We start from the raw sequence: 68,545 nt of genomic DNA, 5'->3' as shown, positions 1-68,545 counted from the left end.
GCTGAGTGCCCTTGGGCAGGGTACCTGACCCCAAACTGCTCTGACAGGCGCTGATCCAATGACAGCTCCCTCCTCACTCTCACTTCTCTACGTTACTGCGTTTCCATGGACTCCTGTTTGTGCATCAGTGTTGATCTTGTGGCTCTTAATAATAACTTTGTGGGAACAAACTTCAAGCGATTATTGGAGAAGAGGATAAACTTGCACATGAACACTAAGCACATGAACGCAACGGCAAACGCCCGCCCAAGAGTTTGTGTGTGTAATGGAACAGCCTCTAAGTCTGCAGATATGCCCACTTATGGAAAAGGGGCATAAAGAGCTCCAAAAGTCTGCAAGAGATTTGACAGTAGGGCAGCTCCAAGCCCTCACAGAACTGGCGCACCTCGAAGTCAGTGGGTGTGGACGTTAAGACCGGGCCTTAGACTCTTAACTTTGGGGGGAGAAAGGAACCTTTGAGTAGTCAATGGTTGGAGTGAAGCTGTTGGTTTTGACTAGAGTGGCAGGATTGAACTTGTTCTGTGAGGGAAGATGGTGGAAGGACAGAGTTTGGATCAGAGGACAGATAGAGCTGGGTGTCATCAGCGTAGTAATCAATGTGAATACCGCATTTTCTGAAAGTATGATCTCTGGGCTGGCCCGGGGCATAGGCAGTATAGGCAAATGCTGGGGGCGCCAGTAAGGATGAAAAGTTTAAGACAATTTGAAGAAATAAAAGAAAATGTGTTATCTATCACTTTATTGCCTGTTATTTTATCTAATAACGTTTTTGTTGTCTTAATTAGCAATGTTACAAAATAAGTCAAGAAACATAGCTACATCAAAAAGGTCCTATTTTCTTGCTCCATCCTTGACTCTTGCCCGGCGCATCACATCACTGCTGCACGTCACCTGCTCGTTACCTGCTGTGCTCATTGTGGAGGAGACCAGGCAAATCATGGATGGGTGACACTGTACCGAATAATAACAAGTATTTACAACCGGTATGTCAAAAAAAACAAAGGCTTCAGGAGCAGGGACAAAGAAGGAGAAAAGAAGAGGAGGAAAAGCGTGAAAAAGACAGAGGGAATGTGACAAAGTTATTGATTATTGATCTGTTGCAGGTATGTTAGCTTCTTCTGGATGAATGAGAGTCACGTCCATCCGTGTTTCATCTGAAGCAACAGATGGAGTTCACGTTATATCAGCTGTACTTTTAATAAGGAAAGGTTATTCATCATGTGTGAAGAAAATAACCAGTGAAAGAAATACACAATTTTGCTTCTGTGAAGTGCAGTGTGTTGTATGGCAGGGGTTCCCAAAGTACGGGTGGGGACCCCCTGGGGGGTTGCAAGACACAAATGGGGGGGTCGTCTTCAAGAATGTTTTTTTTTTTTAAGTCTAAATCTAAAAATAGTACATTTTACCCATTGCAGTAATTAATATCGACAATAATAGCTTGAAATAAAACCTTGAAAATAGAAAGTGTAATGAGTTTTCTGCCTTTCTTTTTGTCAGATGACTCCTAAGTTTAGGGTTAGTGAAGAGATAATTATCAAAAGCATCAGTAGCAGCAGGTTAATTCATAACAGCACAGGAAACACAGACACATGCTCATATAGGTAGGGTCATTTTCTGCAGACCAGCTAAATGAAGCCACATTAATTCACTTTGAGGGACAGTGGGGGTCACAAGTCTTTATTAGCCTTCCACTACTTATTCCCTATCCTGAAACACCATGCTGACAAAGCTCATATGAATGAAAACAGCACAGTGTGGATGCAGCAATGTAATATTGGGCCTGGTAGGTTGTTTCTAAGGCTATGAGTTATTTATTTGTGTTCATATAGATTTAAAGTCTGTCAGCACTTAAAGCTGGGGTTGGCACTCAGACTTAGATCCACTTTTTGTTATGCTTGTAATCAATACATAATGTGTTCTTAAAAAAGAGGTAAAAAAACAAAGCTGCTATCTACAGCCGGAGTAAACCTGGGAAAACACCAACCAATCCCTGCCATCAGGAGCCAAATGATGAAACCAATCAAATCCCGTCCTGTCGTTCTGCCCGCCTCCTGCAAAGCGTACATTTCATGTTTGTTTGTGTTTTTAACTTTCACTATGAGAATGTTTTGGTGTTTTCTTACCGCTGAGTGAGACATGAGTTGACGTAGTGCAAAACACAAACCATGTGCTGAGGACCGGTTTTGAATCAGTCACCATCATATGGTCATGAAGCAGTGGCGCTCGTGCATGTGAGCGGGGGCGTCATTTTGCAGGAGCTCCGAGGGGAGGGGGGAGGGGTTAGACGGAGTCCTGAGGAAATGCTACATTCAAATTCATGCTAGTTTTCCGTGACTACCAACCCTAGCTTTAAGAGTTTAGTCAGTATATTTGAACTTGCAGGGTGTTGCATGACCTGTTTGTTTTTGTCTTCAAGAATAGTCATGACAACTATCTAAGGAAATAATTAGTTACAGCGAAACATAATTGAAACAATAGTTTTTGGTGAAACAAAATGATCTCCAGCAGATATAAAAAAAATGTCTTGCTGTTTTCTAAATATTGAAATCATATTGGTCTAAACTCAACAGAAAGCTAAAGAAGTCCCTATAATTATTTTGCTGTTCTGATGTTATAGTCTGTAATGCAGCTCAGGTGCAATTACTAACCGGGTGACACAACAGTTTGTTTTGTAAAATACCCATTGTTTTAAAAATGCTCATCTTCTCTCCACAGATGCGCTTTTAAAGTATCTTAATCCATCGGCTGCAATCCCTGGACCATCTGTGACCCCTTCAGCTTGCTCCACTTCAGCAAAGGAAAGTGATGCTCTATCAGGGTCTTCCACCTCCACCTCCACCTCCACCCTCTCCACCTCTTCACAACCAAGTGATGGTGAATCAGGGTCTTCTGCTCTCTCCACTTCAGCAAAGGGAAGTGACAAAAAGGCTGCACCAATAGACCCTGCAGACTGGCCTTCTGTTTGAACTGATACGACACAGAGAACAGAGCTTGTTCAAAGAGGGCCATATCAAATCAAAGATAGTTTCACATTTCCAAAACAAAAAGATGGGAGATGGTGTCAACAGGCAGTCCCGTCGCTATGGGCAGGCCATAGGGGGCCTGGCCCGCCCCCCAAAATGCTTGTGCCCCCCCACTTGAGGCACAGATCTCTTAAAAAAAAATTATTTAATTTTTATTTTATATCATCATAGTAGCTAATTTTGTGAAATAGTAATGTTGCTTCTTTATCATCCAAGATGGCGCCACGGACGGTCGCCCTGGTACTGCGCTCTCTCGTACTTGTTGCGTTTTTCTCTTTTCTTGTATCTTTATGCTCCGCTTCTCTGGTTTCTTTTACCAGAGAAGAACTTGTTAACATTGGACAGTCCTCTGCCGAACTTTTTACACCGGTTTTCATTGAACCTTTAAGTTACACAGAGATTCTTGCTGGTGGAGCCGCAGCTCTCTATGGTCTTTGCCGGAGACGCCGGCGCCGGGGCAAGCGAGCAGGCGTGCTCGTCAGACTGAGACAGCGGGGGTTACGCAGTGCGCTCCCGTCCATTCACCTGGCGAATGTCCGCTCCCTGGCAAACAAGATGGATGAACTGCTGCTCCTCAACTCAAGAAACACGGACTTTTGCAGATCCGCCGCCCTGTGTTTCACTGAAACCTGGCTCAGTGAACACATCCCAGACAGCTCGCTGCACTTACCGGACTTTCAGCTCCACAGAGCGGACCGCGTAAAGGAACTCTCTGGGAAGGCGAGAGGAGGCGGAATCTGTTTCTACATAAACGAAGGTTGGTGTACAGATACCACAGTGTTGAAGAAGTCATGCAGTCCAAATCTGGAGACTCTTTTCATAAACTGCAAACCCTTCTATTCGCCGCGGGAGTTCTCCTCCTTTATTCTGGTCGGCGTCTACATCCCACCTCAGGCCTGCGTAACGGAGGCGTTACAGCACCTGGCTGACCAGATTACAGACGTGGAGAAAAAACATCCTGACTCTCTGCTCATCATTCTCGGGGATTTTAACAGAGCAAATTTAACCCACGAACTACCTAAATACAGACAACATATTAAGTGTCCCACCAGGGAGTCTAACACTCTGGACCACTGCTACACAGTAATAAAGGACTCATATCGCTCTGTCCCCCGTGCAGCTTTAGGACTATCTGATCACTGTCTGATTCATCTCATCCCGACCTACAGGCAGAAGTTAAAAACGGCTAAGCCTGTAGTTAGGACTGTGAAGAAGTGGACGGAGGAGTCAAAGCAGGAGTTACAAGCCTGCTTTGATTGCACTGATTGGAGTGTTTTTGAAGCTGCATCAGGAAACCTCAATGAACTCACTGACACTGTGACTTCATACATCAGTTTCTGTGAGGACATGTGTGTGCAGACCAGGACCTTCTGCACATACAACAACAATAAGCCCTGGTTCACACCTCAACTGAGGAAGCTGCGTCAGGCCAAAGAAGAGGCCTACAGGAGTGGGGACCGGGACCTGTTCAAGCAGGCCAGAAACAAACTGACGAGAGGGATCAAGGTAGCTAAGAGGAGCTACACTGAGAAGTTAAAACAGAGCTTCTCTGCATACGACCCCTCAGAAGTTTGGAGAGGCCTGCGTGAAGTTACAAGCTACAGGAGACCCTCCCCCCACCCTGAAGGTAACAAAAGACTAGCTGACGACCTGAACAGCTTCTACTGCAGGTTTTCACACCCCACACCCGAACACTCTGATTTACCTGGCCCCCCCACAAGCCCCTCCCCACCCCCCTCTGACCCCCCACCTGCGCTGACGATCTGTGAAGATGAGGTAATCCAGCTCTTCCAGAGACAAAAGACCAAGAAGGCTCCAGGACCAGACGGCGTGTCCCCCTCCTGCCTGAGAGTCTGTGCTGAGCAGCTGGCCCCCATCTTCACAAAGATCTTCAACACATCGCTGGAGCTGTGTGAAGTGCCCTCATGCTTCAAAAGCTCCACCATCATCCCAGTCCCAAAGAAACCCACCATCACAGGACTCAATGACTACAGGCCCGTCGCCCTGACGTCTGTGGTCATGAAGTCCTTCGAGAGACTAGTGTTGAGCCACCTGAAAGACATCACAGGCCCCCTGCTGGACCCCCTGCAGTTTGCCTATCGGGCAAACAGGTCGGTGGAGGATGCAGTCAATATGGGTCTGAACTACATCCTGCATCACCTGGACTCCCCCAGGACCTACGCTAGGATCCTGTTTGTGGACTTCAGCTCTGCGTTCAATACCATCATACCAGACATCCTGCACCAGAAACTCACCCAGCTCACAGTGCCGGCCTCCATCTGTCAGTGGATCACCAACTTCCTGACGGACAGGAGACAGCAGGTGAGGCTGGGGAGCATCAAATCCAGCACCCGGACCATCAGCACTGGCGCCCCACAGGGATGTGTTCTCTCCCCACTGCTCTTCTCCCTCTACACCAATGACTGCACCTCAGGGGACCCCTCGGTGAAACTCCTGAAGTTTGCAGACGACACCACCGTCATCGGTCTCATCCAGGACGGAGACGAGTCTGCTTACAGACAGGAGGTGGAACAGCTGGCCCTCTGGTGTAGTCAGAACCATCTGGAGCTGAACCCGCTCAAGACGGTAGAGATGACAGTGGACTTCAGGAGAAGCCCCCCCCCCACTCCCCCCCCTCACCATCCTGAACAGCACTGTGTCTACTGTGGACTCTTTCAGGTTCCTGGGATCCACTATTTCCCGGGACCTGAGGTGGACCTCCCACATAGACACAATCAGAAAAAAGGCCCAGCAGAGGATGTACTTCCTGCGTCAGCTCAGGAAGTTCAACCTGCCTCAGGAGCTGCTGATCATGTTCTACACCTCCATCATCCAGTCTGTTCTGTGTACCTCCATCACTGTCTGGTTTGGCTCTGCAACCAAACTAGACAAACACAGACTGCAGCGGACTATAAGGACTGCAGAGAAAATCATCGGTGTCCACCTGCCCCCCATCCAGGACTTGTACCGGTCCCGGGCCAGGAAACGGGCAGGGAGCATTACCGCTGACCCCTCACACCCTGGACACAAATTCTTCAAACTCCTCCCCTCCGGCAGGCGCTACAGATCACTGTGCGCCAAAACAACCCGCCATAAGAACAGTTTCTTCCCCCAGGCTGTCACTCTGATGAACACTAAACCATAACAGTGTCATACCTGTCAGATAAATACTCTCTGTAAATATACATGTAGATATACAATGCAACAATTCTCAAGCAGAATTCCATATTTCTATTTTTTGTATTATTTAACTTCTATTTTATAATGTAAAACTACCTCTGCAACTCACCACTGCACTTTATCATATTATTTTAGCCTGTACATATTAGTCAAGCTATTTGTTGTTTCTTTGTATTTATAGCTAAGGTTATTGTTATTATATTTTTATTTTATTTTTTATTGTAGTTCTTATTCTTATTCCTATTCTGCCTTGTACAAAGAGAGCACAGTTTACCAAAGTCAAATTCCTTGTGTGTTCAAGCATACTTGGCGAATAAAGCTGATTCTGATTCTGATTCTGATTTAAACATTAAAAATGGGGGCTGCTTCGTGCCATTATGCAGTGCAGTTTTCTCTTTTCATTGCGCACCTTGCTATGAAACTGTTGTCACTTTTCGAGCCGCCTAAAATATGGATTTGTTCACTGCGGTGACACTTGTGAACAGCGCTTCTGACTGCGTGAAGACACTGCACACAGAAAACGGGTTTTGTGCACTGTGGGATCTCTGCGCTCCTCCAGCTACGGCCACCGAGGCTGTGCCGGTGACCGACCCCAGTCCAAGCAAGAGAAGACGCACAATTAACAAGAACCTCCACGGATTTGCAGTTGAGGAAACAGTTGGTCAGCCACAAAGTGACATAGACGAGAACACTGAGTTCAAGAGATTATTTTACAGTGTTATCGATGCTGTGCAGGGAGAGATGGATGCGCGTTTTGGAGAGCGCAGTAGCGAGCTCATTGGCGCACCGGCTGCTTTGAACCCAGAGGCCAAAGATAATTTCCTGGACCCATAAGAGATAACCCCTCTCCTGGTATTACCTGAGACTGATGTGGCTGAATCTGAATATACTGTGGCTCGTCAGTTCCTGGTGAAGAAAATGACTGACACCGCGGTTCCCCCCGAAGATGGAAAATGGACATTAGCCAACATCCTCAGCACATTCAACAGTGCACTCCAGGCTATGCCGACTGTTGTCACAGCCTACACCCTTGCCCTGACTTTAGGAGCTTCCACAGCAATGTGTGAAAACTCATTTTCCACGCTGAAAAGCGTCTTCTCGGAGCCTCGGCGCAGTATGCTGCACAGACGCAAGGCCCAGCTGATTCAGCTTGCTTTTGAAAAGGACCTCACTCACAAGTTTAAGTCCGAGTGGAAGGATACATTGGTGAGGAGGTTCAGCTCGGAGAAACGCTGCCTCCCACTGTACTGACAGGAGGGACTGGAGAGAGGACAGCGCTGCCTCCTCTTAAAGTACCGGTAGGTTCGAAGTCTCTGTTCATGTGTATGTGTGTGCGTGCGTGTGTGTGTGTGTCTAGTGGCAATGCATATCCCTCTGTTGACTGCTTTAAAATGCAATGTTTGAGAGATGCTTCTGGTGTTACATCTAATATGTTGTATAGTCAAGTGTTTTATGGATATTCATAACATTGCTTCTATGTACTGTATTGCTTTAAATGAAGAGGACTGATGTCGTAGGCTATACCTGCATGGTCATATTGCTGTTGGTTATGTTTAACCTGATCATTACGTGCTGCGTGAATAGAGTATAGGATTGATAAAAATATACGTTCTGTAGGCTAATAATAATTGTGCCTTCACATGCATTTCATATGCCCCCTTTAGGACTGAGGTCTGGCGATGGGTCTGTCAACAGGGTTATTTCAGAAGAGTCATGATCAACGGAGAAAAAATCCAAAGAAGCTGGCTGATGTATTCCAAAAAGAAAGATGCCGTTTTTTATACTGTGAAGTAGAAACAATCTGAGAGATGTTTCTGTCATTTTTATTTTTTAACACAGACAGGGTCCATTGATATAGATTGTGTGCAATCTTTAAATGTATTGTATTTATAGATCTTTGTTTTTCTGTACCAAGTTGTTTATTTATTGTATTTTTATTTATTATAGAATAATTATTATTGTTATTGTTATTATTGGCTATAATATTGTATTATTGTTTGTTCAGACTTCTTTTTGAAAATGTTTAAAATATAAAGCTTTATACCACTTTTCTTGAAGTTTATCAATATTGTGATTAGCGGCTGAGCTGACTGCAGCACAAGGGGCACCAGCTGAAATCTCGCCTAGGGCACCTAAATGGTTAGGGCCGGCTCTGCCATCTCGTACAGGGACACTGTTGAGGGCTGCATTCAACATTGACGAATCAGCAGCAGCCTAGCAGAGTGTGATCACATTGACATGTGCAGCGCTGTGGTGTGAAGAGGCGGATACACCTTCACTCTCTCAGCGTGAAACTCAGAGGAGACGACACCGAAGACATCCCCGAGGTGGGAACCTCTCCAGCAGGCAGCTTGAGTTCATGAAGGAAATGCACAAGCTGCCCTGTGTGCTCCCCGGGACAGACTGTGCATGACGTTCAGTGAAAAGAAGAATCCAGCGCTTCGTCTGTCACCCTGTCAGTTTATAATAAAACCAAACTTTCAAGTCATTGTTCCTTTCTTTTTATTTACCTCCAAAGAATTCAACACCGTATCAAATGAGAGAAACACTGTGCATTCATGATGACATTTTTACAGATGTTGTTCCAGTGGTTGAAGTTGTTTTTTATCTGAGACACACACACACACACACACACACACACACACACACACACACACACACACACACACACACACACACACACACACACACACACACACACACACACACTCAAACACATCATGTAATATATATTCTTCAGTGCAGATCAATGAGAGCTTTCTGCAGGTGACCTCCCAAACAGACACACTGTCTCAGAGCATACAGTGAGAGTGAGAATGGACGGGGCGGGCCAGCTGGTTAGTTTATGTTGGGGGTTCATTGTAGTTTTTAATAATAATAATTGTAACTTTTGTAGAAGAACTATTTTAAACATTGTAAAAATAAAATACTCTTTAACCTTCATTATTTCTTTATTATTTAACTGTTTAATTTCTCTCCCTTTCTTTCTCCTCCTCAGGTAAATGAATGAAGTCTTGCCTTTCTTTCCTTTGATTTAATCAACTTTTGAACTTATTTTGACCCCCTGTCTCTGCCTTCATCAGTTCTTACCTGTGTGACCTGATTTATTTATAACATAGTGTTGCTGTGTAGTTCCTGGGGTGCAGGTCCCCAGGCGGTGTTACCGGTTACAATTTCTGTTTAAACTTTAGCTATTAGCCCGCCCTGCCACACTACGATTCACCTGCTGTGGAAAAGTTAAAATCCACAGGAGATCACAGTGAGTCTTTCTCCCTCAATTATGTATCTTTGATGTAGTGGATTGTTGACAATGTATCAGGATGTGTATTGTTGCCTCAAACCAGAGATGTCCAGCCCTGTTTTTAAGACATGAGGGTCCGCTTCACGCCAACACCAGGATCTGGTCTTCTGTGGACCAGCCCGAGGAATCTTCAACATTTCATTGGTGAGTTTAATGTGTGTTTTATTTCACAAAGGAGGAGTCAGTCTAGGGTTTGTTACATGCTGATTCTGGGGGGGCATTTTGTTTTTATTCAATGAGCAGGTCATGGCTGGAATGCTTCTATTAGGTCACAATAGGACTTAAAAAATGGAAAGTGTCACAATGCAATCTAGAATGTAGAGTCTGAGTTTTTACATATATATATAGCACCAAGCTGACAGACCACACACACTTCACAGATATTCATCTGGAGAACACAGTCAGAGAGACAGCAACAATACTAAAACAACAGAGAGATGGCAAACTCAGAACCAACAAGCTGGTACCAACCAATGGACATAGACGAGTCAAATGAGACTCTGGAGGAGATTATCAGCAGGTATTGTCGCTGGCCAAGCCAAGACAAACCTCATCCTCAATCCAATCAGAGGCGCCCACCCCAATTGCAGGAGAGGTATCCTGCTGCCAAGAGCCAGGTCCAGGAGCTGCAGGAGAGGCTGGAGGAGGAGCGACAACAGAGACTCCAGTGTGAAAAGGAGAACAGGTGTTTAAAAGAACAACTGAAACACCTGAAGCCCTCCTTTCAGCCTCAGAACCTCACCTATTATGTGCAGCACACCACAGGGAAGTTCACTGGCATAATAAAAGACCTGAACCAGAAGCTCACAGCCAAGGAGGAGGCCAATGAGTCCCTCAAAAAGGAGGTGGAGGACCTGAAGAAATGGCTGGCAGAAGCCAGGTCCAGTCACACTGAGCTGTCCTCCAAATTGATATCCCAGAATGAGGACAGTGACAGGCTCAAGAAGGAGGTGGACCAGCTCACTAAGGACAAGGAACACCAAACCTGGTGGATTGACCGCCTCATGGATGAGCTGGACGAGGTCAGGGGGCAGCTTTGGGAGCTGGAGGCCTTAGACCTCAAGGAGCAGGTGGACAAGCTCACCAAGGACAAGGAACACCAAACCTGGTGGATTGACCGCCTCATGGATGAGCTGGACGAGGTCAGGGGGCAGCTTTGGGAGCTGGAGGCCTTAGACCTCAAGGAGCAGGTGGACAAGCTCACCAAGGAGAAGGCAAGCCTAACCCGGTGGAGTGACCGCCTCATGAAAGAGCTGGACGAGGTCAGCGACCCGCTTTGGGAGCTGGAGGCCTTAGACACCAAGGAGGAGGTGGAGGACCTGAAGAAAAGGCTGGCAGAAGCCAAGACCAGCCACACTGAGCTGTCCTCCAAATTAAAATCACAAAAGGACGACAGTGAGAGGCTCAGGGAGGAGGTGGACCAGCTCACCAAGGAGAAGGAAACCCAAACCTTGTGGAGTGACCTCCTTCTGAAAGAGCTGGAAGAGGTCCGGGAGCAGCTTTGGGTGATGAAGCTCCCCAACCATCAAGCTGTCAAGGAGGAGACTGATCTGGCCCAACTAATGAAGAACCTGTCCCTCCAAGACAACTCAGGGCCCTCCCTTCCCAGCAATGAGACTTGGGTGAAAGAACTTATCAAGATCTCTCCCTGGAGAACGCCCCCCTAAACAGCTGCTGCCCCCCCTCCGTGGGTTTTTCTCCGGGTAGCTCCGGTTTTATCCCACACAAAAAATTAGAATAAATTTGTGAAAACTATATGTTGTTTCTTATGTTTGTATTTCTGTATTTGTCACACTGTTGTCTGTATAGAGAGTCTGATGTGTAATAGAATCAAATGTGTTTGCAGAGTGTGTTTGAACAGGTCTAATAGATCCAGGGTCTCTGAGGCCTCAACATCTCTCTCTGAGGTTTTTCTTATTAACTGACCTAAATGCATGAAACGTTATCACGAGTCTGCAAGCTATTCCTTTGATGGTAGAATTGATTAAATTCACATTTAACCTCATACACATGACACCAAAACAAATAAACAATAAAACAAAGGGGACAATGAAACTAACAGTAACACAAAACAACAAACAAACAAAAACAAGATCCACAAACAGAACAGAAAAAACAACTCCTCACACCGACAAGCTCCATCTCTAAAATGTCATGATTTTTTTCTTCTTTCAATAAATGTTAGCTGTTTAAAAATAGATCCAAATAACAGAAAATCTTTGATCACAAATCAAATTTTCAGTACTCTCACTAAAACATATGAACTGAGTGTGTGTAATACTTTACCCCATATGTTTCCAAAATCAAATATTTTGTTCTTTTCAAGGGCTGATGATTTTTTCAACTTTAAATAATATCTCAGTTCATCACTCCAGTGTTTAAGTGAGTGAGGACATGTAGCTTTCCAGTGTTTTAAAAGAACTTTCTTAAATACAATAGAAGAAAAAAGAATAATCCAGCTTTGTGGATATCTGACTCTTACATGTGAGACATTTTGAAAGATGCAAATATAAATATTGAAATTAATTTCCACTCCCAAAACCTCAGACAACCAACGCTCTATTTCAACCAAACCCTCTGAACTTTACTACAGCTCCAAAATGCATGAATCAGTGAATCTGTGAGTCAACATTTCAGACAGTTCCCTGAAGCATTTTTGTCATACTGTTTGATTTTATCCCTTGTACAGTAAATTCTGTACATTACTTTATATTGGATTAAATGAAATGTCCATTGACTGTAATATCTCTTGTTAAACTCCAACAGTCCTTCCATCTCAGTTTGATATCCTTCCTCTCTAAATCTTGGTTCCATGAATTTATTCTAGTTTACAATGTAGTTTCAACAGAATATGATTTCTGTGAAACCTTATAAACTTTAATTAAATGATTACATGTTTCTGATATAAATAGATTCCTCTAAATCACCTTGCTCTGTGTAAGAATGTAGGTCAAACATTTTAAATACACTTCAAAGCTGCATATACCTGAACAATTCTTCATTAGATAAACAAAAAGTGGAGTGAAGGTCGGTCCAGGAGATACACTTATTTCCACTGATCAGGTCTTCAATAGTCTCTGGACCTCTCTCCCTCCATGCAGACCAGTTTAAAGGGGAGTTCTGTAGAGTGATGACAGGACTGTCCCAAATAATAGTTTGTTTTGGATTTGATATTGACTCACTGAACATACTCTTCATTTTTTCCCAACTGGCTGCCACACTGCAAACACTGAAATCTAAGTAAGATTGAATATCTCAGATAAGGTGAAAGTTGATTATGTTTTGCCTGATCAGATTGTTTTTCTCACTAAGCAGTTTTTATGTTGGAGTGTTTCACTTGTTTTGAGTGTTTTGGTCCTAAATGATCTCAGTAAGATATTACAGCTTGTTACTGAGATTTTATGACCTATATTGAGTAATACATGCTTGAAACTAGAATACCAACTGTTCCAAAGCTGTTTCATCAACACTCACAAGTATAACGATTCTTTTTCAAAGTAACCAATTCTTATTTCAAGCATGAAATAAGAAATCATGACTTTGATACAATAATATCTCTTCACACAATTAAAACAAATGACAGCCAAATGTAATCCCCTGTTTTATTTTCAATGAAACAATAGAACATATGTACTACTATGTATTCGTACAGTTGGCACAGTCGTGTAAACTGACACTTAATATTAAAACATTTAACATTTCAATCCGTTTCAAACTGAAATAATTACATTCAGATAAGTTCTTCCAAATTACAAGGCAGAAAATGATCCTACATGATGAGAAATATGTTCTTAACTTTTGTCTTTCCATCAAGAAAAGTGAATTAGTTTTTAGTATAACTTTGCTGGTTTCAAGAAATGTAATGCCTAGTCATTATGTCAAGATAATGGCACCTGGGCGTGGACTTAGCCTAATGGTTCAGTTCTGCGCCCATGAAGCGGTTGGCCTGGGTTCATGTCATTCCCCCACTCTTTCCCACTTTCCTGCACTATCCACTGTCCTCTCCTCTACAAGTAAAAGGTGTAAAGCCCCCCCCCCCCCCAAAAAATTATAAAATGATAATGACTTTAGCATTTACTTCATTTAAGAATATTTTTCAACATATTAAGAAAAGAAGTCTCAGATTTTGTATTTCTATCAAGAACAATGCACTTGTTATCAGTAAAAATACACTAATATGAAGGTATTTGGGTTCATTGAGGTTAGATATTTTAACTTGTTTTGGAAAGTCTTGACAAGCCAACTTTTCTTGTTCTGTTGGCAGATCATTTTGCTTAGTTTAAGTAATATACCCCCAATTTTTGTATATTGTTTCTTGTTTTTGAAGGCTGGCTTTTTGCAGGTCAAGTTTTTTACCATGAAATTGGCCGAACTGTTATTCCTAGATTTTGAGAATACATACAAGAAAAGGTTTTGAGGATTAACCTGTGCATTTTCAGCCTTAATCCACTGCTCTTCTAAGGTATTTTTAACAATATGGTTTAAGTCAAATGCTTGAGTGGCTAAATAATATAGCTCTAAATCTGGGAGATTGAATCCTCCTTCAGACCTAGATACATGCAGAACCTTCCTCTTGATTCTAGGGGTTTTCTTCCCCCACATGAACTCAGTAATAACAGAGTACACTTTTTTAAAGAACATCTTTGGTGGAGCTGTTGGTACTGTTGAGAATAAAAACAAAAACTTTGGAAGCCATATCATTTTAAACAGATTTAACCTGCCTATTGCAAGCTGTTCCATCAACAACAGCCACCAAAAACACACGGTGATGGTTAATGGACTGTACTTGTGGAGCGCTTTCTCTCGTCTTCTGAGCACTCAAAGCACTTTTACCTCACATTCACCCATTCACCCATTCACACACTGATGGAAGAGGCTGCTGTGTGAAACAAACATCAGTATTAACCAACACACCGCTGACACAGGCACAGGGGCAGTTTGGGGTTAAGTGCCTTGCTCAAGGACACTTCAGTATGTGAAGAGTGAGGCCTGGCATTGATCCCCAAATCTACAGATGTTGTGATTTGGCGTATACAAATAAAGATTGATTGATTGTCAAGTCAAGTCAAACTTTATTGTCATTCTTCTGGATAGCTTGTATACAGGACAACAAAGACAGAATATAAAAACAAGACAACCACATGAGGACAGACTAGAAAAGAAGGACTGACTATGTGAGTTAAACTGAACTACATATGGACAATGGAGTAAATAGATAAAGTAATAAAGCAAATAAATCAAACAGAACAAAGACAGAGGTGGGGCGGAAGTAGAGGTTAGGTGTTGTATTGAACAGGAAGGTCTTGAGGTGGTTTTTAAATGAGGGGGCAAGGTTATTGAGGGCTTGAGCAGGATCTTGAAGTGGATTTGGTGCTGTATGGGGAGCCAGTGGAGGTGCTGAAGGATGGGTGTGATGTGAGCTCTGGAGCGGGAGTGGGTTAGTAACCAGGCAGCTGAGATCTGGACATGTTGTAGTTCTCTGAGGTCAGTGGAGGGAAGGCCGTAACGAATGCTGTTGCAATAGTCCAATCTGGAGGTTATGAAGGCGTGTATGAAGGTTTCTGCAGCAGAGGAGGAGAGAGAAGATCTGTATTCTTGCGTGACTTTAGTGCAAAGGGGGCCCCATAAGACCCGGGATTGGTGGAGTTCTGTGAAGTATCAAGTGTTGAGGGCACCTAGCCAAGGTGGCTCTGTGTACACAATCGGGCCAGTAGATGACCTGACCAAGGTAAGACAGGTCCATCGTACCAAGTTGAAGGCTGTGGTTGGAGTAGACTACCCCGGTCGTGCCCCTTCCCATAACTCCCTGTCTGTGGAACAGCCACACTTTGAGGAGGAGTGCTCATTTGAGTATGACTTGCTGGCTCTTGGACAACAGTCTCCTGTGGCCACCCCTGTCATGCCCCCCACCAGATTAGCCACAGTGACTCAACCCACACCCCAAATGCCAGCGCCACCATCCAACTCAATCTTTCCTGGGTGTGGCCCGTCAACCGCTTCATACGCGGGCCTCACTCTTGGCCTCCTTTGTCCCCTCACCTGCCTCGTGGCTACAGCCTGGCACAGCGGGGAAATTGGTTGGCGTGGCAGAAGACATCATTCGGCATGATTTAGCCATTGTGGCGCATGCTACCTCCACAGCTCACACTGCAAAAAAGGGTAGCTCAAATATAGGATGAAAAAACTGAATTCAAGGTGAACATTTCTTAAAACTAGTGAAATGATCTGTCCATGCAGCAAGTTCATTTTACTTGATAAGAAATCTTAAAATGAGATTGTTAAATCTAGAAATAAGCAGGCTCTGAAAGTATTAGAAAGGGTTGAAGTAAGTAGAATATGCTGACTTTTAGCTCAAACTACTGGAAAACAAACTTCCTACGGCACAGTTGTAAGTCAAATATACTGAATATAAACAAAGAAAATCTCATTTATTTATTTTGTATATTTAATTTGAGCAAATGAAGGCCTGGGGACAAGAAAAACAACACCACTTTAAGTAAAAAATGACTCACTATTAGAAAACTATGATTACACGCTTTCTTGATATAAGCTGGCTCATCTTAAAATAAACCCTAATCCATCTTAAACTAAAACTAAAATCTTTAAACCAGTTCTTATTCTTAGAATATACCTCTGAAATGTTTCTACAGAAACCACAAGAGCAAGCTGGATTACTGGCAACCTTTAATAAACGTCAGGATTAACAACATATAACATCAAGAACACTATTAATAGTGGCTCAGGGTTGATGCTACTTCAAGACATTTCAAACAGTCTATAGTGGCTTGTTTTCACCAATCAAAACAAAACCCTCTAAGCCACAGAGGGGCTGCTTTTCTGGGACTCAGTTGACCCGTGTCCTCCTCGACAGAATGAATGAATGACGGTCCAAACTCTGTGCATTGACATCAAACGGGTTTATTTACATCGACACACAATTATGCTCTGCCGACCAAGCTGCACTTACATCCAACATAACCTGCAGAATAATTAACAGGGTAACGTACACACAAAGACAATAACGACGACAGTCAAAAACTGTTTGCTAACCCGGTAGGCAGCTCACCTGCCACTGATTGGGTCTTCTTCTCAACACCCACCACCTAGTGTGTACACAAGTAAGTGCATCAAACAAAATGAAACAGTCCACAGACACAACATTGATACAAATATGGCTCAAACACAGTCTTTAGAGCCAAACCAAAACAAATATATTACCATTTAGCACTGCAGAAAAATGAGCAATCAATAAGATACAAGCTGAACTGTCTTGAAGAGATGCCGTATGTGTTATTCTTAAATCAAGCAACTTGAAGTTGTTACTCAATCTTGGAACAAGTTTTATTTTGATGAGACTTTAGGTGAGACAACCAATGTAGCTTATTTTAACAGTCATTCACTCAATTTAAGATTCCCAGACTAACTGAGACAAAAAGACATGTTCATAATCAATTTAAGATTCAACCATACATACAAAGATTACAAACAAGTAAATAACTCTAAAAACAAGGTTCATCTAACATGTCTCAATCTAAGAATTCAAATCTTGACAAGTGTGACAAATTATTTGCAGTGCAGCTCACTGAGTTAGCAATAGGAAGCGGTTCCCTCAGCCGGAGGCTTGTTTGGGTCTGGTCATGTGTTCCCTCGTTTGAGCAGCGGCCTTTGCGCACCTCCATCTGATGCTCTGAGGCTGCGCTGCATGACTGTTGGACAGGGAGGCCCTGGTTGTTGTGGCCTGCTATCACTCCAACTTCTGTTTTGGCTCTCCGTTTTTGAAGTCTGGCTCTCCTAAGAAGTTTGGCACTTCAGAAGAAGTTGGGCTTAAACTAGTTCTGGTCTCGGATTGACTTGCAGGACCTTATGTAACACACTCCCCACCTCAAGAGTCCTACCCTTTTATTAATGTCATTTTGTTAGCATTAGTTCAATTTGAATGATTTTGCTTCCATGTCAATTTGTTGTGATTTGTATTTCTTTAGTTTTTTACATAACCAAAGACTTGTGTCCATTTATTTTACAGCCTGATAACTGTGAGATCTGTTGGATTGTGTCCAGAAGAACAGGGAGTGACAGAGTTTGATCTGAGGACAGCTAGAGAATATCATCAGCATACAAAGATAGTTTATGTTCTGTGCCGCCTGCCTTCACACCTTGATTTCTTGTTTGGGCCCTTATGACTTTTACAAGGGGCTCTAGAGAGTAGGTAAACAATAAGGGTGAGAGGGGGGTGCCCTGTGTCGTTCCCCTTGACCAGGGCTGTCCAAACTGTTTCCAAGGAGGGTCACAGTTGAGTTTGAGAAAAGACCCAAGGGCCAGCAGCGCCTGCTGACATTATTCACCTGAAACATTAAAGTAACACATGAATACTCTATCTTTTAACAATGTGTTTTGAATCAGTAACTAGGTAGTGTCAGATATGTGCGATCATCTCAGGCTTATGAAATAAAATCTCCTGTCCCTAAATGTTCTGGATACCTGATGATATGTCTTCAGTTCTCTGGGCTGCAGTGTTACGAGCCGGGTAAACATTAGCTAACTCTAACTTCTTCTTCAGGAAAATGTTCTCCATTAGGGGCGATGTAGGAAAATATCATCTTTTCACGATCTGGATTTTATCACGATTCTTTTTCATGTTGTTTTTAAGACTACTTTGAGCAGTAAACAACAGTTTTAGCACCAATCTTTGCCTTTTTGCACCATTTCATCATTTTGATGTAGTCTGTGTCCTCTTTTCTGTCTTTTGAAGTCTCAGTGTTCATCAAGCACATTTTCACATCATGATAAATCTATTTATTTAAACATGCAAACTTTAAGAGTTCTTGTGTTTCTGCTCTGTTTCAGTCCTGCAGAGTTCACAGAGCTTTAGCTTTATATAAGTAGCCTCTGCACAGTCCATGTGTAGTTTAGTGAGAGGTTACTGGGTTTATTTCACTTTTGTGTCTGCACTTGAAAGAAAACACACATTTACACATAATTCATCATGTGATTTATTTCTGTGCCATGAAGAACATTTGAAGATGGAAGCGTATGAGTTGAAGAAATGGGGATGTTTGTCCGTTGGTGAGCACTGATGCTCTCGGCCCTGCGTAGACCACTTTAACCCATTTGATCAATTCTGCCCCAAAACCAGATTTTCCCAGACCTTTATCAGAAACCCTCACTCTACTCTGTCAAATGCCTTCTCAAGCTGAATTGGATAGAGATGGAAAGTTATGTTAGCCTAGCGCTTTACTTATGCTAACTATCAGTAGTAATCAAAATTGCCTAGCAGCTGTATCACTGCGTCTGTTAATTGACTCATGGAGTGGGAGGAGTCATGAAGCTAAGTTCTGGTTGCTGCAGAAGTAAAAGATACTTATTAAAGATCCACAAGTGTGTGAAGCTAGTTTTCATGCTTTCAAAGATGATTAACAACATGACAAACATGGTCCTTATTCATGCATTTGGATATACTCTGATTATGGAGTACATTTGCTCTGTTTTCTCTTCTCTCTCTCTGCCTCTTTAAAGCTTTCTGTCTAAATATCATCAACAGTCACTGCTGATGTGGTGGGATCATTGCTCTCCTTTATGCAACAACACACAGAGGCCAGACAGTTGCCCATGATCTGCTTTCTGATGAAGATATACAGAAGCATGTCTGCCAGAGGACTCAGACTAAGTAACATATCGGACATGAAGTGAAACATAACAGAGTAAAAGTCAGCCATCAATAACAGGAACATAATGATGTTGGGCAGGAACAGCAGCGTGTAAATGAGCAGCACCACCACCAAAGTTCCAACTATTCGTCGTTTTTCATCAGAGTGGACCGAGACAGAGGAAGAGAGGGCTCTGAGGGTCCTGACCAGGAAGAAGATGAACAATGGGAAGGGGATGATGAGGACAATGGAGAATACTATTATGTGAACCGTATCAGTAACCCAGGGAAACACAATAAGAAAATAAGCAGGAGGGAAGGCCCAGACCACGGCACAGACCGCCACAGAGATCTTAGTGGTTTGTTTGAACCGGTACCACAGTGGGTGCACGATGACCAGGTACCTGCAAAACCAGAGGGACACACGGTCTTTGAGGAGGTGCAGGAAAATTCAGAAACATGATTATCAGACACTGTAGCACTACACACGGCTTTAAACAGACCTTACCTTTCCAGTGAGATGCACACCATGAAGCCAACACTCGTCGTTAGACCACAGTTGTAGACATACACAGCCATGGGAGTGTCATCTTTTGACACCAGTATGATCATGCAGCAGAGCTGAATGATGTCTGAAATGAGAAGGTTGATGACGTATATTGGAGCAACTTGACCCTGGCGTACCTGCAGAAGAACAGAGGTAGAAGTAAACATCACTCTCTGCAGTAACAGACATGATTCATCAAACTATGACTCTCATGACATCTTGGCATTTCACTGTATTCAGACTTTGACCTGTGTTTCATGCTCTCATGGGGAGGCACTCTGACCCAGTCAAACAGGAGCACAAGGCTGAAGGGTGGGTTGTGTCATGTTTGCATTCAGAAACTGTACCTCTATAACTTTACACACATGTCAGGGACTATCCTGAAACTAATGGAGAAGAGGATTTTTCACTAGTGAATTATGTGAACTATAAATTACATTGAACTAACTATATACAGTGGATAGCAAAACAATATATACACATATATATATATATATATATATATATATATATATATATATATATATATATATTTTATATATATATATATATATATTAGGGGGAAGAATACAAAATAAAACAATAAAATAATGTGGTTACATAAGTGTACACACCCTTTAACTAATAATTGTTTGAAGCACCTTTTGATTTTATTACAGTGTTTTTTGTAGGAGTCTATTAGCATGGCACATCTTGATGAGGTAATATTTGCCCATTCTTCTTTACAAAAAAGCTCCAAATCCATCAGATAGTGAGGGCATCTCCTGTGCACTGCCTTCTTCAGACCACCCCACGTGTATTCAACTGGATTCAAGTCTGGGCTCTGGCTGGGCCTTCCAAAACTTGAATCTTCTTCTGGTGAAGCCATGCTGTTGATGATTTGGATGTATGCTTTGGTTTGTTGTCGTGTTGAAAGGTGAGATTCCTCTTCATCTTCATCTTTCTAATGGAGGTCTGGAGGTTTTGTGTTAAACTGACTGGTGTTTGTAACTGTTCATGCTTCCCTCCACCTTGACTAAGGCCCTGGTTCCAGCTGAAGAAAAACAGCCTCAAAGCATGATGCTGCCCCCACCATGCTTCTCTGTGGGTCTGGTGTTCTTTATGTGATGTACAGTGTTGTTTTTATGACAAACATACCTTTTGGAATTATGGTCAAAAAGTTCAACCTTGGTTTCATCAGACCATAAAACATTTGATGCTTTAGGAGACTTCATGTGTGTTTTTGAAACATGTTGCCGGGCTTGGATGTTTTTCTTCATAAGAAAAGGTTTCCGTCTTGCCACCCTACCCATAGCAGAAACATATGAACAATAGGAGAGATGTTGTCACATGTAGTACACAGCCAGTACTGGTCAGAAATCCCTGCAGCTCCTTTAATGTTGCTGTAGGCCTCTTGGAAGCCTCCCTGACCAGTTTTCTTCTGGTCTCTTCATCAGTTTTGGAGGGATGTCCAGTTCTTGGTAAAGTCACTGTTGTTCCATATTTTCTCCACTTGATGATGACGGTCTTCACTGTGGTCCATGGTATATCTAATGTCTTGGAACATGTTTGTACCCTTCTCCTGACTGATACCTTTCAACAATCCGATCCCTGAAAATGTGCTTGATAGAATTGAAGTTGCTCCTTTTAGCCATAATGATTGCAAAAAGTATTTAAGTTTGCACTGACTATTTGCAGTTGTCACAAAAAAAGTGTTTTGAGAGAATTGAAATTGATTTTTTTCTGATGTTATGAATGCATTGTTTATAAAAGTGTTATGTAGCAATACAGGGCTGAATTTCACAAAAAAAAAAATTGCATAAAGTTGAAATAGATTTTTTGTTAAATTGTTGCACTTACAAATGTTCTAAATCTGTTGTTCATAAATAATATGTAACAGTCTAGTTTCGAATGTCACAAAAATAATTGTGTTAAAATTTAGACTGAAGTTCTGAGTGAATTCTGAACACAGCCACATCCCCAGTTATAAGAGGGTGTGTACACTTATGCAACCACATTATTTTATTTTTTATTTTTTTATTCTTCCTCTAAAAGATTTAAAACATTTTTTTTTCAGTTGAATTGTTCATGTTTTAGGTCACATTAAAGGTTGAAAAGTTCTGACATGATTTATCTTGGTGTCATTTTTTTACATCATAAAACCTGACATTTTAACAGGGGTGTGTAGACTTTTGATATCCACTGTATTAGTACTGGGCGATATTGAAAATTATGTTATCACGATAAAATATTTCATATCAGTCGATATCGATAATTATCACGATAAATATCAAATCATTATTTGATTTAAATTTAAAGTCAGATTTTTGCTCCTGAGTGAAAGTTGAAGACAGTTTGTTAGCTTGTATCAGGATTTAGTTTCTGATGAGCTTCTTGAATCCATCATTTCTGACGCTGCTAACAGGAAGCAGGTCTTTAATGTAAGATGAGATTTTTGTGAAGTTTTAGTTTGTAGATTCTTATTTTTCTCAGATTGAGATTACTTCCATAATTTGATTTAAATTTACAACAAAGATATATCAAATTGTGTTCTGTGTATCAGTTTATAGAGTATTGTTTTGAGTGGTGATCTTCTCTTTAAGATTACTAAGGGTTACAGGCAGAGTGATGTTGTTTCCCACAGTGCAGTGAATGCATCATAGTTATTCAGTGTTCAATTGTCCTACGGTCACGGTGGACATTAAACGTGTTAGAAATGCACAGCAGAAGTTGTCTCTGTGCTCTTCCTTTACCCACATCCTGAAAGTATATTTAATGAAGTGTATTAAGTTACTAGTTAACACAGAGTCGACTCAGTGTCAGACTAACGACTCTGCTTTGAGCTGCTTTTGAGTTTTCTTCTGTATCGCTGTCCCTCGTCTCAGCTCTGTTTACATTCAGCTCTGAACATCTTTTAGCCCCGCCTACCTCTCACCCTGCGACATGATTGGCTGTTCAATGCTTCCTTCTTCTTCTGTCAAATGTTGGTTGGCAACTAGCGTCTAAGGCTCATTAGCGCCCCCTCCATTTGAAGTGGCCGGGGGTGTTATTACATGTTTATTTATATCAAATATTTATCGAAAATGTTTTATATTTATATATCGAGAAAAATCATATCATGATAATTATCGTTATTGAATTATCGCCCAGCCCTACACTGTATATCTATAGACACTTCAGACATTTCACAAAAAGTCAATCTCTGGTTAATTTAAGAGTATCTTTAATGGTGAGGGAAAGTCAGCCTCTGGAGACCATGAATACTCACAAAGTGTAACACGTCTCCATAGTTTTTTTATTCTATTCTTTAAAACATAAATGTTGATAACTGATGGAATACACTATGTTTTGCTGTTTCTTTGCCCAAAAGTCATGAGATAAAAAGTAGGTTGGCTTCATCCTCTGACGACCATGAACACTGACAGAATTGAACACTCCTTTGACCTTTTTTAATCAAACTTACTGACCAAGTTTAGTGTGATTAATCGTTTCTTCCTCTACAGTGTAAGCAGAAGCATTCTGCATGTGTATAAACTCACATCATCTTATCTTATATCAAATCTAGCATCCTCTACAGACAAGCACACAGTTCCACAGAAACATGACATAGACAGTAAATAAAGTCACAAAGTACATACCAGAGAGAAAAGAGCATAGATGGTCACGAGCGTCAGAGGAAGGCCAATACTGATGATTATGCATGTCACAACATAGTATATGAAATACATATCTATGTCAGCCTGATGTCCTGTGAGGTTTCTGGCATTGTTATAGTCTGTTTGGTAGGTGGTGTTATTGAAGCCTGCTTCCATTCTTCAGTGTAATCTAAAGTTAGAGATCAGGAAAAATAACAGTTAGTAAAAAGCTTTGTGCAGTAACATGAATAACATGGTCGTCACTAAACACAGCATTTCATCTAACGTGCTCAGTTTATTCAAAAGTTTGAGATCAGTGTGAATAGTTTCATGGACTTTAAACTTCAAATGTTCTGGTGGCCAAGGCTTTCCTTTCTCACTTCACAAAATGTTCTTTAGAAATATTATTGGTGTTCAATATTTGAAACAAATACAAAAGGAGGTTTAAAAGGTTCCAAATAACACGGGATATAAAGGTGGAGTCTGGGGTTTGAATCCCACATGGAGCTAAGAATATACAGCTTACATTTTTCACACTGAGACAAGTCAAGTTTCTTTTTTCAGATGAGTCCTATTTCAGTCCAACTTTTTAATATTCCATAGTACTGTACACAAACACAGCACTCTTTTAGTTTACCTCATCAAAATAATGTGTCTGCACTGTTTATTATCATTTTCAAATATGTATTGATTAATGTGCTGAGAAAAATAATCCAAGATAAAGCTGCAGGTGGTGATGAACAGGCCCAGGCACTTTGGTGTGCAGAAGCTGTCACCTTCAAGTCTAGTTCTCTGTTTTTAAATACCTCTGTAATGGACTCAGTATCATTGTAAATGAGGGTTGCCCCTCACTGATCTCTCGAGCATAAAAAAGGTTGATTGATTGATTGATTGATTGATTGATTGATTGATTGATTGATTGATTGATTGATTGATTGATTGGTTGATTGGTTGATTGATTGATTGATTGATTGATTGATTGTTTAGGTTGCCAAATAAAGGATTCATATGAACATCAATTATTTGAGTAAAGGTTTTTTCATTAAAAGATAATTGACTATATTTCTAAGTGACTGTAATCTGCCTCAGATATCACGTCTCTAACCTGCAGGGAGACAAAGCTCTCTTCATGTCTCAGCTGTTATCATTGCCTGGACATTAAAAACATCCCATAATTCCCCCTCATTAGTTTCATGTTGGGTCCAAACATACAGAACAGACAATGTGAAAATGAATAATGAGGAGAGGAATAAGTCAAAGGCTATGAACAACATTCTAGATATACAGAGCTTATATGTATATAGATATATATTCTTTACTTTTTGTCTTTACAATCACACACTGGACATCATCCCACATAAAACAAGAAGATAGAAGCATTACAAATGTCATTACTGTAACATTCATTTTCATGGCTTTTTGTGCCTCTTCTCATTCTTTCACTGACGTTTCTGAAATACAATAGTAACTCTGTTGACTACTGAAGGATTCTAAAGAGTCCAGATCTTACCTGAATGAAGTCCCTGCTCAAGTGTCTGATGTTTCTCTGCTTCTTCCCCGTCTACAGTGATCACTTTAAGATATTACATCCACCAGGTTCCTCAATTTATCTCTCGTCTCTTCCAAGGAAGTCAAAAAATGATTCAGATATGATAATGTCTTTTCTGAGAAAGAGATGCATTAAAAGCAAAGATAGCCTCGAAAACAGGATGTGGTATCAAGCAGAAGATGAGTTTTCACTCGTACTACGGTGTACATATTAGGACGTCTTCAGGTCTCAGAGTGAGGTGTCAGACCTCAGATGAAAAGCAGCATGTCTCCGAAAAAACTCCGTAATTTCTCCGAAAAACCTTCATCATGTGTCAAAATTCAGATGAAACTGCGTCAGACTAAACGGCCTCAGACTACACGACCTCAGGCTAAACAGAGTCATACCAAACGGCTTCAGACCACACAGCCTCAGACTAAAAGGCTTCAGACTAAACAGCCTCAGACCAAACGGCTTCAGACCAAACAGCCTCAGACTAAAAGTCTTCAGACCAAACAGCCTCAGACTAAAAGGCTTCAGACTAAACAGCCTCAGACCAAACGGCTTCAGACCAAACAGCCTCAGACTAAAAGGCTTCAGACTAAACAGCCTCAGACCAAACGGCTTCAGACCAAACAGCCTCAGACTAAAAGGCTTCAGACTAAACAGCCTCAGACCAAACGGCTTCAGACCAAACAGCCTCAGACTAAAAGGCTTCAGACTAAACAGCCTCAGGCTAAAAGGCTTCAGACCAAACAGTCTCAGGCTAAACAGAGTCACACTAAACAGCCTTAGACCAAACGGCTTCAGACCAAGCAGCCTCAGACTACAAGGCTTCAGACCAAACAGCCTCGGACTAAAAGGCTTCAGACCAAACAGCCTCAGACTAAAAGGATTCAGACTAAACAGCCTCAGACTAAAAGGATTCAGACTAAACAGCCTCAGACTAAAAGGCTTCAGACCAAACAGCCTCAGACTAAAAGGCTTCAGACCAAACAGCCTCAGACTAAAAGGCTTCAGACCAAACAGCCTCAGACTAAAAGGCTTTAGACTAAACAGCCTCAGACTAAAAGGCTTCAGACCAAACAGCCTCAGACTAAAAGGCTTCAGACCAAACAGCCTCAGACTGAAAGGCTTCAGACCAAACAGCCTCAGACTAAAAGGCTTCAAACCAAACAGCCTCAGACTAAAAGGCTTCAGACCAAACAGCCTCAGACTAAACGGCTTCAGACCAAACAGCCTCAGACTAAAATGCTTCAGACCAAACAGCCTCAGGCTAAAAGGCTTCAGACCAAACAGCCTCAGGCTAAAAGGCTTCAGACCAAACAGTCTCAGGCTAAACAGAGTCACACTAAACAGCCTTAGACCAAACGGCTTCAGACCAAGCAGCCTCAGACTACAAGGCTTCAGACCAAACAGCCTCAGACTAAAAGGATTCAGACTAAACAGCCTCAGACTAAAAGGATTCAGACTAAACAGCCTCAGACTAAAAGGCTTCAGACCAAACAGCCTCAGACTAAAAGGCTTCAGACCAAACAGCCTCAGACTAAAAGGCTTCATACCAAACAGCCTCAGACTAAAAGGCTTCAGACCAAGCAGCCTCAGACTAAAAGGCTTCAGACCAAACAGCCTCAGACTAAAAGGCTTCAGACTAAACAGCCTCAGACTAAAAGGCTTCAGACCAAACAGCCTCAGACTAAAAGGCTTCAGACTAAACAGACTCAGACTAAAAGGCTTCAGACCAAACAGCCTCAGACTAAAAGGCTTCAGACCAAACAGCCTCAGACTAAAAGCCTTTAAACCAAACAGCCTCAGACTAAAAGCCTTTAAACCAAACAGCCTCAGACTAAAAGGCTTCAAACCAAACAGCCTCAGACTAAAATGCTTCAGACTAAACAGCCTCAGACTAAACAGAGTCAGACCAAACAGCCTCAGACTAAACAGAGTCAGACCAAACAGCCTCAGGCTAAAAGGCTTCAGACCAAACAGCCTCAGGCTAAACAGCTTCAGACCAAACAGCCTCAGACTAAAAGCCTTTAAACCAAACAGCCTCAGACTAAAAGGCTTCAAACCAAACAGCCTCAGACTAAAAGGCTTTAGACTAAACAGCCTCAGACTAAAAGGCTTCAGACTAAACAGCCTCAGACTAAAAGGCTTCAGACCAAACAGCCTCAGACTAAAAGGCTTCAGACCAAACAGCCTCAGACTAAAAGGCTTCAGACTAAACAGCCTCAGACTAATAGACTTCAGACCAAACAGCCTCAGACTAAAAGGCTTCAGACTAAACAGCCTCAGACTAATAGACTTCAGACCAAACAGCCTCAGACTAAAAGGCTTCAGACTAAACAGCCTCAGACTAATAGACTTCAGACCAAACAGCCTCAGACTAAAAGGCTTCAGACCAAACAGCCTCAGACTAAAAGGCTTCAAACCAAACAGCCTCAGACTAAAAGGCTTCAGACCAAACAGCCTCAGACTAAACGGCTTCAGACCAAACAGCCTCAGACTAAAAGGCTTCAGACCAAACAGCCTCAGACTAAAAGGCTCAAAGCAAACAGCCTCAGACTAAAAGGCTTCAGACCAAACAGCCTCAGACTAAACAGCTTCAGACCAAACAGCCTTAGACTAAAAGGCTTCAGACCAAACAGCCTCAGACTAAACAGCTTCAGACCAAACAGCCTCAGACTAAAAGGCTTCAAACCAAACAGACTCAGACTAAAAGGCTTCAGACTAAACAGCCTCAGACTAATAGACTTCAGACAAAACAGCCTCAGACTAAAAGGCTTTAGACTAAACAGCCTCAGACTAAAAGGCTTCAGACCAAACAGCCTCAGACTAAAAGGCTTCAGACCAAACAGCCTCAGACTGAAAGGCTTCAGACCAAACAGCCTCAGACTAAAAGGCTTCAAACCAAACAGCCTCAGACTAAAAGGCTTCAGACCAAACAGCCTCAGACTAAAAGGCTTCAGACCAAACAGCCTCAGACTAAACGGCTTCAGACCAAACAGCCTCAGACTAAAATGCTTCAGACCAAACAGCCTCAGGCTAAAATGCTTCAGACCAAACAGCCTCAGACTAAAAGTCTTCAGACCAAACAGCCTCAGACTAAAAGGCTTCAGACCAAACAGCCTCAGACTAAAAGGCTTCAAACCAAACAGCCTCAGACTAAAAGACTTCAGACCAAACAGCCTCAGACTAAACGGCTTCAGACCAAACAGCCTCAGAATAAAAGGCTTCAGACCAAACAGCCTCAGGCTAAACAGCTTCAGACCAAACAGCCTCAGACTAAAAGGCTTCAGACCAAACAGCCTCAGACTAAAAGGCTCAAAGCAAACAGCCTCAGACTAAAAGGCTTCAGACCAAACAGCCTCAGACTAAACAGCTTCAGACCAAACAGCCTTAGACTAAAAGGCTTCAGACCAAACAGCCTCAGACTAAACAGCTTCAGACCAAACAGCCTTAGACTAAAAGGCTTCAAACCAAACAGCCTCAGACTAAAAGGCTTCAGACTAAACAGCCTCAGACTAATAGACTTCAGAAAAAACAGCCTCAGACTAAAAGGCTTTAGACTAAACAGCCTCAGACTAAAAGGCTTCAGACCAAACAGCCTCAGACTAAACAGCTTCAGACCAAACAGCCTTAGACTAAAAGGCTTCAGACCAAACAGCCTCAGACTAAACAGCTTCAGACCAAACAGCCTTAGACTAAAAGGCTTCAAACCAAACAGACTCAGACTAAAAGGCTTCAGACTAAACAGCCTCAGACTAATAGACTTCAGACAAAACAGCCTCAGACTAAAAGGCTTTAGACTAAACAGCCTCAGACTAAAAGGCTTCAGACCAAACAGCCTCAGACTAAAAGGCTTCAGACCAAACAGACTCAGACTAAAAGGCTTCAGACCAAACAGCCTCAGACTAAAAAGCTTCAGACCAAAAAGCCTCAGACTGAAAGGCTTCAGACCAAACAGCCTCAGACTAAAAGGCTTCAAACCAAACAGCCTCAGACTAAAAGGCTTCAGACCAAACAGCCTCAGACTAAAAGGCTTCAGACCAAACAGCCTCAGACTAAACGGCTTCAGACCAAACAGCCTCAGACTAAAATGCTTCAGACCAAACAGCCTCAGACTAAAATGCTTCAGACCAAACAGCCTCAGGCTAAAATGCTTCAGACCAAACAGCCTCAGGCTAAAATGCTTCAGACCAAACAGCCTCAGACTAAACAGCTTCAGAAATAAATTGTATATTGTTTTCTCAAGGGGACAGTAACTGAGCTGCTCTTTCTTTTGATAATGATAAAAAGTTGATCAAGGTTTAGATTTTTTATTTAATATAATTTAAAGTGACTTCAGAGAGCCTCATACTGCCAATCTCATAGCGTAGCACCTGCACAAGAAACGCGGATCAGTCCATTTAAACTAGGGGGGTGCTCAACGTCTAATTCTACATCATTTTACTATTTTCCGTAAAAATCATGTCTCATATATATATATATCTATTTATATATAGATATATATATAGGCTAGCCTATTTTCGTATGGATATGGACTTATAAATATTTAATGTAATTCTGAAAATAGCCTTTTAATTGTTCTTCCTTAAGGAGATAATGAAATCTCCCCAGGTAGGCTAATTAAAGGTGGGCCATCCCATTTTGGGGGGCCTGTGGAGCAGCTGGCCTCAACTGGCCTTTGAATCTTTAAGTTCATATATAAACCTAAAACTACTGTAGTGGCTCTAAAATGTCAGGCAAAAAACTTCAGATGATCCTAAAAGAAGATCCTGAAGATGAGGAGCAGCTTCATGAAGAGGCTGAGAGTCCAAGGATTACCGGACCACACAAAAACTGTAGAGGCCAAAACAACGAGGATGGATACCCACAGCTGTCCGGAGCCGAAACGATCCACAGCATCCCATCCACCTCCACACCATCAGAGAGGATATTATCAAAGGCAGGATTTATTGTCAACAAGGAGCGCACGTCTGCCCTTTAACACGCAGTTTTTTCTCGCGTACAATTTGAAAAAGACTGGAGCGGACAAAGACGCAGTGACAGACTGAGGTACTGTTAAGGGATTTAAAAACCCTTTAGCTGGTTCAAGTTTGATTGTGAACATTATAGCCTCAAGTTAGACAAACTATCCACCGCAGTGGAGGAGAGGAGCATATTGATTTTAATATTTTTATTCTTCAATAAAAGTTATACAACACCAGAACCCCACAACAAAGAAAACCCATAATGCCCCCACAGAAAACATCCACAAGTGAAAAAAAAAGACAGGGTCAGAAATGAGGATTCTTTGTGTGTTTGTACTTACATTTGTATTTGCATGTATGTTTTAGTTTTAATACTTTAATGGATTGTATGTTTTTATGCATTAGTGTAATGTTTTCTCTTATCTGATTTTATTATGTTTTAGATGTTTTAATCAGTTGACTGTGTCAAGAAGACACTGAACTTGGCCCTGGTGAGTCACACCTCCACCTTTAATTAGGTAATCAGTAGCAGGTGTGGCAGAGGCTTCAGGACAAGGAGAACAATACAAGAGGAGCTTTCAGTAGTCCCAACGCGGGAACGAAACAGGACGCTGGGTGCATATCGAGAGACGGTGCAAACTGAGAGGACGAGACGCAACGGGTTCACAAAGACTAGAAAAGGAAACAGGTGACGGTGTGCGGAGACAGAGATCCAAGAATGAAGCAACGCTTCAATGGGAAACATGCAAAGGCCCGGTCTGTGATTGAGCGGACTTTTGGGGTGATGATGACTTTATTCAAGGCACTAGAGGTTCAGCCAAAGTTCTGCTCCGATGTTGCCCTTTCATGTGCATTTCTACATAACGTGTGCCTCACTTATGGCGACTTCTTGGAGGAACCAGAGCTGCCACCTGATGAACCTGGTCCCCCAGCTCTATGGTGACCTGAATGACCCTCTGGAGAGGAGCAGCGCCTGCATGAGGGACCGACTTTGGGCCCAAATATCACCATTCAGCTCCGCTGCTCCATCAAAATTATGCCAGGATGTAATGTTTCGTTGTTGTTTGAATTTCTGTGGCTGCACAGTACATAAAGGAGGTCTATGAAGATACTCTCACAGAAGCAATGGTTATTATTTCAAACTTACTTTAGTTATTTACTTTGGCCCTGCTATGTAACTATATAATCATATGAACGAAATACTTTGAATATATTACTGTGATGATAAGGTTACGACATAGATAATAACATATACATACGAATAAGGTATTATAATGCTATGCTATGAGCTATGAGCTAAAGCTTCTTCTGTCAAGCATCGTTACAGACAGCAGCTAAACCAGGGCTGAACAGGGTCAGAGTAAGATGACTGTGGACGGGATATAATGTTTATACCGGTGTGTGAATGATTTACTGCTCTAAGAGGACTAAAGAGTTAAAACATGTATATTTACATTATTCAGACTCGTCTCAGGGCACCGGGCTGTGAGGAGCTACACAGATAGTCTGCTCACACTTTATAAACTAAACTACGGAGTTTACAAAGTTTACTTGTTGTCACTTTTCAGACAGTAACTCTACGTAAATACAGATTAATACTTTACCTCGTCGCTTTGCATCCTGCAGAAAGTTGTCTTGCACGAAGAAAAGTAGAGTTAAAAAGACGATCCGTTCTCCATCTTTTGCTCCCAAAACAAATGCACGCCTTGGTAAGAGGCACGTCTTTGCGACAGTGGGCGAGGGTGCTCATGGGAAATTGAGTCTTTATCCCGGAAAACACTACCGATTCAGTCCAAAGGTGTCACTGCAAACAGCGACCGACGGAAAGTCCTCATAGCCCCTTTAAGTTCACCCTATACTTCTTCTTTACGTTCACCTGATACTTCTTCTTTAAGGTTCACCCTATACTTCTTCTTTAAGTTCACCCTATACTTCTTCTTTAAGTTCACCCTATACTTCTTCTTTAAGTTCACCCTATACTTCTCCTTTAAGTTCACCCTATACTTCTCCTTTAAGTTCACCCTATACTTCTCCTTTAAGTTCACCCTATACTTCTCCTTTAAGTTCACCCTATACTTCTCCTTTAAGTTCACCCTATACTTCTTCTTTAAGTTCACCCTATACTTCTTTAAAGTTCACCCTCTACTTCTTCTTTAAGTTCACCCTATAGTTCTTCAAGTTCACCCTATAGTTCTTCTTTAAGTTCACCCTATAGTTCTTCTTTAAGTTCACCCTATACTTCTTCTTTAAGTTCACCCTATACTTCTTCTGACAAAATTCCAGTTAAACATTCCAACTCACATCGAACACTTTTTAATCTCAGCTCATCAAATACAGACTGTTTAGAAACCGACGAGCCGCTGCAGCGTCCAATCAGTGAGAGGTATTCGATAAGGGGGCGTGTCTGTCAGAGAAAAGACTTCCACAAAGTCTGCTCTTGTTTTTCCTAGATTATCCCTCCTCTGATCAGTCTCCTCACTCCTCGCTCCTCTCTCCTCCAGCAGCGTTAAGAGCTTTGGGACGCAAGTTAAAATGACGCATCAGTAACTACTTCCGGTTCGGCCGAGGAGCGAGGAGACAGCAGTTTAGATTTTTGAGATGCACCCTATGTCTCCACTCCCAGGGTGCACGAGCAAAAGAGTCCCTAGGCAAACTAACATCCTCTTCATCGTGCTGGGAGGGTTCCATCAGATAGAGAGGTATAGGGGTGGTTAATGCCTGAGGAGTTGGAAGTTATATTCCCTGTAAATGTGTTCTGAGGGTAAGAATGAGTAAACTGAACTAAGTGGTAGGTATGAGTGAGGGTAGGTTTCTATTTGATTTAGGGTCTGGGGTTGATAGACAGGGGTTCATAATTAGAGCATCCCTGCACATGGTAGCACCCGATTGACAGCCTTGTCACTTCCCGTCTGGACTACTGCAACTCTCTCCTCTTCGGCCTCCCTCACAAATCCCTCCATAAACTCCAACTGGTCCAGAATTCAGCTGCCCTTACCCGAACCCCCTCTATCCACCACATCACTCCTGTCCTCCAACAGCTCCACTGGCTCCCTGTTCAGTTCAGCATTCAATTCAAAGTCCTCCTGTTAACATTCAAGACCATCCACAACCTCGCCCCCCATATCTGTCCGACCTCCTCCATGTTCCCACTCCCTCCCGCTCCCTCAGATCCTCTTCCTATGGGGAGCTGAGCATTCAGCCGCTCTGCTCCCCGTCTCTGGAACTCATTGCCACCTCAACTCAGAAACACAGATTCTTTCCCCCATTTCAAATCACATTTCAAATCACAATTCCAAACATATCTGTTCAAAACCTCCTACTCCGTCTGACTCCAATTGCACTGTCATTTTTTATTGTTTCTATGTATTTCTTACCACTTTGTTAGTTTATATTGTTTTCATTTTGACTTTGATTTTGTTTCCTTTAATGTAAATTTGTGTATGTAAATATATATATATATAAATCTGTGCGGTGTCCTTGAGTGCCGAGAAAGGCGCCTTTAAATAAAATGTATTATTATTATTATTATTATTTGAGAGGGTTATTTAAGTGAGCTCTTTGTCTCTGAGAGGGGTTAGCCTGTCCGGTACATGTTGCTGTCTACATGGTGTTTTTATTGTTGGTGTCAAAGTTCACAGTAAAGAAATGCTCACTGTGTGGTGTGCTCCATCTCCTGCCTCTGCCTCCATATATGGTCGTGACCACTACTAAGGTCCCTCTCTCAATCTCGCTAGTGGTGAAATAGACCTGAGTTTTCACACCACAGTGTAATGTCAGGACACTCTTCATCCAACCACTTGTGGAGAACAGTAAGCCGTGCTGCATGAAGAGCGATTCTAAGAATGTATACCTTCATTCTTAAGTGGAATCTAATCCCAGAACAAAACAATGTTTAAAGGAACATCAATCTCAAATAATCTCTTAATCTCACTTTGGACAGATTGATGTAGAACTTTAGGGCACGGCCACATAAGGTGACTGTAAGTACCACAGCTAGTTTTATATGTAGATCAAAATGACGAGCACATAGAAGCATATCTGCTCTGAATAGCTGGGGTAACATGCAGTCTGTGAATCATTTTAGATTGGGCTTCATAGGATTTATTAGAACATGGAGTTTTCTTTGCATTCAACAAAATATTTCCCCTCATTACATCATCGACGTGGGACCTAAACTCTTCTCTCCAACTTGTTTTACTGTTGATAGTGGGAGTTCTAACAAACATGTGAGTATAGATATAGCTCAGGATATTCTTCTTTAAAGATGAGGCCTTGATTCATTTCATTTCAAGTTGATTCATATTCAAACAGCTCTTATATATGGGAACAGATTGGATATAACTCCTAAACTGTAGGTTAAAATCAGTCCTAAGTTGAGAAAAATATTTCAGATTCCCACCTGAAAAGAGATCTTGTATTTTAGATACATCAGCATCCCTCCATGTTTTAAAACCCAAACCTGAACAGGACTGAGCAACATCAGGGTTACAGAAAACAGGTGGTAAAACAGAATACTTGTCCATGATCCCAAAATGTCTACGCACTTGATTCCATGTTTTCAGAGTTTTTCTGACCATAAAATGATCTTCCATTCCCTGTATTGAAATTCCATTTTATTACAGAAGGTAAGGTGGAGAGAGCGGGCTCCAGTCTTCCAAATTTAGAACAGTAGAATTAGTCTCATTTTGAACCCCTTCAGTGATGTATCTAATGTGTGAAGCCCAGTGAGGATACATCATGTTGGGTACTGCTGAACTTAAGTACATGTTTATTTATTATAGGATAATTATTATTGTTATTGGTATTATTGGATATAATGTTGTATTATTGTTTGTTCAGACTTCTTTTTGAAAATGTTTAAAATATAAAGCTTTATACCACTTTTCTTGAAGTTTATCAATATTGTGATTAGCAGCTGAGCTGACTGCAACACAAGGGGCACCAGCTGAAATCTCACCTAGGGCTCCAAAATGGTTAGGGCCGGCTCTGCCATCTCGTACAGGGACACTGTTTAGGGCTGTATTCAACATTGACGAATCAGCAGCAGCCTAGCAGAGTGTGATCACAGCGACATGTGCAGCGCTGTGGTGTGAAGAGGCGGATACACCTTCACTCTCTCAGCGTGAAACTCAGAGGAGACGACACCGAAGACATCCCCGAGGTGGGAACCTCTCCAGCAGGCAGCTTGAGTTCATGAAGGAAATGCACAAGCTGCCCTGTGTGCTCCCCGGGACAGACTGTGCATGACGTTCAGTGAAAAGAAGAATCCAGCGCTTCGTCTGTCACCCTGTCAGTTTATAATAAAACCAAACTTTCAAGTCATTGTTCCTTTCTTTTTATTTACCTCCAAAGAATTCAACACCGTATCAAATGAGAGAAACACTGTGCATTCATGATGACATTTTTACAGATGTTGTTCCAGTGGATGAAGTTGTTTTTTTATCTGAGACACACACACACACACCACAACATGTACAAACAATCATCAGAACTCACGCAGATGAACACAAACACACACACACACACACACACACACACACACACACACACACACACACACACACACACACACACACACACCACAACAAGTACAAACAATCATCAGAACTCACGCAGATGAACACACACACACTCACACACACACACACACACACACACACATACACACACACACACACACACACACACACCACAACATGTACAAACAATCATCAGAACTCACGCAGATGAACACACACACACACACACACACACACACACACACACACACACACACACACACACACACACACACACACACTCAAACACATCATGTAATATATATTCTTTGGTGCAGATCAATGAGAGCTTTCTGCAGGTGACCTCCCAAACAGACACACTGTCTCAGAGCATACAGTGAGAGTGAGAATGGACGGGGTGGGCCAGCTGGTTAGTTTATGTTGGGGGTTCATTGTAGTTTTTAATAATAATAATTGTAACTTTTGTAGAAGAACTATTTTAAACATTGTAAAATAAAATACTCTTTAACCTTCATTATTTCTTTATTATTTAACTGTTTAATTTCTCTCCCTTTCTTTCTCCTCCTCAGGTAAATGAATGAAGTCTTGCCTTTCTTTCCTTTGATTTAATCAACTTTTGAACTTATTTTGACCCCCTGTCTCTGCCTTCATCAGTTCTTACCTGTGTGACCTGATTTATTTATAACATAGTGTTGCTGTGTAGTTCCTGGGGTGCAGGTCCCCAGGCGGTGTTACCGGTTACAATTTCTGTTTAAACTTTAGCTATTAGCCCGCCCTGCCACACTACGATTCACCTGCTGTGGAAAAGTTAAAATCCACAGGAGATCACAGTGAGTCTTTCTCCCTCAATTATGTATCTTTGATGTAGTGGATTGTTGACAATGTATCAGGATGCGAATTGTATCGGCCTCAAACCAGAGATGTCCAGCCCTGTTTTTAAGACATGAGGGCTTCATGCCAACACCAGGATCTGGTCTTCTGTGGACCAGCCAGAGGAATCTTCAACATTTCATTGGTGAGTTTAATGTGTGTTTTATTTCACAAAGGAGGAGTCAGTCTAGGGTTTGTTACATGCTGATTCTGGGGGGGCATTTTGTTTTTATTCAATGAGCAGGTCATGGCTGGAATGCTTCTATTAGGTCACAATAGGACTTAAAAAATGGAAAGTGTCACAATGCAATCTAGAATGTAGAGTCTGAGTTTTTACATGTATATAGCACCAAGCTGACAGACCACACACACTTCACAGATATTCATCTGGAGAACACAGTCAGAGAGACAGCAACAATACGAAAACAACAGAGAGATGGCAAACTCAGAACCAACAAGCTGGTACCAACCAATGGATATAGACGAGTCAAATGAGACTCTGGAGGAGATCATCAGCAGGTATTGTCGCTGGCCAAGCCAAGACAAACCTCATCCTCAATCCAATCAGAGGCGCCCACCACAACGGCAGGAGAGGTATCCTGCTGCCAAGAGCCAGGTCCAGGAGCTGCAGGAGAGGCTGGAGGAGGAGCGACAACAGAGACTCCAGTGTGAAAAGGAGAACAGGTGTTTAAAAGAACAACTTAAACACCTGAAGCCCTCCTTTCAGCCTCAGAACCTCACCTATTATGTGCAGCACACCACAGGGAAGTTCACTGGCATAATAAAAGACCTGAACCAGAAGCTCACAGCCAAGGAGGAGGCCAATGAGACCCTCAAAAAGGAGGTGGAGGACCTGAAGAAATGGCTGGCAGAAGCCAGGTCCAGTCACACTGAGCTGTCCTCCAAATTCATATCCCAGAATGAGGACAGTGACAGGCTCAAGAAGGAGGTGGACCAGCTCACCAAAGACAAGGAACACCAAACCTGGTGGATTGACCGCCTCATGGATGAGCTGGATGAGGTCAGGGGGCAGCTTTGGGAGCTGGAGGCCTTAGACCTCAAGGAGCAGGTGGACAAGCTCACCAAGGACAAGGCAAACCTAACCTGGTGGAGTGACCGCCTCATGAATGAGCTGGACGAGGTCAGGGGGCAGCTTTGGGAGCTGGAGGCCTTAGACCTCAAGGAGGAGGTGGACAAGCTCACCAAGGAGAAGGCAAGCCTAACCCGATGGAGTGACCGCCTCATGAAAGAGCTGGACGAGGTCAGCGACCCGCTTTGGGAGCTGGAGGCCTTAGACACCAAGGAGGAGGTGGAGGACCTGAAGAAAAGGCTGGCAGAAGCCAAGACCAGCCACACTGAGCTGTCCTCCAAATTAAAATCACAAAAGGACGACAGTGACAGGCTCAGGGAGGAGGTGGACCAGCTCACCAAGGAGAAGGAAACCCAAACCTTGTGGAGTGACCTCCTTCTGAAAGAGCTGGAAGAGGTCCGGGAGCAGCTTTGGGTGATGAAGCTCCCCAACCATCAAGCTGTCAAGGAGGAGACTGATCTGGCCCAACTAATGAAGAACCTGTCCCTCCAAGACAACTCAGGGCCCTCCCTTCCCAGCAATGAGACTTGGGTGAAAGAACTTATCAAGATCTCTCCCTGGAGAACGCCCCCCTAAACAGCTGCTGCCCCCCCTCCGTGGGTTTTTCTCCGGGTAGCTCCGGTTTTATCCCACACAAAAAATTAGAATAAATTTGTGAAAACTAAATGTTGTTTCTTATGTTTGTATTTCTGTATTTGTCACACTGTTGTCTGTATAGAGAGTCTGATGTGTAATAGAATCAAATGTGTTTGCAGAGTGTGTTTGAACAGGTCTAATAGATCCAGGGTCTCTGAGGCCTCAACATCTCTCTCTGAGGTTTTTCTTATTAACTGACCTAAATGCATGAAACGTTATCACGAGTCTGCAAGCTATTCCTTTGATGGTAGAATTTATTAAATTCACATTTAACCTCATACACATGACACCAAAACAAATAAACAATAAAACAAAGGGGACAATGAAACTAACAGTAACACAAAACAACAAACAAACAAAAACAAGATCCACAAACAGAACAGAAAAAACAACTCCTCACACCGACAAGCTCCATCTCTAAAATGTCATGATTTTTTTCTTCTTTCAATAAATGTTAGCTGTTTAAAAATAGATCCAAATAACAGAAAATCTTTGATCACAAATCAAATTTTCAGTACTCTCACTAAAACACATGAACTGAGTGTGTGTAATACTTTACCCCATATGTTTCCAAAATCAAATATTTTGTTCTTTTCAAGGGCTGATGATTTTTTCAACTTTAAATAATATCTCAGTTCATCACTCCAGTGTTTAAGTGAGTGAGGACATGTAGCGTTCCAGTGTTTTAAAAGAACTTTCTTAAATACAATAGAGGAAAAAAGAATAACCCAGCTTTGTGGATATCTGACTCTTACATGTGAGACATCTTGAAAGATGCAAATATAAATATTGAAATTAATTTCCACTCCCAAAACCTCAGACAACCAACGCTCTATTTCAACCAAACCCTCTGAACTTTACTACAGCTCCAAAATGCATGAATCAGTGAATCTGTGAGTCAACATTTCAGACAGTTCCCTGAAGCATTTTTGTCATACTGTTTGATTTTATCCCTTGTACAGTAAATTCTGTACATTATTTTATATTGGATTAAATGAAATGTCCATTGACTGTAATATCTCTTGTTAAACTCCAACAGTCCTTCCATCTCAGTTTGATATCCTTCCTCTCTAAATCTTGGTTCCATTAATTTATTCTAGTTTACAATGTAGTTTCAACAGAATATGATTTCTGTGAAACCTTATAAACTTTAATTAAATGATTACATGTTTCTGATATAAATAGATTCCTCTAAATCACTCTGCTCTGTGTAAGAATGTAGGTCAAACATTTTAAATACACTTCTAAGCTGCATATACCTGAACAATTCTTCATTAGATAAACAAAAAGTGGATTGAAGGTCGGTCCAGGAGATACACTTATTTCCACTGATCAGGTCTTCAATAGTCTCTGGACCTCTCTCCCTCCATGCAGACCAGTTTAAAGGGGAGTTCTGTAGAGTGATGACAGGACTGTCCCAAATAATAGTTTGTTTTGGATTTGATATTGACTCACTGAACATACTCTTCATTTTTTCCCAACTGGCTGCCACACTGCAAACACTGAAATCTAAGTAAGATTGAATATCTCAGATAAGGTGAAAGTTGATTATGTTTTGCCTGATCAGATCATTTTTCTCACTAAGCAGTTTTTATGTTGGAGTGTTTCACTTGTTTTGAGTGTTTTGGTCCTAAATGATCTCAGTAAGATATTACAGCTTGTTACTGAGATTTTATGACCTATATTGAGTAATACATGCTTGAAACTAGAATACCAACTGTTCCAAAGCTGTTTCATCAACACTCACAAGTATAACACTTCTTTTTCAAAGTAATCAATTCTTATTTCAAGCATGAAATAAGAAATCATGACTTTGATACAATAATATCTCTTCACACAATTAAAACAAATGACAGCCAAATGTAATCCACTGTTTTATTTTCAATGAAACAATAGAACATATGTACTACTATGTATTCGTACAGTTGGCACAGTCGTGTAAACTGACACTTAATATTAAAACATTTAACATTTCAATCCGTTTCAAACTGAAATAATTACATTCAGATAAGTTCTTCCAAATTACAAGGCAGAAAATGATCCTATATGATGAGAAATATGTTCTTAACTTTGGTCTTTCCATCAAGAAAAGTGAATTAGTTTTTAGTATAACTTTGCTGGTTTCAAGAAATGTAATGCCTAGTCATTATGTCAAGATAATGGCACCTGGGCGTGGACTTAGCCTAATGGTTCAGTTCTGCGCCCATGAAGCGGTTGGCCTGGGTTCATGTCATTCCCCCACTCTTTCCCACTTTCCTGCACTATCCACTGTCCTCTCCTCTACAAAGAAAAGGTGTAAAAGCCCCCCCCAAAAATAATAAAATGATAATGACTTTAGCATTTACTTCATTTAAGAATATTTTTCAACATATTGAGAAAAGAAGTCTCAGATTTTGTATTTCTATCAAGAACAATGCACTTGTTATCAGTAAACATACACTAATATGAAGGTATTTGGGTTCATTGAGGTTAGATATTTTAACTTGTTTTGGAAAGTCTTGACAAGCCAACTTTTCTTGTTCTGTTGGCAGATCATTTTGCTTAGTTTAAGTAATATACCCCCAATTTTTGTATATTGTTTCTTGTTTTTGAAGGCTGGCTTTTTGCAGGTCAAGTTTTTTACCATGAAATTGGCCGAACTGTTATTCCTAGATTTTGAGAATACATACAAGAAAAGGTTTTGAGGATTAACCTGTGCATTTTCAGCCTTAATCCACTGCTCTTCTAAGGTATTTTAACAATATGATTTAAGTCAAATGCTTGAGTGGCTAAATAATATAGCTCTAAATCTGGGAGATTGAATCCTCCTTCAGACCTAGATACATGCAGAACCTTCCTCTTGATTCTAGGGGTTTTCTTCCCCCACATGAACTCAGTAATAACAGAGTACACTTTTTTAAAGAACATCTTTGGTGGAGCTGTTGGTACTGTTGAGAATAAAAACAAAAACTTTGGAAGCCATATCATTTTAAACAGATTTAACCTGCCTATTGCAAGCTGTTCCATCAACAACAGCCACCAAAAACACACGGTGATGGTTAATGGACTGTACTTGTGGAGCGCTTTCTCTCGTCTTCTGACCACTCAAAGCACTTTTACCTCACATTCACCCATTCACCCATTCACACACTGATGGAAGAGGCTGCTGTGTGAAACAAACATCAGTATTAACCAACACACCGCTGACACAGGCACAGGGGCAGTTTGGGGTTAAGTGCCTTGCTCAAGGACACTTCAGTATGTGAAGAGTGAGGCCTGGCATTGATCCCCAAATCTACAGATGTTGTGATTTGGCGTATACAAATAAAGATTGATTGATTGTCAAGTCAAGTCAAACTTTAGTGTCATTCTTCTGGGTAGCTTGTATACAGGACAACAAAGACAGAATATAAAAACAAGACAAAACAACAACATGAGGACAGACTAGAAAAGAAGGACTGACTATGTGAGTTAAACTAAACTACATATGGACAATGGAGTAAATAGATAAAGTAATAAAGCAAATAAATCAAACAGAACAAAGACAGAGGTGGGGCGGAGGTAGAGGTTAGATGTTGTATTGCACAGGAAGGTCTTGAGGTGGTTTTTAAATGAGGGGGCGAGGTTATTGAGGGCTTGAGCAGGATCTTGAAGTGGATTCGGTGCTGTATGGGGAGCCAGTGGAAGTGCTGAAGGATGGCTGTGATGTGAGCTCTGGAGCGGGAGTGGGTTAGTAACCAGGCAGCTGAGATCTGGACATGTTGTAGTTCTCTGAGGTCAGTGGAGGGAAGGCCGTAACGAATGCTGTTGCAATAGTCCAATCTGGAGGTTATGAAGGCGTGTATGAAGGTTTCTGCAGCAGAGGAGGAGAGAGAAGATCTGTATTCTTGCGTGACTTTAGTGCAAAGGGGGCCCCACAAGACCCGGGATTGGTGGAGTTCTGTGAAGTATCAAGTGTTGAGGGCACCTAGCCAAGGTGGCTCTGTGTACACAATCGGGCCAGTAGATGACCTGACCAGGGTAAGACAGGTCCATCGTACCAAGTTGAAGGCTGTGGTTGGAGTAGACTCCCCCAGTCGTGCCCCTTCCCATTACTCCCTGTCTGTGGAACAGTCACCCTTTGAGGAGGAGTGCTCATTTGAGTATGACTTGCTGGCTCTTGGACAACAGTCTCCTGTGGCCACCCCTGTCATGCCCCCCACCAGATTAGCCACAGTGACTCAACCCACACCCCAAATGCCAGCGCCACCATCCAACTCAATCTCTCTTGGGTGTGGCCCGTCAACCGCTTCCTACGCGGGCCTCACTCTAGGTGTCCTTTGTCCCCTCACCTGCCTCGTGGCTACAGCCTGGTGTGGCGGGGAAATTGGTTGGTGTGGCAGAAGACATCATTCGGCATGATTTAGCTGTTGTGGCGCATGCTACCTCCACAGCTCACACTGCAAAAAAGGGTAGCTCAAATATAGGATGAAAAAACTGAATTCAAGGTGAACATTTCTTAAAACTAGTGAAATGATCTGTCCATGCAGCAAGTTCATTTTACTTGATAAGAAATCTTAAAATGAGATTGTTAAATCTAGAAATAAGCAGGCTCTGAAAGTATTAGAAAGGGTTGAAGTAAGTAGAATATGCTGACTTTTAGCTCAAACTACTTGAAAACAAACTTCCTACAGCTCAGCTGTAAGTCAAATATACTGAATATAAACAAAGAAAATCTCATTTATTTATTTTGTATATTTAATTTGAGCAAATGAAGGCCTGGGGACAAGAAAAACAACACCACTTTAAGTAAGAAATGACTCACTATTAGAAAACTATGATTACACTGTTTCTTGATATAAGCTGGCTCATCTTAAATAAACCCTAATCCATCTTAAACTAAAACTAAAATCTTTAAACCAGGTCTTATTCTTAGAATATACCTCTGAAATGTTTCTACAGAAACCACAACAGCAAGCTGGATTACTGGCAACCTTTAATAAACGTCAGGATTAACAACATATAACATCAAGAACATTATTAATAGTGGCTCAGGGTTGATGCTACTTCAAGACATTTCAAACAGTCTATAGTGGCTTGTTTTCACCAATCAAAACAAAACCCTCTAAGCCACAGAGGGGCTGCTTTTCTGGGACTCAGTTGACCCGTGTCCTCCTCGACAGAATGAATGAATGACGGTCCAAACTCTGTGCATTGACATCAAACGGGTTTATTTACATCGACACACAATTATGCTCTGCCAACCAAGCTGCACTTACATCCAACATAACCTGCAGAATAATTAACAGGGTAACGTACACACAAAGACAATAACGACGACAGTCAAAAACTGTTTGCTAACCCGGTAGGCAGCTCACCTGCCACTGATTGGGTCTTCTTCTCTTTATGCCTTCTGCACCCTACTTGACAACACCCACCACCTAGTGTGTACACAAGTAAGTGCATCAAACAAAATGAAACAGTCCACAGACACAACATTGATACAAATATGGCTCAAACACAGTCTTTAGAGCCAAACCAAAACAAATATATTACCATTTAGCACTGCAGAAAAATGAGCAATCAATAAGATACAAGCTGAACTGTGTCTTGAAGAGATGCTGTATGTGTTATTCTTAAATCAACTTGAAGTTGTTACTCAATCTTGGAACAAGTTTTATTTTGATGAGACTTTAGGTGAGACAACCAATGTAGCTTATTTTAACAGTCATTCACTCAATTTAAGATTCCCAGACTAATTGAGACAAAAAGACATGTTCATAATCAATTTAAGATTCAACCATACATACAAAGATTACAAACAAGTAAATAACTCTAAAAACAAGGTCATTCATCTAACATGTCTCAATCTAAGAATTCAAATCTTGACAAGTGTGACAAATTATTTGCAGTGCAGCTCACTGAGTTAGCAATAGGAAGCGGTTCCCTCAGCCGGAGGCTTGTTTGGGTCTGGTCATGTGTTCCCTGGTTTGAGCAGCGGCCTTTGCGCACCTCCATCTGATGCTCTGAGGCTACGCTGCATGACTGTTGGACAGGGAGGCCCTGGTTGTTGTGGCCTGCTATCACTCCAACTTCTGTTTTGGCTCTCCGTTTTTGAAGTCTGGCTCTCCTAAGAAGTTTGGCACTTCAGAAGAAGTTGGGCTTAAACTAGTTCTGGTCTCAGATTGACTTGCAGGACCTTATGTAACACACTCCCCACCTCAAGAGTCCTACCCTTTTATTAATGTCATTTTGTTAGCATTAGTTCAATTTGAATGATTTTGCTTCCATGTCAATTTGTTGTGATTTTGTATTTCTTTAGTTTTTTACATAACCAAAGACTTGTGTCCATTTATTTTACAGCCTGATAACTGTGAGATCTGTTGGATTGTGTCCAGAAGAACAGGGAGTGACAGAGTTTGATCTGAGGACAGCTAGAGAATATCATCAGCATACAAAGATAGTTTACGTTCTGTGCCGCCTACCTTCACACCTTGATTTCTTGTTTGGGCCCTTAGGACTTTTACAAGGGCTCTAGAGAGTAGGTAAACAATAAGGGTGAGAGGGGGGTGCCCTGTGTCGTTCCCCTTGACCAGGGCTGTCCAAACTGTTTCCAAGGAGGGTCACAGTTGAGTTTGAGAAAAGACCCAAGGGCCAGCAGCGCCTGCTGACATTATTCACCTGAAACATTAAAGTAACACATGAATACTCTATCTTTTAACAATGTGTTTTTAATCAGTAACTAGGTAGTGTCAGATATGTGCGATCATCTCAGGCTTATGAAATAAAATCTCCTGTCCCTAAATGTTCTGGATACCTGATGATATGTCTTCAGTTCTCTGGGCTGCAGTGTTACGAGCCGGGTAAACATTAGCTAACTCTAACTTCTTCTTCAGGAAAATGTTCTCCATTAGGGGCAATGTAGAAAAATATCATCTTTTCACGATCTGGATTTTATCACGATTCTTTTTCATGTTATTTTTAAGACTACTTTGAGCAGTAAACAACATTTTTAGCACCAATCTTTGCCTTTTTGCACCATTTCATCATTTTGATGTAGTCTGTGTCCTCTTTTCTGTCTTTTGAAGTCTCAGTGTTCATCAAGCACATTTTCACATCATGATAAATATACAGAGGTGGGTAGTAACAAGTTACATTTACTCCGTTACATGTACTTGAGTAGTTTTTAAAAAAAATTGTACTTCTGAGAGTATTTGTTTTGCAGAGTACTTTTTACTCCTACTCAAGTACATTTATGTTAAAACAGATGTACTTTTACTTTGTTACATTGGGTTGTCCAGTCGCTGCTTTTACCGTTCCTATTTCTTTCATTTTATATTTTTTTACACTCAGCTGATCTCCCACGCACCTCCTTCTGATCCAGAGCTATAAATAACCTCAACACTGATTGGGTCTCATTCATGAAACGTGAGCAGCACGAATTTGTGTGTAAATCGTGTGCAGCAGAAATTTACGCAGATTTCCACATTCATCAATCTTTTAGTAGCTCTGATCTGTGAGTAACTACTCACAAAATCTACACCTGCTCCCCACTGTGTGTAGCACTTGTGTAAATGTAGGAATACACATAAATACTTCTGGTCACTGACGGAAATTACAATTTTAATACGTACTGCTCTCTGTTATTTACACAATACGCAGATGCCTTTGAGACATGTAATTTAAACTGAAAAAATATTAAAAATATATATTTAACATATTTTTACAACAAATAAGTTGGCAGTTAAAGCTTTGAGATCTAGATTAGGTTTATTTAGAAGATGAACTACATGTTAAAAACCACACAGACTAACTGGAGCCTAATCTGACCAGGCCAACTAAAAGAAGCCACGCCATATCCGCACATTTACAGGTGCTCTCCATGTTGGGATTCTTAGCCACAGGGACCTTCCAGTGGGAGATGGCAGATAGATCTGGAATATCCCAGCCATCAATGAGCCGCATTTTACCGGCAGTACTTGCCGGCATTATTGAATTAAGGCCAGAGTACATTCAATTCCTCTATGGAGCACAACGGCAAATCGTGGTAAAGGGGGGGTTTAGGGCGCTGGCCAACACGCCAAATGTCATCGTGCCATAGACTGCAAACATATACGCATCAAGGCTCCATCTGATGATGTATTTGCATACATAAACCGGAAAAACTTTCAATCCGTGAATGTGCAGCTGATATGTGATGCAAACTGTGTGTTGCTCAACGTTGTGGCTCGGTGGCTCGGTGGCCCGGTGGGACGCATGACAGCTTACTGCGTTGGTACCCGTTTGGAGAATGGGGCTGTGAGAGTCGGCTGGCTTGTCGGTAAGAATGTAGTCTTCTATACAAATGTATGTTTTTTATATGTAGAGACTTATCATTTTATATCCATAGAAAATAAAATGTGCTTCCTACATTCCACTTCGCCCAAAAGAATTTCAATCTCCGCCTCGAAGAAGTTCTTTTTTCAGTCTCCATCATTCTTTCCTTGCGCATTGATTGCAGGGCAGGCCGACCAGATGCACAGGTCTGTGTCCTTACATGGTGTTTATTTGATATTCATGGGCGGGGATTCATGCTAATTTATGATCACCGGGAGCGCGCTGTCAATTTACGATGGGTTGTCATTCATGATCTTACACGTGTTTGCTTCAAATCTGAGTTTCCCACGCCATTAATGAATCCGGAGTAGAGTTTTTGTAGCGTGAGCTTCTTTGTGCAAATCTACACACAGATTTACTCACCTTTCATGAATGAGACCCAATGAACGGAGAAGTAGCTCCGCCCCCTCCTTCCCCAATAGCTGAGGAGAGAGGCTGCGTTATACCTTTGTCGCCTTTGGAGGAACATGTTTACTCTGTGCCCAACATCCAGACTCTCTCATAACTTCCAAATGACGAGGAGCAACAGTCACATTATGCGCCGCTTACTCTGTTCTAAAAGGTGGAAATCTTGAGCTTAGACATAGAACAATTAAATCTTAAAAACATGTCATGGTGAGTAATCAGTGAGGTAAGCTAAGGATCATACTGGTTAATATTAAATCTTAAAAACATGTCATGGTGAGTAATCAGTTAGGTAAGCTAAGGATCATACTGGTTAATATTAAAATCTTAAAAACATGTCATGGTGAGTAATCAGTTAGGTAAGCTAAGGATCATACTGGTTAATATTAAATCTTAAAAACATTTCATGGTGAGTAATCAGTTAGGTAAGCTAAGGATCATACTGGTTAATATTAAATCTTAAAAACATGTCATGGTGAGTAATCAGTGAGGTAAGCTAAGGATCATACTGGTTAACATTAAATCTTAAAAACATATTATAAATGTTGGAAAGTAATTTAAACTAAATTATAAGAGGAAGGTAGCATGCTAGGAAAAACAGCTGCTTCTGAAGTTCAACAGTCACCTCAGAGAGATTCTTCAGGACTGAGTTCAGGCCTTTTTAAACACTTTAATGTTCTATGTTTTAGTATTTTCAAGTTATATTTTCAGTAAGATATACTGAAAATAAGTTAAAGGTTAAAAATAAAGTTTGGAAGGCATAGATATCTGTTGTATTGTAATGTTGTAGTATTATAGATTTATAGATCATTAAATGTCCCATGTTCTGATGACATCTCAGACACAGTTTGAAGTTTCAGCCTGTTTTAAAAAATGAAAGCAGGTACATTAGTTTGTGCACATTGCAGCTCCTCTTACTTTAATGTTTGAAGGTAAACCATGCCTAACAGCATTCATTTGGCATTTTCCTATTTATGTCACTTTATTAAAGGCAGTGTGCACTTCACATTGTTATTAGCATTTTCAATACAGTACAATTTTATATATGATACTGCTCACAAGTTACTCACTACTTGAGTAGTTTTTTATAGGTACTTATTTACTCTTACTCAAGTACTTATTTCTACGAGTACTCTTCTACTTGAGTAACATCATTGTAAAGTAACTACTTTTATTTGAGTACTGTTTCGGTTTACTCTACCCACCTCTGTAAATCTATTTATTTAAACATGCAAACTTTAAGAGTTCTTGTGTTTCTGCTCTGTTTCAGTCCTGCAGAGTTCACAGAGCTTTAGCTTTATATAAGTAGCCTCTGCACAGTCCATGTGTAGTTTAGTGAGAGGTTACTGGGTTTATTTCACTTTTGTGTCTGCACTTGAAAGAAAACACACATTTACACATAATTCATCATGTGATTTATTTCTGTGCCATGAAGAACATTTGAAGATGGAAGCGTATGAGTTGAAGAAAGGGGGACGTTTGTCCGTTGGTGAGCACTGATGCTCTCGGCCCTGTGTAGACCACTTTAACCCATTTGATCAATTCTGCCCCAAAACCAGATTTTCCCAGACCTTTATCAGAAAGCCTCACTCTACTCTGTCAAATGCCTTCTCAGGTTGAATTGGATAGAGATGGAAAGTTGCGTTAGCCTAGCGCTTTTCTTATGCTAACTATCAGTAGTAATCAGAATTGCCTAGCAGCTGTATCACTGTGTCTGTTAATTGACTCCAGGAGTGGGAGGAGTCATGAAGCTAAGTTCTGGTTGCTGCAGAAGTAAAAGATATACTTATTAAAGATCCACAAGTGTGTGAAGCTAGTTTTCATGCTTTCAAAGATGATTAACAACATGACAAACATGGTCCTTATTCATGCATTTGGATATACTCTGATTATGGAGTACATTTGCTCTGTTTTCTCTTCTCTCTCTCTGCCTCCTTAAAGCTTTCTGTCTAAATGTCGTCAACATCCACTGCTGATGTGGTGGGATCATTGCTCTCCTCTATGCAACAACACACAGAGGCCAGACAGTTTCCCATGGTCTGCTTTCTGATGAAAATATACAGAAGCATGTCTGCCAGAGGACTCAGACTAAGTAACATATCGGTCGTGTAAGAAAACGTTAAAGACTCAAAGCTAGTCGCCTCATACAGAAACCTAATGATGGTGGGCAGGAACAGCAGCGTGTAAATGAGCAGCACCACCACCAAAAGTCCAACTATTCGTCTTTTTTCATCAGAGCGGACCGAGACGGAGGAAGAGAGGGCTCTGAGGGTCCTGACCAGGAAGAAGATGAACAGTGGGAAGGGGATGATGAGGATAATTGAGAGTACTATAATTGCAACCATATCAGAAACCCTGGGAAACACAATAAGGAAACAAACAGGAGGGAATGCCCAGACCACGGCACAGACCGCCACAGAGATCTTGATGGTTCGTTTGAACCGGTACCACAGTGGGTGCACGATGACCAGGTACCTGCAAAACCAGAGGGACACACGGTCTTTGAGGAGGTGCAGGAAAATTCAGAAACATGATTATTAGACACTGTAGCACTACACACGGCTTTAAACAGACCTTACCTTTCCAGTGAGATGCACACCATGAAGCCAACACTCGACATTATACCAAAGCTGTGGACAGTCCAAGTCATGGGAGTCTCATGATTTGACACATATACAATCAGGCAGCAGAGCTGAATGATGTCTGAAATGAGAAGGTTGATGACGTATATAGGAGCAACTTGACCCTGGCGTACCTGCAGAAGAACAGAGGTAGAAGTAAACATCACTCTCTGCAGTAACAGACATAATTCATCAAACTATGACTCTCATGACATCTTGGCATTTCACTGTATTCAGACTTTGACCTGTGTTTCATGCTCTCATGGGGGGGGCACTCTGACCCAGTCAAACAGGAGCACAAGGCTGAAGGGTGGGTTGTGTCATGTTTGCATTCAGAAACTGTACCTCTATAACTTTACACACATGTCAGGGACTATCCTGAAACTAATGGAGAAGATGATTTTTCACAAGTTAATTATGTTTTATGTGAACTATAAATTACATTGAACTAACAATATATAGTGGACATCAAAAGTCTACACACCCCTGTTAAAATGCCAGGTTTTACGATGTAAAAATATGAGACCAATGTACAAAAGGCCGTCATATTGGAGCTGGACGTCTGTTGCATACAGAGCCAGAGTGTGACTGTCTGCTCCAGCGCGCTCCACGGTCATACGCGGGCACGCGCTGGATACCTGACGCGGGAGCGCGCAGCAGAGGAAAAAAGGAGTGCAGCGAACGTGAATGTGGATGGTTGTGTGAACACAGACTGATTGACTGCTCGGTTGACAGACAAAGTTGCGTGCGTCTATGGGAAAGTAAGTTGTGTTTATTTGTGCTGTTAGTGCATTGGTCTGTTTAGATTTATAGTATAAGTAAGAATAGTGAAGTTAATTGTTAGTTATTTGGTTAGCTTGATGCAGGTGGCTCAAGTGAAAGTCTGAACGTTATCCATAAAGTTTAACAAGTAGATATAGATATTAGATAGTGTGCATTTATGAAAGATATTATTATACATATTGTAAAGTTGAATATCAATACCTGCTATTATTTGTTATCTAAAGTGTGTTATTTTGTTCTTTACAGAACCACGCTTAAGTGAGTCCCATGTTCTGAACTGTTGCAATTCCGAATAAATCCTTGAAAGAGAGAAGTTTCGGCATCCGTGTTTTAACAGACACCCCTGGAGTGAAGTGTATTGAAGTCATTCGGACCCTATACAGTCCTACAAACCCTACATAACAACCAAGATAAATCATGTCAGAACTTTTTCCACCTTTAATTTGACCTATAACGAACAATTCAACTGAAACATTTTTTTTGAATTCTTTTAGGGGGAAGAATGAAAAATAATAAACTAAAATAATGTGGTTACATAAGTGTACACACCCTTTAACTAATAGTTGTTTGAAGCACCTTTTGATTTTATTACAGCAGTGTTTTTGTAGGAGTCTATCAGCATGGCACATCTTGATGTGGTAATATTTGCCCATTCTTCTTTACAGAAAAGCTCCAAATCCATCAGATAGTGAGGGCATCTCCTGTGCACAGCCCTCTTCAGACCACTCCACAGATATTCACCTGGATTCAGGTCTGGGCTCTGGCTGGGCCATTCCAAAACTTGAATGCTCTTCTGGTGAAGCCATGCTTTTGTTGATTTGGATGTATGCTTTGGTTTGTTGTCGTGTTGAAAGGTGAAATTCCTCTTCATCTTCATCTTTCTAACAGAGGTCTGGAGGTTTTGTGTTAAACTGTCTGGTGTTTGTAACTGTTCATACTTCCCTCCACCTTGACTAAGGCCCTGGTTCCAGCTGAAGAAAAACAGCCCCAAAGCATGATGCTGCCCCCACCATGCTTCTCTGTGGGTCTGGTGTTCTTTATGTGATGTACAGTGTTGTTTTTATGACAAACATATCTTTTGTAATTATGGCCAAAAAGTTCAACCTTGGTTTCATCAGACCATAAAACATTTGATGCTTTTGGGAGACTTCATGTGTGTTTTTGAAACATGTTGCCGGGCTTGGATGTTTTTCTTCGTAAGAGCGTGAGAGAAAAGGTTTGGGAAGGGTGTGTACATTTATACAACCACATTATTTTATTTTTTTATTTTTTTATTCTTCCTCTAAAAGATTTAAAACATTTTTTTTAGTTGAATTGTTCATGTTATAGGTCAAATTAAAGGTTGAAAAGTTCTGACATGATTTATCTTGGTGTCATTTTTTTACATCACAAAACCTGACATTTTAACAGGGGTGTGTAGACTTTTGATATCCACTGTATTAGTACTGGGCGATATTGAAAATTATGTTATCACGATAAAATATTTCATATCAGTCGATATCGATAATTATCAAAATAAATATCAAATCATTATTTGATTTAAATTTAAAGTCAGATTTTTGGTCCTGAGTGAAAGTTGAAGACAGTTTGTTAGTTTGTATCTGGATTTAGTTTCTGATGAGCTTCTTGAATCCATCATTTCTGACGCTGCTAACAGGAAGCAGATCTTTAATGTAAGATGAGATTTTTGTGAAGTTTTAGTTTGTAGATTCTTATTTTTCTCAGATTGAGATTACTTCCATAATTTCATTTAAATTTACAACAAAGATATATCAAATTGTGTTCTGTGTATCAGTTTATAGAGTATTGTTTTGAGTGGTGATCTTCTCTTTAAGGTTACTAAGGGTTACAGGCAGAGTGATGTTGTTTCCCACAGTGCAGTGAATGCATCACGGTTATTCAGTGTTCAGTTGTCCTGCAGTCACGGTGGACATTAAACATGTTAGAAATTAACAGCAGAAGTTGTCTCTGTGCTCTTCCTTTACCCACATCCTGAAAGTATATTTAATGAAGTGTATTAAGTTACTAGTTAACACAGAGTCGACTCAGTGTCAGACTAACGACTCTGCTTTGAGCTGCTAGGTTTTGAGTTTTCTTCAGTGTCGCTGTCCCTCGTCTCAGCTCTGTTTACATTCAGCTCTGAACGTCTTTTAGCCCCGCCTACCTCTAACCCTGCAACATGATTGGCTGTTCAATGCTTCCTTCTTCTTCTGTTGTTTGGCAACTAGCGTTTAAGGCTCAAATTAGCGCCCCCTCCATTTTAAGAGGGGGGTGTTATTATATGTTTATTTATATCAAATTTTTATTGAAAATGTTTTATATTTATATATCGAGAAAAATCATATCACAATAATTATCGTTATTGAATTATCGCCCAGCCCTACACTGTATATCTATAGACACTTCAGACATTTCACAAAAAGTCCATCTCTGGTTAATTTAAGAGTATCTTTAATGGTGAGGGAAAGTCAGCCTCTGGAGACCATGAATACTCAAAAAGTGTAACACTTCTCCATAGTTTTTATTCTATTCTTTAAAACATAAATGTTGATAACTGATGGAATACACTATGTTTTGCTGTTTCTTTGTCCAAAGTCATGAAATAAAAAAGTAGGTTGGCTTCATCCTCTGACGACCATGAACATTGAGAGAATTGAACACTCCTTTGACCTTTTTTAATCAAACTTACTGACCAAGTTTAGTGTGATTAATCGTTTCTTCCTCTACAGTGTAAGCAGAAGCATTCTGCATGTGTATAAACTCACATCATCTTTGGGTTGATATCAAAGCTAGTACCAAACCCAGATCCAGATCCTCTACAGACAAGCACACAGTTCCACAGAAACATGACACAGACAGTAAATAAAGTCACAAAGTACATACCAGAGAGAAAAGAGCATAGATGGTCACGAGCGTCAGAGGAAGGCCGATACTGATGACTATGCATTGCACAACATAGTATATGAAATACATATCTATGTCATCCTGAGGTCCTGTGAGGTTTCTGGCATTGTTGAAGTCTGTTTGGTAGGTGGTGTTATTGAAGCCTGCTTCCATTCTTCAGTGTAATCTAAAGTTAGAGATCAGGAAAAATAACAGTTAGTAAAAAGCTTTGTGCAGTAACATGAATAACATGGTCGTCACTAAACACAGCATTTCATCTAACGTGCTCAGTTTATTCAAAAGTTTGAGATCAGTGTGAATAGTTTCATGGACTTTAAACTTCAAAGGTTCTGGTGGCCAAGGCTTTCCTTTCTCACTTCACAAAATGTTTTTTAGAAATATTATTGGTGTTCAATATTTGAAACAAATACAAAAGGAGGTATAAAAGGTTCCAGATAACACGGGCTATAAAGGTGGAGTCTGGGGTTTGAATCCCACATGGAGCTAAGAATATACAGCTTACATTTTTCACACTGAGACAAGTCAAGTTTCTTTTTTCAGATGAGTCCTATTTCAGTCCAACTTTTTAATATTCCATAGTACTGTACACAAACACAGCACTCTTTTAGTTTACCTCATCAAAATAATGTGTCTGCACTGTTTATTGTCATTTTCAAATATGTATTGATTAATGTGCTGAGAAAAATAATCCAAGATAAAGCTGCAGGTGGTGATGAACAGGCCCAGGCACTTTGTTGTGCAGCAGCTGTCACCTTCAAGTCTAGTTCTCTGTTTTCTCTGTAATGGACTCAGTATCATTGTAAATGAGGGTTGGCGCTCACTGATCTCTCAAGCATAAATAAAGGCTGATTGATGGATGGATGGATGGATGGATGGATGGATGGATGGATGGATGGATGGATTGATTGATTGATTGATTGACTGATTGATTGATTGATTGATTGATTGATTGTTTAGGTTGCCAAATAAAGAATTCATATGGAAATCAATTTTTTGAGTAAAGGCTTTTTCATTAAAAGATAATTGACTATATTTCTAAGTGACTGTAATCTGCCTCAGATATCACGTCTCTAACCTGCAGGGAGACAAAGCTCTCTTCATGTCTCAGCTGTTCATTGCCTGGACATTTAAAACATCCCATAATTCCCCCTCATTCGTTTCATGTTGGGTCCAAACATACAGAACAGACGATGTGAAAATGAATAATGAGGAGAGGAATAAGTCACAGGCTATGAACAACATTCTAGATATACAGAGCTTATATGTATATAGATATATATTCTTTACTTTTTGTCTTTACAATCACACACTGGACATCATCCCACATAAAACAAGGAGATAGAAGCATTACAAATGTCATTACTGTAACATTCATTTTCATGGCTTTTTGTGCCTCTTCTCATTCTTTCACTGACGTTTCTGAAACACAGTATTAACTCTGTTGACTACTGAAGGATTCTAAAGAGTCCAGATCTTACCTGAATGAAGTCTCTGCTCAGGGGTCTGATGTTTCTCTGCTTCTTCCCCGTCTACAGTGATCACTTTAAGATATTACGTCCACCAGGTTCCTCAATTTATCTCTTGTCTCTTCCAAGGAAGTCAGAAAATGATTCAGATATGATAATGTGAGAGAAAGAGATGCATTAAAAGCAAAGATTGCCTCACAAACAGGATGTGGTATCAAGCAGAAGATGAGTTTTCACTTGTGATATGAGGTTAGAGATAAGTGCTCTTACTCAGACTAGTTAGGCACTGTGCACATGAGGAGAGTCAGTCTGGTTAAACAAGCCTCTCTGAGTGCAAACTGTGGAGTAAAAATGTCTTTGGAGGATGATCAGAGCTGCATGGCTGTATCTTGGGGCACGCACTGACAGTCAGGAATGATCCAGCCTCCTGCATGAGCTGTTCACTTTGCCAACGAGGTTAAGAGAGGCTTTTTTCCTCCTGTTCAGGCCGGTCACTGTAACTCAGGGTCTCCAGCTGGGGAGTACCTGAGGACTGGTGTTCTAAGAGAGTCTCACAGAAGCCTGGGGCAGTCCCTGCAAATTCACCTGTCCCAAGCCCCACCCACTCCCCTGAAAAGGAGAGGAGCTTATTGATTTTAATATTTATATTCTTCAATAAAAGTTATACAACACCAGAACCCCACAACAAACGAAACCCATAATGCCCCCACAGAAAACATCCACACGTGAAAATAAAGATCCACCAACCGAACAAACCAACTCCTCTAACAGTGTTAGTGTGACAGGGTCAGAAATGAGGATTCTTTGTGTGTTTGTACTTACATTTGTATTTGCATGTATGTTTTAGTTTTAATACTTTAATGGATTGTGTGTTTTTATGCATTAGTGTAATGTTTTCTCTTATCTGATTTTATTATGTTTTAGATGTTTTAATCAGTTGACTGTGTCAAGAAGACACTGAACTTGGACCTGGTGAGTCACACCTCCACCTTTAATTAGGTAATCAGTAGCAGGTGTGGCAGAGGCTTCGGGACAAGGAGAACCATACAAGAGGAGCTTTCAGTAGTCCCAACGCGGGAACGAGACAGGACGCTGGGTGCATAGCGAGAGACAGTGCAAACTGAGAGGACGAGACGCAACGGGTTCACAAAGACTAGAAAAGGAAACAGGCGACGGTGTGCGGAGACAGAGATCCAAGAATGAAGCAACGCTTCAATAGGAAACATGCAAAGGCCCGGTCTGTGATTGAGCGGACTTTTGGGGTGATGATGACTTTATTCAAGGCACTAGAGGTTCAGCCAAAGTTCTGCTCCGATGTTGCCCTTTCATGTGCATTTCTACATAACGTGTGCCTCACTTATGGCGACTTCTTGGAGGAACCAGAGCTGCCACCTGATGAACCTGGTCCCCCAGCTCTACCTGAATGACCCTCTGGAGAGGAGCAGCGCCTGCATGAGGGACCGACTTTGCGCCCAAATATCACCATTCAGCTCCGCTGCTCCATCAAAATTATGCCAGGATGTAATGTTTCGTTGTTGTTTGAATTTCTGTGGCTGTGTCATGTGTTTAGTTTATACCAGCTACACCTTGTTAGAAAACATTTCACACATTTCTGTTAAACTTGTTGGAATGATTTGATTTTGAGTCATAAAAATATTGATGACTGCATTACTGCCTTTTGTGGTTCTTCTTGCTGATTATAAAGTTTTCTCTTCCATAATTACATTTTAACATTCATCTGTTTTATACCCCTAAATCCTCCTTTAATACAACTTTTTCAAAAGTCATGCTGCACTGTGTTGCATTACATTAGAAAAGATTAGGTACTCCGTGAAAGATTATTTAACTACATTTTACCAGCAATGGCAGCCCTTCTTAGATTATATTGACTCCCTGTCTATTTATGCAGAAACTGACAACTGACTGAGCACATTCTTCCCTTTCCCTTCACTTTGTTTTATTCTATGTACGTAGCTTTACCACTTTATTTATTTACTCTTCCCCCCCTTTTTGAAAAAAAATAAATTGTATCTTTATTTTTCCATTTATTGGAAAACAGAATTAATCTGTGTCACTCGTATGTCTTTGCACTCTACCTCTGCCTCTGAAGCTTGGAGTGACTTCCACAATGCACTAGCTTGTTTTTCAAGTAATAACCAACTACTTCTGTGTGATCTTGCTTTCCCTAATATATTTAAATGATATTCCTCTTTTGTATTTGTTTTGTCTGTTTACCCTTTATTAATGTCGGTATAAACGTGAGGTGTGTGTGAAGTGATCAATGTTATGGGGCGGGTGGGATTTTAAGGGTGTTTTTGTTATTATGTTTTATAACATCATCCACAGAACTCTGTTCCAACTACTACGTGTCACCAATCCTACTGTATGTTTGTCTGTGCATAAAAAAACAATAAAGAAACTTTGGAATAAAAAGTCATGTCGGAAATATCAATTCCATGACCACAAGCACTGAGATGAAGAAGAAATTCACTTTTTAAATATAGGCTACATCTTTCAACAAAGGAATTGATAATTCAATTCATAGAAAACTTCACAGAAATGAACCCACTGATGAAAACAACATACAATATATCAATATATAAAATAACAAAGAAAACTGGAAAACTTAATTTTGCTTAAATATTGATGAGTTCATCCAGCTGCTCCTCCTTTGTCTTTTCTCTCTTCCTCCCTCTCAACAAGCTTTTTCTGTCTCTTCTCCTGCCTCTCTTTGAAATCTTTTAAATACTCAAATACCTCATTTTTGTTTCTGTTTTTCAGCATCTTGCAAGCCTCAGGTCCAACATGTTTGAAGGCCCTGCAGAGGTACCAGGTACCGGCAGTGACCGCCCCACCCTCTGTACCAGATCCAGTCCGTGGTAGTATGACATCCTGGGTAAAAAAAAAAGCACAAAGTCAAATTACAATCTTATATTTTTAGATGAAACATCACAGATCAGGGCTGGTGGCAGATAATTCATAAATATTCACCACTTGTGTACAGTAAACCCACATGGAGAAATAGCCTACACATCACCCAGTGGACCATTCATCAGATAACTGATTGAAAATGGTTCACCCTTTACTTCTTCTTTAAGTTCACCCTATACTTCTTTAAGTTCACCCTATACTTCTTCTTTAAGTTCACCCTATACTTCTTCTTTAAGTTCACCCTATACTTCTTCTTTAAGTTCACCCTATACTTCTTCTTCTTTAAGTTCACCCTATACTTCTTCTTTAAGTTCTCCCATGTTTTAGAAGCCTGAGCCATTGTAAGATGGTCCTGTAACCCCATCTCTGCAATGACCACACTGTGTAGAACAAACAAAGGTGGTGGTCCTCTGTGTTAGGATGAATTCAAGGTTTATGACAGAGGAGAAAATGTACCAACTATATAACACACACACCCCCTTTGATGGCTGATAGCTGTTGTGTTTACAGACGTCTATTGGATGACATTTATTCAACTTTAAAAGTTGAATACTTACTCAAAACCTTGTGCTGATGCATTTCTGTGACCAGTGAAGAGGTGGTCATGTTCTGTTCTCAGCTCAATGAACTGCAGTGTTTGCTGTTCAGTCCCTGTTTGTATAAAACAAAACAAAAAGGGGTGGAAAAAGTGGAAGTAAAAAACGGCCAAGCTGATAAAGAAACTGCTTCTTTAGCATCACTTGTGATTTAAAAAGTTAAGAAGTGTTTTACATGGAATTTAATAATTTTCACAGCACATAAAAACTGAGTTCCCCCTGTCAAAAAAGAAGAGAAAAGAAGAAGCCCAACTGGCGCTGTGCATTGTGGGAAATAGTATGTGAGGCAGACTGGTCCAAGGCAGACTGTGATATTTTCCCGAATCAGTAGACATCAGGGTAGTTTTGGCATACTGCAGATTTTGCTCTTTTTCACATACTACATACTGAATTTTGGCCAAATCAGTACGTACTGCTTGGATAGGATGCGGTTCCAAAAACAGCCAATGGCCGTTCCCAAACAGCCCATGGCTGTTTTTTCGGAGCGGCCTGCTACATACTACTGTCACCCGTGATGTGTAGATGCAGAAGGAATCTTCTTGACACTGGCTTGATGCATAGTAATACATTTATTACAAGAAATCAATAACAGTATCGAACAAACACCTGGAATGCTTGGGAGAACAGCTCTGCGAATCTGCTGACTCCCAGAATGCTGTTGACCAATACCCTTTATAGGTCTGAGATCCAGTGTCATAGCCTACAACAGAACACAAGCTTATCTTAACATCTGGTCTTTTATTGTACTGTCCTTCAGCTCTGCTAACCTAAGGGTCGCAAAACGTATCCCTGCAAGTCACAAAACAGGAAGGGGGTCTCTATCTAAATGTCCTTGAGAGTCTGAAACAACGTAGATTTCTCCTTGACTTGTTTAATGTCAAATACTTCACTACCTACTAATGTAGTAGGCTGTAGGTACAGCCTACTACATACTGCAATTGAATTTAGTATGTAGTATGACTGTTCTGTTGGATCTGTGTTGCAGGATGCTGGTTCAAACGTCACTAGATTTCCGGTTTTGAAAAGAGGAAGTAAACAACGGCGAAGCCAATAGAGAAACTGCTTCTTCAGCATCAGGTCAACAAACAGCTAATGCACCATCTGGAGACTCACAACATCCTTAACCAGGCTCAGTCTGGCTTTAGATCCAGGCACAGCTGCATCACGGCTTCGCTTAAAGTCACCAATGACATCATATGTGTCATTGATAGCAAAGAGTATTGTGTAGCTGCATTTGTTTATTTGGCCAAGGCATTTGACTCTGTGGACCACGGCATACTGCTAGACAGGCTAAGAGATATAGGACTTTCTAAAAGCTGTCTTGCCTGGTGTGAGAATTACTGCTTCGATCGTCTTCAGTCTGTAAGGGTGGAGGGGCTCCTTTCAGATCCCCTGCCTCTTTCTATTGGTGTCCCACAAGGGAGTAGATTGGGTCCTACACTGTTCAACATCTATGTTAATGACATTGCCCTTGCAGCAGGTGATTCTCATGTCCATCTATATGCAGATGACACCATTATTTATACGTCTAGTTCCTCCCTGACTACAGCACTGTCCACATTACAGGCCAGTTTCCATAGTGTCCAACACGCTTTCATGAGGCTCCATTTGGTTTTAAATTCCAACAAAACTAAATGTATGGTTTTTAACAAAAATATACCATTGCCCAACGGCCCCCTCAAAATCTCCTCCCTGGATGGGTCGGAGATTGAGTTTGTTGACAGTTACAAATACCTAGGGATCTGGCTTGACAGCAAACTTTCTTTTGAAGCACACATAAACACACTACTCACTAAGGTCAAATCCTGTATTGGTTTTCTTTATTGCAACAAATCCTCCTTCACACACTCTGCTAAACAGCTTCTGGTTCAGATGACAGTCCTCCCAATTCTTGATTACGATGACATAGCCCACAGGTCTGCTTCCAACACTCTCCTTCACAAACTGGATGTCATCCATGCTGCTATCCGTTTTGTCACTGGAGCCCCAATCACCACTGTCAACTGTATTATCATCTGAACTGGCCCTCACTCCACTCTCGCAGACAAACACACTGGTTTCTATTCATTTACAAATCCCTCACTGGTAAAACCCTGTTATATCTATAGTCACTGATCAAACTTCACAGCACAAACCGTAGCCTGCGCTCAAGTAGCCTTATCAAACTCATCCCACCCAAAGCCCGGACCTCCTTTGGTCACACCTCCTTCCAGTTTTCCGCTGCAAACGACTGGAATCACCTGCAACAATCCCTAAAGCTGACCTCTCTCATTCCACTCGCCACTTTCAAAAACTTACTACACCCCATAACTCAACATCACTACACTTGCTTTTAAATTGCTTTGAAGTTGTTCACTGCTGTCATATTTTTGTATTGTATTGTTCTGTCTCTAGGTTTCTATGTTTGTCCTCTCTGTTTTTTGTTTTGTCTTTTTATTTATCGTCATGCCACCTGTGTTGCCTTCTCGCCCAGGTCGTTATTGCAAATGAGAATTGGTTCTCAATTAACTCACCTGGTTAAATTAAGGTTAAATAAAAAAAATAAATGAATAAACTTGTGATTTAAAAAGTGAAGAAGTGGTTTATATGGAATTTAATAATTTTCACAGCACCTAGAAATGGATTTCCTCCCGTCAAAAAAGAAGGCAAAAGAAAAAGCAGGCCGAGCGCTGTGCATTGTGGGAAACAGTACGCAAGGGTGACTGGTTCGATGCATACTGTGAAATTTTCCCGAATCAGTAGACATCCGGGGAGTTTTGGCATACTGCAGATTTTGCTCTTTTTCCCATACTACTAACTACATACTGAATTTTGGCCAAATCAGTTCGTATTGCTAGTAGGCGGTTTCGAAAACAACCTATGGGTGCATCTCAAAGCTCTAAACATCCATCATGGCGTCGTTTCCTCGCGTCTTAGTCCTGCCCACCAGAGATGCGAGGAAATGAAACCAGAGGAGAGAGGAGCGAGGAGATTAGTATTTAGAGAATCGAGACGTCCTTTCTTCCGGAGCGTCACGTGAAGCGACATCGGTTTGTAATGACGGCTTTAACAGCTGTTTGTGTCTGAACACATGTTACACTCGTGGAAAAAGTGAAGAAAGAATCACGAGCGTGATCGTGTTGTGTTTCCTCATCCAGAGCGTTTAATAGACTAATGAAAAGAGCGCAATCTCCCTGCTCTGCAGGTGGAGACCGAAGCAATCGATCACAGATGAACATCTGACACAGACTACTAAGTAGATCACAGATCAACATGAATAAATCTTACTTTTAAACGATAGAAAACATAGTAAACAGTATATTTAAATACTCTTAGCGTAATTACTGTTTGTTTTTAACCATTAACTGACTTCATGTATTTCAAATGACTTAAATGTTTCTAGATGATTTTTAATCACTCTCTAGAACTTATGAATAATAATTAGAAAAATAACAATAATTTTGTTTTTAGACACAATGTAGATTTTAGCTTTTTTTTTATAAACAATGAACTTAGTAAACTCTTTTTAAACTCTTTTTAACTTATATAATGCTTTTTAACCTGTCACACACACATGTTCACTGTAATAACTCTGATCAATATAAACAGTAACAGAGCTCTGTCTCTGTGTTTACCTGTTTAACACACACCTGCAGAAGAAGATAATCTGCTCTCTGTTTATTCTGTCCTGAAGCATCACGGATCCATTCATCAGTAAAGCCTCATTATTATATTATTTATTACTTTAAGGGAAAATATAAACCATGCAACTCTTTTCAACTCCTGTGCTCATTAATGATCAGCCTCTTATAGGAAATACATATATATAAACAGGAAATATATCAAGTGTTTTTACTAACAGACAAACTTTACTGTCAGACTTCTCTTCATGAAGAAACGAGAACAAACGGGGAAACTAACAGGAGGAATAACTGATCATTAATGTATATTCTATCTATGATATTAGACTCTATTACTCTATTTCATTAGACAGTGAATCTGACAAAAACAATCAGATATAACATAATCCATCCTCAGTTATATTGAATTTATGATTTTGTGTTCAGTATTTTGTAGGGATGTAATGGTATTGTAAATATCGCGGTTTTTCGTTTTCAAAATTCTCATAATAATACCGTGGCGTGTGACGGTATCAAACAGGGACTCGGAGTACTCCCGCTAGTGTAGTTTTTTTCTGGCGCCATTGAGTGGGCCGGTCTGAGAAGCAAACATCATCTCCCATGATCCCCTGCGCAGTGCAGGAAGAGATGGCGGAAAGCAAAGAGGGGGAGCGGAGCGGAAAACTTAAACTAGTGGAACCTCCTGCAAAGTTTAAATCAGAGGTATGGACACATTTTGGTTTTGCAGTAAACAGAAACGATTGAGGAGAAAACATGACGGACATGTAAAAAAAAGTGTTTGCAGACACGGCCAGACCGCGATCGTCTACAAGTCAGGGAATACAAGTAATATGAGAAGGCACTTGATGAATCATCACACTGCAGCCGTCTTCAGTGGTGGATAATGAGGGATTTAAAAGGGTGGTGAACACTTGAGCCAAGTTACAAAATTCCAGTCAGTTTAAAGACACTCAACTTAAAGTTTGTTTATTTGCTTGTTACTTGAAACACTGGATGTGCCTGCACTGTTCTTTGCACTTGAAAATACCTGTTGGTAGTAATAAATGGGATTAATCTCACTTTGGACAGATTGATGTAGAACTTTAGGGCACGGCCACATAAGATGACTGTAAGTACCACAGCTAGTTTTATATGTACATCAAAATGACGAGCACATAGAAGCATATCTGCTCTGAATAGCTGGGGTAACATGCAGTCTGTGAATCATTTTAGATTGGGCTTCATAGGATTTATTAGAACATGGAGTTTTCTTTGCATTCAACAAAATATTTCCCCTCATTACATCATCGACGTGGGACCTAAACTCTTCTCTCCAACTTGTTTTACTGTTGATAGTGGGAGTTCTAACAAACATGTGAGTATAGATATAGCTCAGGATATTCTTCTTTAAAGATGAGGCCTTGAGTCATTTCATTTCAAGTTGATTCATATTCAAACAGCTCTTATATATGGGAACAGATTGGATATAACTCCTAAACTGTAGGTTAAAATCAGTCCTAAGTTGAGAAAAATATTTCAGATTCCCACCTGAAAAGAGATCTTGTATTTTAGAAACATCAGCATCCCTCCATGTTTTAAAACCCAAACCTGAACAGGACTGAGCAACATCAGGGTTACAGAAAACAGGTGGTAAAACAGAATACTTGTCCATGATCCCAAAATGTCTACGCACTTGATTCCATGTTTTCAGAGTTTTTCTGACCATAAAATGATCTTCCATTCCCTGTATTGAAATCCCATTTTATTACAGAAGGTAAGGTGGAGAGAGCGGGCTCCAGTCTTCCAAATTTACAAAAGTAGAATTAGTCTCATTTTGAACCCCTTCAGTGATGTATCTAATGTGTGAAGCCCAGTGAGGATACATCATGTTGGGGACTGCTGAACTTAAGTACATGTTTATTTATTATAGGATAATTATTATTGTTATTGTTATTATTGGATATAATGTTGTATTATTGTTTGTTCAGATTTCTGTTTCATGTTAAAATAAAGAAAATGTTTAAAATATAAAGCTTTATACCACTTTTCTTGAAGTTTATCAATATTGTGATTAGCGGCTGAGCTGACTGCAACACAAGGGGCACCAGCTGAAATCTCGCCTTGGGCTCCAAAATGGTTAGGGCCGGCTCTGCCATCTCGTACAGGGACACTGTTGAGGGCTGCATTCAACATTGACGAATCAGCAGCAGCCTAGCAGACTCAGAGTGTGATCACAGCGACATGTGCAGCGCTGTGGTGTGAAGAGGAGGATACACCTTCACTCTCTCAGCGTGAAACTCAGAGGAGACAACACCGAAGACATCCCCGAGGTTGGAACCTCTCCAGCAGGCAGCTTGAGTTCATGAAGGAAATGCACAAGCTGCCCTGTGTGCTCCCCGGGACAGACTGTGCATGACGTTCAGTGAAAAGAAGAATCCAGCGCTTCGTCTGTCACCCTGTCAGTTTATAATAAAACCAAACTTTCAAGTAATTGTTCCTTTCTTTTTATTTACCTCCAAAGAATTCAACACCGTATCAAATGAGAGAAACACTGTGCATTCATGATGACATTTTTACAGATGTTGTTCCAGTGGTTGAAGTTGTTTTTTATCTGAGACACACACACACACACACACACACACACACACACACACACACACACACACACACACACACACACACACACACACACGCACGCACACACGCACGCACGCACGCACGCACGCACGCACGCACACACACACACACACACACACTCAAACACATCATGTAATATATATTCTTTGGTGCAGATCAATGAGAGCTTTCTGCAGGTGACCTCCCAAACAGACACACTGTCTCAGAGCATACAGTGAGAGTGAGAATGGACGGGGTGGGCCAGCTGGTTAGTTTATGTTGGGGGTTCATTGTAGTTTTTAATAATAATAATTGTAACTTTTGTAGAAGAACTATTTTAAACATTGTAAAATAAAATACTCTTTAACCTTCATTATTTCTTTATTATTTAACTGTTTAATTTCTCTCCCTTTCTTTCTCCTCCTCAGGTCAATGAATGAAGTCTTGCCTTTCTTTCCTTTGATTTAATCAACTTTTGAACTTATTTTGACCCCCTGTCTCTGCCTTCATCAGTTCTTACCTGTGTGACCTGATTTATGTATAACATAGTGTTGCTGTGTAGTTCCTGGGGTGCAGGTCCCCAGGCGGTGTTACCGGTTACAATTTCTGTTTAAACTTTAGCTATTAGCCCGCCCTGCCACACTACGATTCACCTGCTGTGGAAAAGTTAAAATCCACAGGAGATCACAGTGAGTCTTTCTCCCTCAATTATGTATCTTTGATGTAGTGGATTGTTGACAATGTATCAGGATGTGTATTGTTGCCTCAAACCAGAGATGTCCAGCCCTGTTTTTAAGACATGAGGGCTTCATGCCAACACCAGGATCTGGTCTTCTGTGGACCAGCCCGAGGAATCTTCAACATTTCATTGGTGAGTTTAATGTGTGTTTTATTTCACAAAGGAGGAGTCAGTCCAGGGTTTGTTACATGCTGATTCTGGGGGGGCATTTTGTTTTTATTCAATGAGCAGGTCATGGCTGGAATGCTTCTATTAGGTCACAATAGGACTTAAAAAATGGAAAGTGTCACAATGCAATCTAGAATGTAGAGTCTGAGTTTTTACATATATATAGCACCAAGCTGACAGACCACACACACTTCACAGATATTCATCTGGAGAACACAGTCAGAGAGACAGCAACAATACTAAAACAACAGAGAGATGGCAAACTCAGAACCAACAAGCTGGTACCAACCAATGGACATAGACGAGTCAAATGAGACTCTGGAGGAGATTATCAGCAGGTATTGTCGCTGGCCAAGCCAAGACAAACCTCATCCTCAATCCAATCAGAGGCGCCCACCACAACGGCAGGAGAGGTATCCTGCTGCCAAGAGCCAGGTCCAGGAGCTGCAGGAGAGGCTGGAGGAGGAGCGACAACAGAGACTCCAGTGTGAAAAGGAGAACAGGTGTTTAAAAGAACAACTTAAACACCTGGAGCCCTCCTTTCAGCCTCAGAACCTCACCCATTATGTGCAGCACACCACGGGGAAGTTCACTGGCATAATAAAAGACCTGAACCAGAAGCTCACAGCCAAGGAGGAGGCCAATGAGTCCCTCAAAAAGGAGGTGGAGGACCTGAAGAAATGGCTGGCAGAAGCCAGGTCCAGTCACACTGAGCTGTCCTCCAAATTAATATCCCAGAATGAGGACAGTGACAGGCTCAAGAAGGAGGTGGACCAGCTCACTAAGGACAAGGAACACCAAACCTGGTGGATTGACCGCCTCATGGATGAGCTGGATGAGGTCAGGGGGCAGCTTTGGGAGCTGGAGGCCTTAGACCTCAAGGAGCAGGTGGACAAGCTCACCAAGGACAAGGCAAACCTAACCTGGTGGAGTGACCGCCTCATGAATGAGCTGGATGAGGTCAGGGGGCAGCTTTGGGAGCTGGAGGCCTTAGACCTCAAGGAGCAGGTGGACAAGCTCACCAAGGAGAAGGCAAGCCTAACCCGGTGGAGTGACCGCCTCATGAAAGAGCTGGACGAGGTCAGCGACCCGCTTTGGGAGCTGGAGGCCTTAGACACCAAGGAGGAGGTGGAGGACCTGAAGAAAAGGCTGGCAGAAGCCAAGACCAGCCACACTGAGCTGTCCTCCAAATTAAGATCACAAAAGGACAACAGTGACAGGCTCAGGGAGGAGGTGGACCAGCTCACCAAGGAGAAGGAAACCCAAACCTTGTGGAGTGACCTCCTTCTGAAAGAGCTGGAAGAGGTCCGGGAGCAGCTTTGGGTGATGAAGCTCCCCAACCATCAAGCTGTCAAGGAGGAGACTGATCTGGCCCAACTAATGAAGAACCTGTCCCTCCAAGACAACTCAGGGCCCTCCCTTCCCAGCAATGAGACTTGGGTGAAAGAACTTATCAAGATCTCTCCCTGGAGAACGCCCCCCTAAACAGCTGCTGCCCCCCCTCCGTGGGTTTTTCTCCGGGTCGCTCCGGTTTTATCCCACACAAAAAATTAGAATAAATTTGTGAAAACTATATGTTGTTTCTTATGTTTGTATTTCTGTATTTGTCACACTGTTGTCTGTATAGAGAGTCTGATGTGTAATAGAATCAAATGTGTTTGCAGAGTGTGTTTGAACAGGTCTAATAGATCCAGGGTCTCTGAGGCCTCAACATCTCTCTCTGAGGTTTTTCTTATTAACTGACCTAAATGCATGAAACCTTATCATGAGTCTGCAAGCTATTCATTTTATGGTAGAATTTATTAAATTCACATTTAACCTCATACACATGACACCAAAACAAATAAACAATAAAACAAAGGGGACAATGAAACTAACAGTAACACAAAACAACAAACAAACAAAAACAAGATCCACAAACAGAACAGAAAAAACAACTCCTCACACCGACAAGCTCCATCTCTAAAATGTCATGATTTTTTTCTTCTTTCAATAAATGTTAGCTGTTTAAAAATAGATCCAAATAACAGAAAATCTTTGATCACAAATCAAATTTTCAGTACTCTCACTAAAACACATGAACTGAGTGTGTGTAATACTTTACCCCATATGTTTCCAAAATCAAATATTTTGTTCTTTTCAAGGGCTGATGATTTTTTCAATTTTAAATAATATCTCAGTTCATCACTCCAGTGTTTAAGTGAGTGAGGACATGTAGCTTTCCAGTGTTTTAAAAGAACTTTCTTAAATACAATAGAGGAAAAAAGAATAACCCAGCTTTGTGGATATCTGACTCTTACATGTGAGACATCTTGAAAGATGCAAATATAAATATTGAAATTAATTTCCACTCCCAAAACCTCAGACAACCAGCGCTCTATTTCAACCAAACCCTCTGAACTTTACTACAGCTCCAAAATGCATGAATCAGTGAATCTGTGAGTCAACATTTCAGACAGTTCCCTGAAGCATTTTTGTCATACTGTTTGATTTTATCCCTTGTACAGTAAATTCTGTACATTATTTTATATTGGATTAAATGAAATGTCCATTGACTGTAATATCTCTTGTTAAACTCCAACAGTCCTTCCATCTCAGTTTGATATCCTTCCTCTCTAAATCTTTGTTCCATTAATTTATTCTAGTTTACAATGTAGTTTCAACAGAATATGATTTCTGTGAAACCTTATAAACTTTAATTAAATGATTACATGTTTCTGATATGAATAGATTCCTCTAAATCACTCTGCTCTGTGTAAGAATGTAGGTCAAACATTTTAAATACACTTCTAAGCTGCATATACCTGAACAATTCTTCATTAGATAAACAAAAAGTGGATTGAAGGTCGGTCCAGGAGATACACTTATTTCCACTGATCAGGTCTTCAATAGTCTCTGGACCTCTCTCCCTCCATGCAGACCAGTTTAAAGGGGAGTTCTGTAGAGTGATGACAGGACTGTCCCAAATAATAGTTTGTTTTGGATTTGATATCGACTCACTGAACATACTCTTCATTTTTTCCCAACTGGCTGCCACACTGCAAACACTGAAATCTAAGTAAGATTGAATATCTCAGATGAGGTGAAAGTTGATTATGTTTTGCCTGATCAGATCATTTTTCTCACTAAGCAGTTTTTATGTTGGAGTGTTTCACTTGTTTTGAGTGTTTTGGTCCTAAATGATCTCAGTAAGATACTACAGCTTGTTACTGAGATTTTATGACCTATATTGAGTAATACATGCTTGAAACTAGAATACCAACTGTTCCAAAGCTGTTTCATCAACACTCACAAGTATAACACTTCTTATTCAAAGTAATCAATTCTTATTTCAAGCATGAAATAAGAAATCATGACTTTGATACAATAATATCTCTTCACATAATTAAAACAAATGACAGCCAAATGTAATCCACTGTTTTATTTTCAATGAAACAATAGAACATATGTACTACTATG

At 41.0% G+C, this 68,545-nt stretch overlaps 3 protein-coding genes and 1 long non-coding RNA gene across 6 annotated transcripts; 2 read left to right on the top strand and 2 right to left on the bottom strand.

The window, feature by feature from the left end:
* Positions 1-9,537: 9,537 nt before the first annotated feature.
* LOC117812140 (myosin-6-like) lies at positions 9,538-37,954 on the top strand. 3 transcript variants are annotated; one of them, XM_034682756.1, is made up of 3 exons: positions 9,538-9,648; positions 9,885-10,574; positions 37,148-37,954. In XM_034682756.1, exons 2-3 carry the CDS (start codon positions 9,942-9,944, stop codon positions 37,862-37,864), a joined length of 1,350 nt encoding a protein of 449 aa, XP_034538647.1. In that variant the 5' UTR covers positions 9,538-9,648; positions 9,885-9,941; the 3' UTR covers positions 37,865-37,954. The 3 variants fall into 3 exon arrangements, with proteins under 3 accessions (XP_034538647.1, XP_034538648.1, XP_034538646.1); XM_034682757.1 differs by lacking the exon at positions 9,885-10,574 and having other exon boundaries at positions 9,631-9,648; positions 36,578-37,954; XM_034682755.1 differs by lacking the exon at positions 9,538-9,648 and having other exon boundaries at positions 9,864-10,574.
* Positions 18,875-24,919, bottom strand: LOC117812141 (G-protein coupled receptor 4-like). Its single transcript, XM_034682759.1, has 4 exons — positions 24,819-24,919; positions 23,312-23,498; positions 19,656-19,831; positions 18,875-19,551 (listed from the first exon to the last, which is right to left on the bottom strand). The coding sequence occupies exons 2-4, from the start codon at positions 23,483-23,485 to the stop codon at positions 19,026-19,028; spliced, it is 876 nt and encodes a 291-aa protein (XP_034538650.1). The 5' UTR covers positions 23,486-23,498; positions 24,819-24,919; the 3' UTR covers positions 18,875-19,025.
* Positions 37,955-48,457: 10,503 nt separating the features above from the next.
* On the bottom strand, positions 48,458-53,124 carry LOC117811869 (G-protein coupled receptor 4-like). The gene is made up of 3 exons (XM_034682356.1): positions 52,951-53,124; positions 49,243-49,418; positions 48,458-49,138 (listed from the first exon to the last, which is right to left on the bottom strand). The coding sequence occupies exons 1-3, from the start codon at positions 53,122-53,124 to the stop codon at positions 48,613-48,615; spliced, it is 876 nt and encodes a 291-aa protein (XP_034538247.1). The 3' UTR covers positions 48,458-48,612.
* On the top strand, positions 49,928-50,375 carry LOC117812143. Its single transcript, XR_004631146.1, has 2 exons — positions 49,928-50,045; positions 50,314-50,375. It is a non-coding gene; the product is annotated as an uncharacterized LOC117812143 (long non-coding RNA).
* Positions 53,125-68,545: the final 15,421 nt, after the last annotated feature.

This window comes from Notolabrus celidotus, chromosome 4 (genome assembly GCF_009762535.1).
Source record: "Notolabrus celidotus isolate fNotCel1 chromosome 4, fNotCel1.pri, whole genome shotgun sequence".
In the NCBI taxonomy this organism is placed as follows: Eukaryota; Metazoa; Chordata; class Actinopteri; order Labriformes; family Labridae; genus Notolabrus; species Notolabrus celidotus.
This window is presented reverse-complemented; position numbering and strand designations above follow the sequence as displayed.

Excerpts from the sequence above, each read along its gene's own strand:
- LOC117812140 (XM_034682756.1), top strand. The coding sequence starts at position 9,942 with ATGGCAAACTCAGAACCAACAAGCTGGTACCAACCAATGGACATAGAC. Across the intron at positions 10,575-37,147 it reads CCTTAGACCTCAAGGAGCAG|GTGGACCAGCTCACCAAAGA; the intron begins GTGGACAAGCTC and ends CTCAAGAAGGAG.
- LOC117812141 (XM_034682759.1), bottom strand. The coding sequence starts at position 23,485 with ATGGAAGCAGGCTTCAATAACACCACCTACCAAACAGACTATAACAAT. Across the intron at positions 19,832-23,311 it reads TCTATGCTCTTTTCTCTCTG|GTACGCCAGGGTCAAGTTGC; the intron begins GTATGTACTTTG and ends GTTCTTCTGCAG. Across the intron at positions 19,552-19,655 it reads GTGTGCATCTCACTGGAAAG|GTACCTGGTCATCGTGCACC; the intron begins GTAAGGTCTGTT and ends CTGGTTTTGCAG.
- LOC117811869 (XM_034682356.1), bottom strand. The coding sequence starts at position 53,124 with ATGGAAGCAGGCTTCAATAACACCACCTACCAAACAGACTTCAACAAT. Across the intron at positions 49,419-52,950 it reads TCTATGCTCTTTTCTCTCTG|GTACGCCAGGGTCAAGTTGC; the intron begins GTATGTACTTTG and ends GTTCTTCTGCAG. Across the intron at positions 49,139-49,242 it reads GTGTGCATCTCACTGGAAAG|GTACCTGGTCATCGTGCACC; the intron begins GTAAGGTCTGTT and ends CTGGTTTTGCAG.